At 41.8% G+C, this 72089-nt stretch overlaps 1 protein-coding gene across 1 annotated transcript; it reads right to left on the bottom strand.

The window, feature by feature from the left end:
• Positions 1-26927: 26927 nt before the first annotated feature.
• Positions 26928-59698, bottom strand: ATP1A1 (ATPase Na+/K+ transporting subunit alpha 1). The gene is made up of 23 exons (XM_044000506.1): positions 59423-59698; positions 49036-49140; positions 48186-48245; positions 46812-47015; positions 45637-45750; positions 45026-45160; positions 44362-44479; positions 43189-43457; positions 42672-42870; positions 41850-41959; positions 39310-39444; positions 38370-38562; positions 36509-36684; positions 35355-35491; positions 33368-33518; positions 32784-32952; positions 32457-32611; positions 31842-31965; positions 30189-30334; positions 29941-30071; positions 29391-29492; positions 27732-27823; positions 26928-27258 (listed from the first exon to the last, which is right to left on the bottom strand). The coding sequence occupies exons 1-23, from the start codon at positions 59432-59434 to the stop codon at positions 27230-27232; spliced, it is 3066 nt and encodes a 1021-aa protein (XP_043856441.1). The 5' UTR covers positions 59435-59698; the 3' UTR covers positions 26928-27229.
• Between the last annotated feature and the right edge of the window lie 12391 nt (positions 59699-72089).

Genomic DNA, 72089 nt, shown 5'->3' with positions numbered 1-72089 from the left:
TGAGTTAGGGATTATTATCATCCCCATTTTTCAGCTGAGAAAAATGAGGCCAAGAGAAATTGAGTGACTTATCCAGGATCACAAAGCCACTAAATATCTGAGGCAAGATTCAAACTCAAGTTCTCCTTACCCTACATCCTATGCTCAATCTATTGGGCCATCTCCTCCACCTAACACAATACTTTCAAATATTTGATGATAGTTATCATATCCCCCATTAAAGTCACTCTTCCTTATTCAACCAGTCTTTATGTGGTATGACCTTAAGGCCTTTCACTTTCCTGGTTGTTTTCCTCTAGATGTTCTCTCGCTTATCAGGGTCTTTGATAAAATTTCATACCTAGAACTGAACACAAGACTCTTGATGTCTGGCTAGGATAGAATACAATGGGGCCATCATCTCCTAGTAAGACAGTATATCTTCCCTGTGAATGATTTCCCATAGATGATGAGGTCCTCTAGATTCTCCTGTTTCTAGATGACATTGTGTCCATTGCATCAATCCCAGGAATGCTGCACATCCTCCTGAATGAGGCATATAACCATTCAGAAGAGTTTGTCCATCTGGGAAAAATCAAGTGGGCAAAGTATACCTATTGACTAGATCAGTGGTGTCAATCCTAAATAGAAATGGGTGCCATTGAACTTCGTGTAAGGATTCCTGTGGCCTCATTGTTGTTTGTCCTTCATTTTCAAAGAGGACAGATGGTAGGGTGACATCTTGACTTATGCAGGGATTGGATTGAATTGAGGTAGAGTTGCGCAAAGTCATCAGTCTCATTCTCTCCTCTAGAGTCATGGAAGTTCAGTGGCAAGACAAAAGTCAGAACGACTGGCAATGGCCCCGGGGAACCAGTGGATGACCTTGGTATTTTCCATGTCTGACCAAGCTCTAAGTACTCCACAGCACCTGCTTCAGCTGCCTTCATGGCTATCAGAACAAATTGTTCTCCTCAGCTCTTTCCACCAGGGGAATTCCTCTAACTCACCAATGAATTTGAGACCCATTGGTTACCCCTCGATCTGGTTTAGACCATCTGCTGAGTAGGTTTAACTGGGGTATTGGGTGAAAGGTGGCAGCAAAGGTAGATGAACAGCTCTGAAAAGGCTCAGCAAGCTCTCACAGGTGCTAGTGCTCCTTGAACACCCCACCCTTGGATTGACTTAGAAAACCATTCCTTAACATTATCTATGTGTTATTGTATTTTTGTATATTTTGTTAGGTATTTCCCAATTACATTTTTTTTTAGTAAGGCAATTGGGGTTAAGTGACTTGCCCAGGGTCACATAGCTAGTAAGTGTTAAGTGTCTAAGGCTGGATTTGAACTCAGGTCCTCCTGACTCCAGGGCTGGTGCTCTATCCACTGCGCCACCTAGCTGCCCCTCCCAATTACATTTTAATCTCTTTCCCACACTACTTAGGAGTGTTGCAGGCTACATATGGGCTACCCATTTGACACTTCTGGCCTAAATTATAAGGCAGTGGATGGCCTAGTGTATACAGTGCTGGATTTGGAGTCAGAAAGACCTGAGTTCAAATCTGGCCTCAGCAATATATTAGCTATGTGATCCTGGGCAAGTCACTTAACCTTTGTCAGCCTCAGTTTCCCAAGCTATAAAATGAGACTAATAACAGCAACTACCTCACAGGGATATAATTAGGAATGAATTAAATAATATATGGAAATCACTGTGTAAACCTTAAAGCACTCTGCAAACATCCACTATCATATTATGAATTTGAATTGGACAACCTGTAGAGCTTGTCCCCATTATCTGTAGCTCAGAGAGACGCTGCAAATGAACAATGAGATGGGACCAGAGTTGAGCAAAAGGAAGAAAGAAGGCAGATTGGATTACATTTAGGAAATTGCAGAGTTCTTTTAATAGCCCCAAGCTTCTGCCTGAAACAAAGGACCATATTTTCCACCCAGTATTCTTCCAGTGAAATTGAATGGCTATGAGTAATAGAACACTGAGATCAACAAAGAATTAAAGTTGAAGGTCACACAAAGGACAAGGGAGAGACACACTGTGGGTATGAACAGCCTGCAAAACATAAACAAAGAATTTATACAGAAGGACCAGAGGAAAGGATGTCATGGAAGAAATGCATGACTGAAAAGGAAGATGGGCCAGTCACATGGAGAGAGTGAGGGAAAACTAATGGATAGCTGCATGCTCCATATGAGGAAGGCCCCAGGCATGTTGGGTAGAACCCTTCTGATGAGCTGAAAGAGAGACATGGGTGACAGTCCCACAGAATGGGCTGTGATCTGCATCACTGGAGGGGATGCCGGTAGCAATGAGCTCACTCATCCATTGTGAGGACTAGAATAGTGCATTATGGACTAAAATTAGATTTCTATTCCATGAAAACACTTGGATATTTCCCAGACGAACTGCTGTCTAGCTACACACCTTGCTATCTTGTGCATGTAAAGTTGACTTTTTTGAACCCAAGTGTAAACCAGATACTCATCTCGATTACATTTCCAACATCCTGGCTTGTCAAGATCCTTTAAACCCCTGACTCTGTTATCCAAAATTATTAGCAATCGTTCCCAGCTTTATTTCATCTGTCAAGAGGTGGGGATGGAATCAAAGAAATAACTTGCTACTTCACCCTCTAAGTCTACTTCACTAAACTTGACAAGGTTGACTAAAGGACTGATTAGTTGCCCTTCTCCACTGCAACAGGAACCCACTTAGTATGCATCTCATCCATACAGATTTGTTGGGGAGTGCTCTATAGCTTTCTAGAGTAAAGCTTTTTAAACTGTGGGTCTCAACCCCATGGGGGTCAAGTAACCGAATGTGGGGATGGCAGAAAAAATTGGCAACAGAAAAAGGTTATGTATACCTATTTTATATACCTAGATACCTAGTGTTGAGTAAAAGTTTCTCAGTCAAAAAAGGGTTAAGAGTGGGAAAAGTTTAAGAAGCCCTGTTCTACAGTGCCAGGAAAATAAAAGGCCTATGGACCCAATCTACTGTACCTCACAAAACAAAACAAAACAAACAAACAATCCATGTTGGAGACAACTGATTGTGTAATGGATAGAACACTGGACCTGGACTCAGAAAGAAATGAGTTCAAATCTAGCTGCACACCCTTACTAGTTGTGGGACCCTGGGCAAGTTGCTTAACTATTTGCCTCAGTTCCCTCATTTGTAGAATGGGGATAGTGATAGCACCTACTTCCCTAGGTGGTTGTGAGGACCAAGTGAGGTAACAATTGTAAAAAGCCTTTACCACAACGTCTGGCACATAGTAAAGGCTATAGAAATGCATGTTCCCTGCCCTTTCTAGATAGGGAGGCAGGAATTTTTTTTCTAATTAAATTGTATTTTTTCAATAAACAAAAATTACCTCTTTTGACTATGTGGTTGGTTGCTGTTTTCATCAGAGTTTCTGAAGTCTTTTGGGAGTTATTTGTCTGTACAATGTTATTGTTATTGTATAAATTGTTCTGGTTCTACTCACTTTGCTGCATTTGTTCATATAAATTCTTCTCAGGTTTCTCTGAAACTGTCCCTTTCATGAGACAGACATCTTTATATGACCTCCTGTACGAAGGGAAATGATAACCAGGATTTTTAAAGAATGCTAAATTTGATCTTTCCCTGGGAGAGTCAACTATGTCTTAATGCAGAATCTTGTTTTTTCTTCCATATTTCAAGAAAAAGACCATGGCTGCCTGAAGAATTCTGCACCCTAATTATGTATGGGCACTCAACTGTTTCTATTTAATGCAGGTTTACACCCACCATCTTTTGTTACACCCATAGATGTCAGTGCTACTCCTACAAAACACATTGCTGGATGGACTTTGGCCTTCTGAAGAAATCACTGCCACGTGATCTGTGGTTATAAGCAACTTAATGGTCAGTTGGCTTTATGGAATGGTGAAATCCCAAAGCTGGATGGGACCTTGGAGGTCTTCCAGTTTGGCCTCCCAATTTTTCACATGAAGAAAAAGGAGAATTGACAGAGAAAGGGACTTGTTGAAGGTCATAGCACAAGTAAGTATATTTGGACATATTTTATTATTTTCCTGAAATTCTTTTCCCCATACCCCACCCCCCAATTTGTTTTATATGGACACATGGAACATGATCTCTGAGAAACAGGATTTGCCATTTAGTCAAAGAGCAATAGAAAGAGATTCACAGAATGCCTAAGGAGGCAGCAGTTTGTTGCCACCAATGGTGCAAGTGCAAGAAGTGTTAGGAAGTCTATTATTTAGAAAATGTGTGACCAGAAAAAGAGCTTAACTCATGAGTTAGTGAGAAGCAAGGGACAACAAATAGTCTTGGATACTTTACTGGTAGGCCACAGTTTATTTAAAAATGCAGAGCAAGCCTCTAGGGTATTAGGTAGATCTCCTTTGAGAAATTTCAGGAATGATGCAGACAAGAGCTTCATAGTATAAGTCATGAATGGATTGTGATCTACACCAGTGGAGGAACTAACACATTGATGAGATTCATTGGACATACGGGAGGATAAGAAATGTTTTTTACATCTTTTCTTCTAAATATTTCCAGTATTTTCAGTTAATGAAGCATGATTTCCAACTGGTTCTGGAACCTGTGTTCTTTTTTTTATTTTAATTAAAAAAAAATTTCCTGGGGCAGCTAGGTGGCGCAGTGGATAAAGCACCAGCCCTGGATTCAGGAGGACCTGAGTTCAAATCCAGCCTCAGACCCTTGACACTTACTATCTGTATGACCCTGGGCAAATCACTTAACCCTCATTGCCGATCCAAAAAAAATTAATAATAATCATGTTTCCTGGTAGCATAAGGCTGAACTCAGTTCAGTACTCAGTCAAAATTTCATGGATTGTCTTTGTTCTCTGTATTTGGTTTTGTTTTTGGTTTTTTTGGTTTTGGGTGAGGCAATTGGGGTTAAGTGACTTGCCTAGGGTCACACAGCTAGTAAGTGTTAAGTGTCTGAGACTGGATTTGAACTCAGGTCCTCCTGACTCCATGGCCAGTGCTCTATCCACTATGCTACCTAGCTGCCCCTGTTCTTTGTATTCGGAACCCATGTTTTCCAAAAAAAAAAAAAAAAAAGAATGGTAATAATTGTTTTTTACATGTAAATGGAAAAAATAAAATATAAAAAATTTCCAAAAAATCCCAAGTGATGCAAATAGGAAACAAATTGTTCTCTTTTTAAGACACACTTTTGGCTAAATCTGATCCAATCCCTTCAATCCAATTTAATTCAGTTAACAAACATGTATCAAGTACTGACTATGTATGAGGCACCATGCTGGATTCCAGGGATACAAAATAAAAAATAACTATTCCCACTCTAAAGCAGCTTATCTTCTACTGAGGGGATGCAGCATGCCTTCAACTCTGTAAACATAACACATATACAAAGTGATAAAGAATAATTTAAAGAGGGCGAGAGTTCTAATAATTGGGCATTGACAATGAATCGTGCTTCTGGAATGTAATTCTCATCAGTAATATGCTATGGCCTTAAATTTATGCCCATCATTCACATCACCATTGTCTTTTGGGAGTCCTGCAATTTTAGTTATTTGGAGGCAGCATTTGAAGTCAAGTTGAATAAAAAAAAGTTGGGGCTATGTTTCAGGGAGAAAGTTGAGATCACTAAAAGCTCTAAATAATTTTTCAAAAGCAACTCAGCCTCCTCTATTCATCCTATTCAGTTCTAATTCTCATTCATCATCTATTTATGGTGTTTCCATGATGTATATGTACTTATGCACTGATTCTGCATCTTAGCTAAACTATATATGAAGGGTTGTAGTCTGAACAGAGGGCATTTGTCATCCACATAATTTTTCCTGGTTGGATAATCAGAATAATCTGATGATTATGGATGCTGGATGATGATGAAATTCTTTAATAACATGGATAATTCTTTAGAATGATTATGAACTTTGTTTAAGAAGTTCTCTGAAGGGTGTTCCAGGGCTTGGTGCAATCTTCTCAATGTCCCATCTATAAAAAGAAGCATTTGGAGGGCCTCAGATAAGATAAGAAATGGTGGGGAGGAAGGAGAACATTTCAGGCACGGGGGACAGAGAGTGCAAAGGTACAGAGGTGGGAGATGATGGCATTTTGCTCTACCAAACTGTGGTCATCAAACAATAAGCACAGGAAGAGTCAATTGCATGACTATAAAGATGTGATCCAATATAGAATGAGGTTTTTGTCTGATGTTGAATGTTGATGCAAAAGCCTGCTTGTTTCCTTTTCACTTTTCATCATCATCAAGGCTGTCCTTGTAAAAGTGTCGATGATTCTCAAAAAGATTTTGTAGAAGTGGAAAAGCAGGCATGCATGTCAGTAGTTACTGATATTTTCTCAATCACTTTTTTTTTTTTTTTTTGTGGAAGGGAGTAGTAATTGTCAAGCTCTTTATTAAGCTAGAAGAGTCGAGGAGCATTGTCTAGGCTTATGTCCCTGGGGTGATGTGAGATCAGAATGACTGATTCATATGGCCTCTACAATTCAGGTTCTTTCCACTAACTATACTGTGCTGTCTTCCTCTTTTTGAGGAATTGGGAAAGCACTAGAGGGGTTATTACCCACTGCCTGTAGCATGCCGTTCCTGGCTTTGTCTAGGGCCCAAACTACTCCACTTCTCCAACATCATAGGACAAGGGCACAGCCCAACAGCCAGCCGACACCCTTTGGCTCAATGGCTGCAGACACAGCCCAAGTCCCTTGTGACCTCCATATGTATCATGATGCATATACATGTGCCCAGATTTTTGAACATCCCCTAGACCCATTTATATCAAGCAAAAAACAACCAACCAAAAAAGGGTAAGCCTTCTAGCATGCCAATTGATTTTGAATTCAATTTTTAAATTAGCATTATTGTTTTTAAACTTTATCGTCTACAGAATTTCACGAATGAGCATGATATAGTCAGTGAATAGAGTTGGTCATGATGGCAGGAAATCTGGATTCACATTTTACCTTTGCTTCATTGGCTGTGTGAGTCTGGGGAAGTCTCAACACTCCAAGCAATTCTCTAAGACTAGACATTATAGTAGACAGATGTAGACAAAGGTTTCCACACTAGGAGTCTCTTATATTATGAAGACAAATGGTCCAGAACAAAAACAAGAACAACCAAATTCTTTTGCAGCTGTGCCGGATTCTGTACATGTGCATTTGATGCACATTCACACACACATATACAATCTAGTTCTAGCTTATTCACTGCGTGACTTTAGTTGTTGTTTCCCTTCCCTGAGCCTCGATTGTCAAATAAGAAGGTTGGACCAGACCACGATTAACAATGGGTGCCTCAGTCTTCACAAGGTCTGACCGCCAGTTATTCCACCCATATGGTTCTGTTGAAGCAATATGCACATTGTCATCGGTAAAGAGAAGCATTTGGAGGGCCTCATCCTCAACAGCTTCAAGTAATTGTCTTTCTTTACAATGAGGTTATAGGATGCAAAACTCAAAGGAATCTCAGAGCTCGTTCCAGTCCAATGTGCTCATTGTACCGATGAGCATCCTGAGGCCCAGAGATTCCTTCCCAGTCTCACAAAAGTATTAAGTGACAGAATCAGGATTTGAGTTTCCTGCCTCAAGATCTAGATGTCTTGGGGCAGCCAGGTGTCTCAGTGGATAAAGCACTGACTTTGGATTCAGGAGGACCTGAGTTCAAATCCAGCCTCAGACACTTGACACTTACTAGCTGTGTGACCCTGGGCAAATCACTTAACTCTCATTTCCCCACCAAAAAAAAGAAAAAAGAAAGATCTAGATGTCTTTCCAGAAGACTGACTACTCTTTGCAATAAAGTCCTGTTTTTACCCCCTTGTCACCCCAGCTAATGGATTGTAAAAAAATTCTTTGAGGTAGCCTAAATGCTACTATGAGTCAGGAGTGTGTGCGTATGCGAAAACCTGTCTATCAGCACAGGCTAAAAATGTGAGGCAGCCAGCCCCGGTTGGGAATTCAGGACACCATATGTTTTAGTTTCTAGGTCTACTTATTAGTTACATAAGAGCGCTAATGGAGAAGCGAACACTCAAGAGAGACTTTCCAATAAAGAATGCTTTTAAAAGAAAGTCTGACCTTGTGGAAGTAGCAAGTTCCCAGGGCCCTGGAATGTTCCCAATCCTCGGGCTCAAACAAAACCGGTATTCAGAGAGTGACTATGCCAAAGGAGAACAAAACCTGTCTGTCTTTTTGCTTTGTCTTCTTGGGGACTTTATCAAGGTGAGCACCCATCTGGGTGGGGCATCAGACACTGGGTCCAGAAACTTGAGAATCACTGCCAAGGGCGTGAGGGCCAGCTAATCCTCCTGGTCATCTGTTCATTAGCAAGTGCCCTGTGCCCACCATGCCCTGGAGACCATGAAAGACATGCAGATAAGAGTCTCTGGCCTCAGTTTGTTTACAGAAGATGTTGCAGAAAGGCAATCTGAGAAAACAAGAGGGAGAGACAACTGAGCAACAAGTTTGTAAAGAATGTTTATTATAGGTCCATTTGCATAGAGATACAAGAGAAACCTTTTTTCAGTCCTTATCCTCCTTGACCTTTCTGGAAATTTGCCACTGTTGGCTGTCTCCTGCTTTTCATTCATTTGTCCATTTATTAAATTTTTATTAATAGCTTTTGTTTATATAGTAGTTTCATTTCTCAATATACCCTTCTCCTCTTCCCTCCCCATTGGCACCATATCACATAACAAAGAATAAAAAAGGAAGAAAGAAAAAAAGAAAGTAGTTCACTAAAAATTAATCAGCACATTGAGTCTGGCTATATATAATGTATGTATATATAAAAATCATATGTAATATCTACATATATTTATGTATGTGTATATGTATATATACATATTTATGTATGTGTATATATACACATTATATACATGCACACATACACATATAAAACACCTATAGTCTCTACCTTTCCAATGAAGAGAAGCTCATAAATTTTCTATCTCTTCTTCAGGAACAAACTTGATCATTATAATTAAATGGAGTTCAAATTCAGTCGTTATTGTTTTCATTTACATTGTTGTAGTTGTTTTCCTAGTTCTGTTTATTTCATTCAAGATTAGGTCAAATAAGTCTTCTCATGCTTCTCCGAATTCTTCTTATACATTGTTTCTTTTTTCTTTCTTTCCCTTTTTTTTTTTTTTTTTTTTTTTTGCGGGGCAGTGAGGGTTAAGTGATTTGCCCAGAGTCACATAGCTAGTGTCAAGTGCCTGAGGCCACATTTGAACTCAGGTCCTCCTAAATCTAGGGTTGGTGCTTTATTCACTTTGACATGTAGCTGCCCCTTTATACGCTGTTTCTTAAAGTAAACCATCATTCACCACCATCTGTTTAGCCATCCCCTAGCCCAGGTTCCTGTGCCCTCCTCCCTGATATTCTCTTCTCCTTGACAACATTCTCATGGTTCTCTTCCTGCCTCTACTGGTCCTTCTTGGTCTCCTTCAGTGCCTCCTCTTCCTCTTCCTTCCCTCTAAATGGATGTGGCTCCCAAAGCTCTGTCTGTGCTAGACACTCTTTTCTGTCTCCACTTTCTCGTGGTGAGAGAACAGCACAGCAGATGGGCAAGCATGATGAAGGTGGCCTCAGGAAGGTCTGGATTCAAATCCTATATCTCTTGCTTTGTGATATTGGGTGAAACACAACCTCTCTGAGGCTCAGTAAGAATTATACCTGTAGTATCGACCTCATAGAGTTGCTGTAAACCTTGAGAGAAGATATATTCAACATCCTTTTACTAATGATAGCATTTATATAGCACTTTATGGGGAAGTAGGGGGAAACAAAGCACTTTACAAACATTAATTCATTTTATCCTCACAACCTTGGGGAATGGGTGCTATTATTAGCCCCATATTACATTTAAAGAAACTGAGGCAGATGAAGGTTAAGGGACTGGACCAGGGTAATACAGCTAGTAAGTGTCTGAGACCAGATTTGAATTCAGGTCTTCCTGACTCCAGAACCAGAGCTCTATCGATGCACCCCTTGCTGCTAAGCCTTAAAATGCTAAATAAATGTCAAGTATTAACTTTTTATTAACTTTGCCCTTGCATCTCCACCCCCGCTGCCTCATTTCTCATCTATTTAGAAATAAATGACTTCTGCTCACTTTACTCTGTCTCAGTTCATACAAGCATTCCCTGGGTTCTCTGACACCATGCCTTTTGTCACTTCTAGTAGCACAATGGGTTTTTTCCCTGCAATGGGAGTAGGTAGAAAGGAGAATTTTTTAAAAAAATGATTGTTCATTGAAAAAAAAAGTAAAATTTATATTAAAAAAGAAACAAAGTATTTCCTACCCTAAACATCTAGCGTTGGGGGCAGCTAGGTGCCCGCAATAGATAAAGCACTGGTCCAGGATTCAAGAGGACATGAGTTCAAATCTGGCCTCAGACACTTGACACTAGCTGTGTGACTCAGGGCAAGTCACTTAACCCTCATTGCCCTGCAAAACAAAACAAACAACAACAACAACCAAAAAACACCATCTAGCCTTGGCCTCTCTCTGGGGATCCAATCCTATATTTCTTACAACCTGGTAGACATCACCACCTTAATGCCCCTCTGGTATGTTCAACTCAACATGTCTCAAACCAAAGCCATAACTTTCCCTTTTAAACCTGCTCTCCTTGTAAATCCCCTGTTCCTCTTGATGGCACCATCTTGCTCTCAGTCCCCCACGTTTAAAACCTCAGGGTAACCTTTGACTCTTCCCCTTTCCTCACACATTTCCACTCAGGCTGCCACCATTCAAACTCAGGCCCTCACTTCCTCTCTCCAAGCCTATTATAATGATCTCCTAACTGGTCTTCTTGTATGTATTATTTCCCACCTCCAATCGTTTCTCCACACCACTACCAAAATAATTATCCTATTCCATAGCTCTGATCATGTCTGCCCTCTACTCAAATGTGATTTGATGTTGTTTACCTAAGAAAAGGCCACACTTGTTATCCTGGCATGCGAGAGCCTCCATGAACTGGCTTTTACCCAACCTTTCCAACCTGACAATGATATTCTCTCTAAATCGATGTGGCTTCCAAGGCTCTGTCTGTAATGGATAGAGTTCTGGGTCTGGAGTCAGGAAGACCTGAGATCAGGTCTGATCAAGCCACTTAATCTTTGCCTACCTCAGTTTCCTCAACTGTAAAGTGGTGCCAATCATAGCGTCTTTCAGGGTTGTTGTGAGGATCAAATGAGGCATTTGTAAAGTGCTTGGCACATGTTGTTGTTGAGTTATTTCAATCATGAAAACATCCATTTTGGGGAGTTTGTTGGGCAAAGGTATTGGAATGGTTTACCATTTCCTTCTCTAACTCATTTTTGTTTTTTCCTGGAGTTCTTGTTTCCCACTGTTCTCTTTGATCTTTTTTTGTTTTGTTTTGTTTTGTTTTTGCTGAGGCAATTGGGGTCAAGCGACTTGCCCAGGGTCACACAGCCAGTAATTGTCAAGTGTTTGAGGCTGGATTTGAACTCAGGTTCTCCTGAATCCAGGGCTGGTGTTTTATACACTGCGCCACCTAGCTTCCCCCTCTAACTCATTTTAACAGATGAGGAACTGAGGCAAAGAGGGTTAAGTGACTTGCTTAGGGTCACACAATCCAGATTTGAACTCAGGTCCTCTTGACTCCAGAGTCAATGAGTGCCTTATCCACTGAGCCACCTAGCTGCCTCTATTTGACCCAAAGGGCTGCTAGATGTTGCAGTGGATAAAGCACTGGCCTCCAAGTCAGAAGGACCTGAATTCAAATCTCACCTCAGACACTTACTAGCTGTGTGACCCTGGGTAAGACACTTAACCCCAATTATCTTAAATATCCTGGACCATCTCCAGTCATGCTGATGTGTATCTTGCCACTGGACTCAGATGGCTCTGGAGGAAAGAGCAAGGTTGGTGACCTTGAACAGCCCTCCCTCACTTAAATCTAATTCATTGCAAGTCATGATGTCACCCCAAAGTCATTCCAGAATGAAGAACCAACAACGATGACACCAGTAGGTGCTTAATACATGCTTATTTCCTTCCTTCCTCATTTTTGCAATAGGCTCCTGCCTCGTTTCAGTCCGTTGACATAAAGTTAAGTTATAAAGCTAACATGCCTCTGTTCATAGTTCTCATTTGGTGCCTTCCTTTGGTTGTCCTCTCTTCTCCTTTCTTCCTCCAGCCCACACCCATTACTCCCTTCTCCAGTCTCATAGCCCTTATCTGTGACTACCACATAGCTCTCAATTACCAAGCACTTTGTCTTATCTTCTCTTGTTCTCTAACCCTTTCTTAAGTGGTACTTTTCCTTTCCCAATGAGACCACAACCTTCTTCCTGGTGGGTACTCTGCCTGATTCTTTAGAATTCAGCAAATATTTTAAGTATTTATCTTGTATAGGGAGGCATCATGGGATAGTGCAGGATGCCCTGAAGACTGGATGGAATTCAAGGCCAGCTTATTGCCTCTGACTGATCTAGGCAACTCCCTAATGCTTCACTGGGAGATATTCACTTGCATTAGTAGACTGGTTTTCCTCACTCAGAAATTCCACAAACTTGTGAAATTGTGGATCCAGTCCCCATCTTTATCTTATTATGCAGAAGGCACTCTACTAGGTTTTAGAGATGTAGATTAACTAAAAACAGTCCTGGTACTCAAGGAATTTGCAGTCTATTGGGGGAGGGGCAGACTAAAGCATGTAAATATAAATAATTATGTAAAATATAAAGCAATACCTAAGAAATGGTAAAAGAGAAGTATAGAACCCTATGAGAAATTTGAAAAGGGAGAGCTCACTTTCCTCTTATATGGAGAAAGGGGTTGTTTTTGTTGTTCATACTTCATTTTTGGAGTGAACCATTGAGATCAGGAGAGTGATGTCTTAACTTGCACATGAATTGGGTTTAAGTGGGGCAGATAGCTTCACAAAATCAACAACCTCATTTTCTCCTCCAGTTATCAAAGTCCAGTGGCACAGCAAAAATTACGATGACTCCAAGGGTCAACTAGGTATCAAAATGGATAGAGCAGGGGATCTGAGTTCAAATCTAGTTTCAGACACTTACTAGCTGTATAACTCTGGGTAAGTCACTTAACCCCAATTGCCTCCAAAAACAAAACCAAAAAGATGACCTGGAGAAACAAATATTAGGGGGCAGGGAGGTGAATATATCAAAGATGGCTTCGCCAAGGGAATGGCACTTGACATGGGATTTTTTTGTTTTGGTTTGGTTTGGGTTTTGAGGTTTTTTTGCGGGGCAAAGGGGGATAAGTGACTTGCCCAGGGTCACAGCTAGTAAATGTCAACTGTCTGAGGCCGGATTTGAACTCAGGTACTCCTGAATCCAGGGCCAGTGCTTTATCCACTGTGCCACCTAGCTGCCCCATTGACATGGGATTTTTTTTTTTTTAGTGAGGCAATTGGGGTTAAGTGACTTGCCCAGGGTCACACAGCTAGTAAGTGTTAAATGTCTGAGGCCGGATTTGAACCCAGGTACTCCTGACTCCAGGACCGGTGCTCTATCCACTGTGCCACCTAGCTGCCCCTGACATGGGATTTTAAGGAAGAGGTGATTAAGTACTTATACTTCTTCTTAACAATCTGAGACCCTCTCAACCACTCAATGATTTCATTTTTTCATACCACTTGCTAACTACCATTCACTTCTTACATCTTTTAACCTTCAGGGCAAACTCTCTCTTACCTAATTACTCATGACATAATGGAGCACACAGTGGTTTGGGGAAGCTAAGAGACCTGAATGAAGTGGGGTTTACCAGCTAGCTGTCACTAACCATTTCATCTCTTTGAGAACTGGTTTTCTCATCCATGAAATGAGGATGTTGATAACACTTGTACTACCTGCATCATAGTTTGGTTGTGGAGGGAATGTTTAAAACCATAAAGTTGTGTAATTTAAGATTCTAAATGTGGGTTCTAATCTGTTCCCCCAGTTTTGGGGGAAACTGACTAAAATCACTGATAAAACGAGTTTAGGTTTTTAAGGGTTTATTGAAAGAAAGATAGAAAGAGAAAGATTGAGAACGGAATTCCAACAGCCTGGCAATCCTATCTTTCCTCAATTTTCCTGTGAATTCCTCTGGAGTCTCTCTCTCTCTCTCTCTCTCTCTCTCTCTCTCTCTCTCTCTCTCTCTCTCTCTCTCTCTCTCTCTCCCTTCCACCACAGTGAAGTCAGGAACCAAAAAGAGACAGAGCTCTCCGCCCAGGCCCTCCTTCCTCCTTCCTGTCCCCTCCCAGAAAATGGGAGGCTCCTCAAGTTGATTGGCTGGTAGCCTTGATAGACAGTACCCATGAGCAAACATCACTTCCTGACGCCAAGGAAAAGCTTCATGGCCTTGTCCTCAGAAGCATTCTCCTCATGGTGGAGCTTTCCTATAGTAAGTCTCCAGTAGGTGGTGTCATTCCAATCATTACAAAGAGCTACATAAATGTCACTTATTATTATTACATAGGTATATGTCTATGAGTACCTTGGGTATCTGTATATGCACATTATATATATATATATGTATATATAAATATGAATGAGTGTATGTATAAGTTAAGACTCAGAAAAAAATAGTACAGCAATAAATGGGTCTGTTCATGTGCAAATTTGTAGAAGGTATCTGTGGATTTAAAAACAAAACAAAAATAGTTTGACCTAAGGCATAAAAACAACAAAGGCAATACAACATTAAGTCTAAAATAAATGAAGTTAATAAATTTCATCCTTTGTGATCTATAATTGATATAAATATGCTATAAATAAATTTCTTTTTTATACCAATGGACCAACTTAATAAAAATGGCAGGTGGTTGCGACAGAGAGGCAAGTGATTGGACATATTTAAGGGGGTTTCACTGCATAGACTAGGATCCAACCAAACTACTTCTGTACTCCTCAATATAGATACATATATGTATGTGTGTATATATATATATGTGTGTGTGTGTGTATATATATATATGATATATAAAGGAATGGGTTCAGGGGCCAATGGATTCTGTATTTAGGAAGATAAATGTCATAGTCAATGTGGAGAGCTCTAGAGGTAGTCAGAAAACCTCAAATTCAAATCCTGCCTCAGACACTCACTAGCTGTGTGACCTTGGGAAAAATCACTTAACCTCTTGCCAACCTTAGTTATCTCATCTGTAAATATGCTTTGCAAATCTTTAGACTCTATATAAATGTTCGATATAGGCTATATCTAATATTTCTTTGGGTATCATTGCTTTTGAGTTTTGATTTGAATTTTCTTTTGATATAAACTACTAGATTTTAAACTCCTTAAGGATAGGAATTACATCTCATACAACTTTCTATTTCCCTTGTATTTCTGCAGAGTTCTTTATGAATATGTGTTTCATAAATATTAGTGAGTAACCTCTCAAAGAGATCAAAGAGAAAAAGGACTCCTCTGTTTAAGAATATTTATAAAAGCTCTTTTTGTAGTGGCAAAGAACTGGAAATGATAGGGATGCCCATCCATTGGGTATAGCTCAAGAAGTTATGATATATAATGTAGTACACTATAATAAATTATGAAACAGGCAGTTTCTGAAAAAGCTAGGAAGACTTGTATGACTTGATAAATAATTAAGTGAGTAGAATCAGGAGATCAATGTATACAATTAACAAATTTTAAAGACAAAACATTTTGAAAGACTTAAGAATTCTGGTCAATATTTTTGTGCATGTGGGTCCCTTTCCTTTTCTTCTGTGTGTGTGTGTGTGTGTGTGTGTGTGTGTGTGTGTGTGTGTGGAGGCAATGAGGGTTAAGTGACTTGCCCAGGGTCACACAGCTAGTAAGTGTCAAGTGTCTGAGGCCACATTTGAATTCAGATCCTTTTGAATCCAGGGCCAGTGCTTTATCCACTGTGCCACCTAGCTGCCCCCTTTTCCCTTTTCTATAATCTCATTGGGATATAGACCTAGTAGTAGTACCACTGTGTCAAAGGGTATAGTTTTATAGCCCTTTGGGCCTAGTTCCAAATAGATTAGTTGGATCAATTCACAACTCCATCAACAATGCATTAGTGTTCTAATTTCCCCACAGGTTCTCCAACATTTATCATTTTCCTTTTTTGTCATATTAGCCAGTCTGATAGGTATGAGGTAGAACTGCATAGTTGTTTTAATTTTCATTTCTCTAATCAATAGTGATTGAGAACATTTTTTCATATGATTGTAAATAAGCTTAATTTCTTCATCTGAAAACTGCCTGTTCATATCCTTTGACCATTTCTCAACTGGGGAATGACCAGTGTTCTTATTTTTGTTGTTGTTGTTTGCTTTGTTTTTTTTTTAGTGAGGCAATTGGGGTTAAGTGACTTGCCCAGGGTCACACAGCTAGTAAGTGTTAAGTGTTTGAGGCCGGATTTGAACTCAGGTACTCCTGACTCCAGGGCCGGTGCTCTATCCACTGCGCCACCTAGCTGCCCCAACCTGTGTTCTTATAAATTTGATTCAGTTCTCTATGTATTTATGAAATGAGGCTTTTATCAGAAACATTGGTTATAAAAGTTGTTTCCCAGATTTCTGCTTTCCTTCTAATCTTGGTTGGGTTGGGTTTGTTTATACAAACCTTTTTTAATTTAATGTAATCAAAATGATCCATTTTGCATTTCATATTGTTCTGTATCTTTTTTTGGTAATAAATTCTTCCCCTCTCCATAGATCTGACAGGTAAACTATTCCTTCCTCTTCTAATTTGCTTATGGTATCCTTTATGTCTAAATCATGTACCTATTTTGACCTTATTTTGTTATATGGTGTAAGATGTTGGTCTATGTCTAGTTTCTACCATATTATTTTCCAGTTTTCCCAGCAGTTTTTGTGAAATAGTGAGTTCTTATCCCAAAGCTGGAATCTTTGGGCTTAGTAAACCCAAAGTCTATGTCCCAAAGAGATTATAAAAAGGGGAAAGAACCCACATGCACAAAAATATTTATAGCTGTTCTTTTTGTGGTAGCTGCCTCCCTCCCCTCCCTTCCCCTTCCCTCCCTTCCTTTTCCTTTCCTCCTCTCCCCTCCCTTCCCTTCCTTTCCCTCTCTCTATCTCTCTTTTTCTCTCTCTCATTCTCTTTCTCTCTGTCCCTTTGTCTTTATCTCTGTTTGTCTCTCTCTGTCTCTGTTGCTGCTTCTCTCTCTCTCTCTCTCTCTCTCTCTCTCTCTCTCTCTCTCTCTCTCTCTCTCTCTCTCTCTCCCACTATGCATTTTTGTACTTACGGTTCATCTCAGGTCAAGGCAGCCCATTGCTGTTGATAGCCTACCAGGAGGCATACTTCCGGCTCTATTCTCCAAGTCTGTTCAAGGGGAGGGAGGTCCTCTCTGAAAACACTGAAGGACTTTAAGGAACCAGTTAGGACATCCTTATTAGGAATACATTGACCTTGACTGTGAATGTCCCTGACTTGCTCCATTATTAGGGGAGGATCCCTCCCCACTCCAACTATGCACCAAGCCAAGGATTCCTGAAATGAATTTCAACCATAGGGAGATTAACATGAGGAATGCAGTAACACCAACTTCTTGAAACCAGATCTCCCCTTTGGACTGAGCAGCTGTGCTGAAGTCAGTGGCATCTGAAGTATGGGTTATTGGTATGAGAAATATCTCATCCTATAATCCCCTCGTCATCTTCCTCACCTGTCAGCTGGATGACATAGTCTTTAAAGTCCCTTCCAACTCTGACATTCTATATTCTTTGGTTCCAAGGCCCCTCTAGTTGGAGCATTCTGTGATGATCATGCTATGCAAGTGATGAAGCACAAGGCATCAGCACCTTCTCTGGGTGTGTGCTGCCAGCTCCTTTGGGAGAGAGTGATCCAGAAAAGACCTGATTGTACTGAGAGAGAGAGAATCATCAGCATACAGGCCCTGGAAAAAATATTTAGCAGGTCATCCTGATAGAAGCAAGGGAACACAGGGAAACGCAGAAACCTTGGTATATGAAAGTGCAAATTAGGAGAAGATTTGGAGATTTGGAGATAACAAAATGTGAGCTTGTATGCTGTAGTAGAAAGCCAAATGGTTTGTTGCAAGGGATGGCTTTCTCTGGAAAGAAATATCAATAAAAACAAAACAGCAAGAAGGGAAAAAAGAAATCAAGGTATCTGGAACATGGAGTCTGACAACTGATGTGTCAGTTTTACACAGGGTATCTCAAAAGTCTTAGTACAGTTCTAACCATGAAAGTGTGTATATGTATGTCTATATTCACATGTATGTGTACATGTATACATACATACATATACTGTAAAAATGTCCACATGACAGTGTTAGCCCTGCCAAAAATGTAGTGTGTCTGCACAATTATTTAAGTTTTTTGTTATATTATTACATTCTTAACTGATACTAAATTGGACTTTTAAAATTTATATAGCGGTGCGGCTAGGTGGCACAGTGGATAAAGCACCGGCCCTGGATTCAGGAGTTCCTGAGTTCAAATCCGGCCTCAGACACTTGACACTTACCAGCTGTGTGACCTTGGGCAAGTCACTTAACCCCCATTGCCCTGCAAAAAAAAAAAATTATATAGCAAGAGTGGTACAGGGAGGCTTCCTACTTTGGAAAAAGATCTTGTGTTTATTTTATGGGAACTGAGTCAAAGCAGAAGTGAAACATTTCAAATAGAGAACAATTAAACAGACCCACACAAAGTCAACGGTTCTAGGAGCCCAGTTGCCTTATTTTCAGATTTTTTGCCTTTACAGCAAACTTGTGTGATCTTGGAAAAGTTATCTAATTCTTTTCTTTCTTTCTTTCTTTCTTTCTTTCTTTCTTTCTTTCTTTCTTTCTTTCTTTCTTTCTTTCTTTCTTTCTTCTTTCTTTCTTTCTTTCTTTTTCTTCCTTCCTTTCTTTTTTTGGGGGAGGGGGGTGGGGGGAGGGTTGTGGGGCAATGAGGGTTAAGTGACTTGCCCAGGGTCACACAGCTAGTGAGTGTCAAGTGTCTGAGGCCGGATTTGAACTCAGGTCCTCCTGACTCCAGGGCTGGTGCTTTATCTACTGCATCACCTAGCTGCCTCTAATAAAACTAACTCTTTTGTTGCTGTTGTTGTTGGACAAGTCATCTAATAAGAGCAATGCAAGGCCACATTTGGGTGCCCCTTCAGAGTTTGTAAAGTGATAAAAGTTTAAGGTAGGTAGTGTAAAAAGTTGTCCCCACTTTACAGATGAGAAAACTGAGGGCCACCTCACAAGGTGTCTTCCCCAACGCCTCATAGCTAGTAAAGTGGTAGAGCAGCATGAGCTCAGGTCTTTGTACCGCTTTCACTTTTCTTGAGCAATCAAATGAACAGACAAATTGAATCTCTAAGCACCAACTTTTAATGATCCTATGGGAAATGATTAAGTTTACTCAGGAAAATAGTTACTATTTAACTCAAGATGCATCTGCCTTCAAAATCTTCTCCAGAAAAGCCACCCAAGGCCTGCTTTAGCAAGAAGCCAATTGCATAAACTGAGGATTAAAGCAGGTAGGCTTTCATACTTCCTAATTATTCAGCTGCAGCACCTGGGGGCAAGGACATTTGCCTAACCTTTCAAAGCAGCTTGTGCTTAATTTCCAAGAAACTTTCCATGATCTTATGTCTAATTTTCCTGGGGGTTAGTTTGTTCTTTTTAAAGCAGAATGCCCCTGGTCAGATTACGGTTTCTATTTCTTGGCCCATAAAACCAGTTTTCTGCTCAGGTACACAAGACATTCCCCTTGGAGTTTAGAGTCTCTTGGGATTTTCAATCCTATTCTGGGGGGCAGCTAGGTGGCCCAGTGGATAGAGCACCGGCCATGGATTCAGGAGTACCTGAGTTCAAATCCGGCCTCAGACACTTGACACTTACTAGCTGTGTGACCCTGGGAAAGTCACTTAACCCCCATTGCCCCCCCCCAAAACCAAAACCAAAACAAAACAAAAAAATCCTATTCTGGTTTGAATGGGTGACAGTAGTGCCTGCCCCCCCCCTCCCACCCCGTGAGATAGGGAAAAGTGCCCTCTGAACATGGGAGGAGCAGATCCCCATTCAGATCTCCCTCAGAAACTGGCCACGTCTCATTTTATCTGCCAAAGCCTCAGTTTCCCCAACTGAACAATAGGGATAATAAAACCTCGCAGGCTTGTTGTAAGGAAGGAGTTTTGCAAACCTTTAAAATGCAATAAAAATGTGAGTTATTATTCCCTTCCTTTCTGGGTGTGGAAGCAGGAGGAAGCAAAGGCATTCTGTTGGTGGAAGAAATGAGTTGGGGTGGGAAAAAGAAGAATTATAAGAATTATCATGAGTTGTTAAGCATTTATTAATCACCTCCTAAAGTGCCGGGGATACAAAGAAAGAGGGAAAGAATCAGTCCTTCCCCTAAAGGAGTTGGGTTTTTTGTTTTGCTTTGTTTTGTTTTTGTTGTTGTTTCTGTTTTGGTTTTGGTTTTGGTGAGGCAATTGGGGTTAAGTGACTTGCCCAGGGTCACACAGCTAGTTAAGTGTCAAGTATCTGAAGTAGGATTTGAACTCAGGTCCTCCTGAATCCAGGGCAGGTGCTCTATCCACTGCACCACCTAGCTGCCCCCTGAGTTGGGTTTTAAAGGACTTAATAGGTACTGGGCCAATGCACCACTGGACTGTGGAGCTGAGTATGGAGATCATAAAGAGTAGCGCCTTGAGATGGGTCGGGGAGGGATGAGTGGAACTGGACTATAGAATGCCATGAAATACCGGGCTTCAATTTCCCTCAGGAGGCTACAGGAAGACATTGTAGGGGTTTGACCCAAGAACCAGCATGGACCAGATCTGAGTGAAACATCTATTTTGATACGGCTATGAAGGATGGGTTGGAGTTGGGAGATAACGAATGACAGAAAACATCCTAATAAACTCTTGAAATGATCTAGGTCAGTGTGTATAGATAAACTACAGAGAGGTGCTGTGTGGGGAGGCAGTCAGCTGAAAACTGGATCCCATCTTAACGTGGCTTAGAGATCTCACCCTGGTGATGTTCTGGCAAAGAACACTTGTTTCCAAATAAAGTCTTTCTTGATTATGATTATTTTTTAAGGCTGTGATGAAATAATGGGATTTAGCAGATACTCAAAGACCCACCTGGACATTAATCTAGACTGATTGAATCAAGTGAGAGTGATTGACTGCTGATTAGCCTACTTCAAGTTAACTGGATTGTAATCACACCTGGCTAGCCCTTAAGAAGGTATTGTTCTCAGAAGCTAGACTGTGAACTCAATTTGAGAACACCTTCAAAACCAATGGATTTGGATGATGCCAACCAATCAGCTTGAAGCAGTGTGTAAGGACCACCTCTGTTCCAGACCTATAAAAAGCTTCCATGATCAGCTTGCTAGAGAGTTCCTGATTAAAGCAGGCTGGTGGAGGAGGACTTGAGGAAGAACCCAACCAGGCTGGAACTCTAGGCTAGGTAGGACTTCTTTTTCTTAACTTTCTGAACTCCATGTAAATACCTGTATGCTTTTAATAAATGTTTAATGCCCAAAGACTGGTACTGAAGCTTTTTTATTTAAGGGGATCACACAATATAGATCTAAAACATCATAAAGCCATCTCTAACAAAGGCTTCATTGGTCTTGTGACAGGAGGAAAAAAGATAAACATTAAGCACCTTTCTAGGAAATAGAGCCTAGATGGATAGGATGGGGTACGGACATTCAAATTTCACCTCCCACACATACTAGCTGTGACTTTGGACAAGTCACCCATTTCCTTATCTGTAAAATGAGAATTCTTCATAGTTGTTGTAAGGATTAAATGAGGTGATATTTTAAAGGCTTAGTTCAGTGCCTGACCCATAGTTGGTACTTAATAAGTGCTTATTCCCTCCCTCACTCCTTCATAGTGCATTGATATAGGGTGTTTTGTTGATTTTGAAACCAGGCCTGTGATTTCATTGCTACAAGGAATTCCTAGGGTTCTGAGGCTCAAATAAAATTAATCAACATGCATTTATTAAATGCTTACTATGTGTCTTCCAAAGGTTGTCATGTCAGGGTGGGAGTGGGGATAAGGTCCCACTCTCTATAAAATGCTCCAATGGCAAGCGTATCAAATAGCCTCTGACAACCGAAGCCCAACTCCTGGCCTTCTCGTGGAGGAACTATTTCCACTAACAGAAGAAGGGGTGAAGGCGAGTCACTGGCACCTTAAAACCAGTCGCTTTGGGCAGGTGGGGTTCGTCAGCCTTGGCAGGCAACTCGCCTAGGGGAAGGAAACCTGATTTTAAACTTCCACTGCCTTGCAGCTATACCCATGTATGGGAAAGGCTTCAGGAGTTAACCTTGAGGAAAAATCAGGAGTTGGAGTCCCTTAGGCAGTTGGATGTTGGACATCACATCCCTCTGGCAAATCCTGCAGTGGCACTGGTGCCAAACTGTATTGGTTCTGCCTCTCCTTTGGATCCACCAATGTTGCGGAGAGGGGAAATCTGCTGCATGGGCAGCAGCTTATTTTCCATATTGATCCACCCAGGCCAGTGCCCTGGAGAGGCCACTCCAGCTACTCCTCATGGGGTAGATACAACACGGCCACACTGTGGCCTGTGGCTCTTCAAGGCGCTGATGCATGGTTGTCCGTGACTGGTGGAAGCCTACTACTATGTGTCAAACAAAACAATGTATTTAGAGTGTTTTGTAAACTTTTAAATTCTCTATAAATATTATTATCATCTTGCTATAATGGAAAAAATAGGTGGATTATATGAGGAAAACCTAATTTTTGTTCTTGGTCAGTGGTTCTTAAAGTGTAATCTGGGGATGTCCCAGGGGTGCCCCCCAGATCCTTTTGGGGTAAGAGTCCATAAAGTCAAAACAATTTCATATTTATAAGAATACTAAGATACTTTTATTTCTAATATGAGAAATCTCGATAGATATAACCTACATAAACAAAATCTCTTGGGGGGGGTCCTCAGTTTTTAAGAGTAAAGGGGTCCTTATACCAAAGTTTCGGTTGCCTAGTCTAGAGTGAGTCATAAGGTAATTATGGGACATGGATAATGTCATTCACTTCTCTTGGTCAGTTTCATCATCTGTTCAATGAAGGGACTGGAGGACATATTTGTAAGGTTCTTTCGTAACTAGAATTGTCCTGTATCCCAAGAACTTAAAAGTTTCCATTACCTTTAAGAAATTAACCCAATGGGGGAAGCTAGATGACACAGTAGATAAAGCACCATCCCTGGATTCAGGAGGACCTGAATTCAAAATCAGCCTCAGACATGTGACACTTACTACCTGTGTGACCCTGGGTAAGTCACTTACCCCTCATTGCCCTGCCAAAAATAAGAAGAAGAAGAAGAAGAAGAAGAAGAAGAAATTAACCTGATCTTTACAAACCTTTTCTTTTTTTGTTAAAATCTACATGTGGGGGGCAGCTAGGTGGCGCAGTGGATAAAAGCACCAGCCCTGAAATCAGGAGGACCTGAGTTCAAATCTGGCCTCAGACACTTGACACTTACTAGCTGTGTGACCCTGGGCAAGTCACTTAACCCCCATGGCCCTGCAAAAACAAACAAACAAACAAAATCTACATGTGACAAGAAAGCAAAGGATTTTTTAAATCCAAGTCTCTCTGAAAAGGTAGCTTTGAATCTAAGGACTGGGCCCAGCCTCATTGCTCTCATATTTGATTGGGTCATAGAGATCCAGACCTTGCTCCCATGAGACCTGAGAACAATCACTTTCTGGACATCAACTTGTCCTTTCCTAAGATTTTCCCAACATCCAGACCAAAATCATCTCTTTCCTGCATCCCCGCCTCAACCCTTCCTTCCTTCTTTGATAACCTCGGGTTGTCTTATTTCTCCCTTCTCCACCTCATCAGCCTTTGTAAATCGAAACCCTGTTGATCTTATCTTTGAAAATTTCCTCACACTCATTCCTATTGCAATAGAATTTCTTTGAAGGTGAGAGTTGTTCTGGCCAGGAGAGCGAAGTTCTTTTTTCTATTTTGGTGATACAAGGAAATCCCCTCACCAACTGAAGAGTGGTACCTGTGTGCTCTGCTCCCTATCATCTCAGTGCCTTTGCTCATGTAACTTCTGTACATAAGGAATCAGTGCTCCCATCATACCCCCTGGTCAAATGTCTGAGTTCTTCCATTATCGACCACTTCCTATGTCAGGTTGGGCCCAGCTATGACTTACTTTATTCACAACCAAATTCTCAGCAGTGTTCCTCCCACCGGATACTCTGGTCACAGTAGGAGTAGATTATTTTTTCCCCACCCCAACCTTCCCACTTTTTTAGGTGGTGCAGTGGATAGAGTGCTGGGCCTGGAGTCACATATATATAGCATAAAATGTAGTTCAATAGAATGTAAGCTCCTTAAGGGTAGGGACTCTCTTGCTTACATTTGTATCCAGTGCTTAGCACAGCACAATACCTAATAAATGTTCTCTCCAACTCAAACTTAAGCAGAAAGCTGGGAAACAATTTTTACAGCTAGTGTTTCTGATAAAGGCCTCATTTCTAAAATATATAGGGAAGGGGCAGCTAGGTGGCGCAGTGTATAGAGCACCGGCCCTGGATTCAGGAGGACCTGAGTTCAAATCCAACCTCAGACACAACACTAGCTGTGTGACTTTGGGCAAGTCACTTAACCCCAATTGCCTCATACACACACACAAAAAAGAAAAAATAAATAAAATATGTGGGGAACTAAATCAAATTTATAAGAATGCAAATCATTCCCCAATTGAGAAATGGATATGAAAAGGCAGTTTTCAGATAAATTGTAGCCATCTATTGTCATAGGAAAAAAACAAAACAACTCTGAGGTACCACCTCACATTTATCAGATTGGCTAATAACAAAAAAGGAAAATAATGTTGGAACTGTGGAAAAATTGAAACACTATTGCATTGTCGGTGGAGTTGAAAACTGATCCAACCATTCTGGAGAGCAATTTGGAACTATGCCCAAAGGGTGACAGGGCTATGTATATCTTTTGACCCAGTAATACCACTACTAAGTCTGTATCCCAAAGAAATCAATAAGGGAAAAGGACCCACGTGTAGAAAAATACAGCAGCAAAGCAGGTAGGTGGCACAGTGGATAGAGTACCAGCCCAGGAGTCAGGACGACCTGAGTTCAAATCTGGCCTCAGACACTTAATTCTTACTAGCTGTGTGACCCTGGGCAAGTCACTTAACCCCAATTGCCTCACACACCCAAAAAAACCCCCAAAACAAAAAAATATAGCAGCTCTCTTTGTGTTGGCAAGGAATTGGAAATCGAGGGAATAACCATCAATTTGGGGAGTGCCTAAACAAGTTGTGGTATATGAATGTAATGGAATTCTATTATGGTATAAGAAATGAGCAAGCAAATTTCAGAAAAACCTGGAAAGACTTAAGTGGAATGATGAGTGCTTTCCTGAGTAGAACCATAACATTGTACACAGCAACAGCAACATTGTATGAGGATCAACTATGATAGTTAGCTCTTCTCAGCAAGACAATTCCAAAAGGCTTGATAGAAAATGCTCTCCACATCCAGAAAACAAAACAAAAAAACTGTGGAATTTGAATGCAGATTGAACCATACTATTTACTTTTTTCTTTTTTGAGGTTTTCCCCTTTCGTTCTGATTCTTCTTTCACAACATGACTAATGCAGAAATGTTTCATGTGATTGGACATATATAACCTGCATCAGATTGCTTTCTTGGGGAAGGGGGAGGGAGAAAAATTTAGAACTCAAAATCTTATAAAAACAAATGTTGAAAACTTATCTTTACATGTCACTGGAAAATAAAATACTTTATTTAAAAAAGACTAAAACTTTACATTTTGTGTACTTTTTGTGCTCCATACCTATTGTTATTTCTGCTCATGCCACAAGTTTTGGGGCCTGAGGGTCACAGGACCTGTTGAATAGATGGGTTTCTTTTTCTAGGTAGTTAACCGATTGCTTTCTTGTATATAGTGTGGCACTTGAATAAATGACATTCTTTAAAAGTCACTGCTGCCTAGGTAAGAAAATTATGATGGGAAAAGGATTCTGTGGTGGGCAGCATATTTGACAGGCTAATATCAAACTATGTTTTGTTCCTTTTCTGTGACAACTAAAAAGCCCTCAGTTACGCATTGCAGTGAACACACCATAGACCTAATCTTGCCAACAAGGCCTGGTTATTTTTCATATGAAACTCATCAACTCCTAGGGAAGAAGAAAGATGACATAGAATGGGTCCTAACTACAGTCTTGAAGTCAGGAATCAGAATATTAATTCTTTATTTTACTCCAACTGGGAAATCTGGAATGTCATTTTCCTAATGTGCTTTTACCAAGTGTGTCTTAGTGATGAGGCTACATGTTTACTTAATTAAAAGCCAAAGGATTCTCTGATTGGGTGTCAAGGAGGAAGCTATTTGTTGTTGTTGTTTTTTTTTTTTTTAGTGAGACAATTGGAGTTAAGTGACTTGCTCAGAGTCACACAGCTAGTAAGTGTTAAGTGTCTGAAGTCGGATTTGAACTCAGGTACTCCTGAATCCAGGGCCGGTGGTCTATCCACTGGGCAGTTATTTCTTAATGATTTCAATGAAGTTTCTATCAAAAGTTACTTATATAATCTGGTCAAGTGTGTTGCTAAACAGATCAGACAAGTAAAAATATTGCTAGTTCCAGCACTCAGCATAGAGGTGCTTAATACATGTTTATTGATTTGGTTGTTTTTAAGCAGAAAAAAATCCTTGGAGATTTCATGAGTAAAATAAATATGGAGATTAATGAAAATGAAGAAACCATCTTTAATCCAATCCCTATAGGAACTGAGAAAAGTCAATAACGTGGTAGAGATTCCTGGATATTAAATTTAGAAACTCCTTCACAAATCGTTTAAGTATTTGTGCCTGAAGTATTATTCTCCTCCCCCCTCCCCTAAAAAAAGACAGAGGAATAATTCAGTTATAATCCATCTTTATTGTAAAAATCCAGATATAAAATGTATGCTTTCAGTCTTTCCGGTTTTTCCTTTTTTACAAAAACAAAAAGGCACATAAAAACCTTCCCACAGACGGATGTATACAGGCAGCCCCCTCCCCCCTCCCCCCCGTATCTACATGCTTCATTCTGGGACACCTTGCTTCCCCCACATGCTTCGGTGCTTTCCTACCGGGGTAAATTTCTGAATTCCAAGACTGATTTACACAAAGAGGTGGCGATGGATGCAGAATATGTGGAACGACGTGCAGTACAGGGAGATTAATAATAGGTTTCTTTCTCCACCCAGCCTAGAAAAGCACAGGAACAAAAGGAAAACACATTAGTTATCTGATTGAGAATGCTTAAGTGAAAACCACAAAGAATGAGCAAAACTAAGCTTCAGTGAGAGAAGTCCTCTCCACAATTTGGAGTGCAATCTTAAGCTCACTGCTAAATTTCATTTCAAAATAACAGAAGTCTCTCTGGAGAAAGGGTATCAGGTTTGGAGCAGCGAGGTGGCCCAGTGGATAAAACACTCGCCCTGGATTCAGGAGGACCTGAGTTCAAATCTGGCCTCAGACACTTGACACTTACTAGCTGTGTGACCCCGGGCAAGTTAAAGAACACAGACCTTTTAAAGGCAAACCCAAGATGGCACACTACCTACACCTGCCTCCCACCCCCCCACTCCCAATCTAAATAATAATAATAATAATGATAATGATAATGATAATGATAATTATAATAATAATAATAATAATAATAATAATAATGTTCTTACCACCAGGGCTCCTTCTGATGATAAGCTTTCTGACTTCATCATACACGAAGATAAGGAGGGAATAAGGGAAGGCACAGAACCACCAAGTTGGTCTAGAAATAGAATCAAATAAGTTAATGCATGCTCTTGGCCATATGGGGGAGGAGAGGAAATGAGTAGAAGTCATGTGTTTCTGTAGAGCAATGATGAAATCCTTCCTCATAAGGACACCCTTAACCGCACTCCTGGATACACACAACACCACACAACAAAGAGTCACATTGAGATAGGGTCAAATAGAAAAGCTAACGGAAATAAGCAGTGAGCCACATGCCTCAGGCCTAAAAGGATTTCATTAAAGGAAATCAGGTCACAGGGTTTATTTAGCCCTTTTTGGTTTTATTCTTTTTATGATGGGAGGAGATTTGGGCATATTTTCTGTTGCTAATTTTGTGGCAATTCCATTACATTTTTTTTTGTTGTTGGAAGCTGAACAATTACTTGCTTCATCTGCTGGTCTTCTGAACCTTGGACCTATGGCCCAGTCAACCCCAGTAACAGTAGCCTCAAGGGACAGAGCGCTGAGTGACTGGCTTTCTTTTTATCTGTATCCTTAGTGCTTAGCACAATGCCTGGCACATAGTAGGCACTTAATAAATGTTTACTGACTGAATGATAATAAGCTCCAAGTCTGAAGTCTGAAGATGTTAAAACCCATTGGAGATATGTGATGATATGGAAAATGGGGGGTGGGGGATGTGTTTCTCCAGGTTATTAGTTGAGGATTGCTATGGCACCAGCCAAAGGAATCCATTTTTAAATAAATACTGGAGAACTACACAGTGTGCTGATAAAAACAGTTCACCAGCGTCAGAAGAGTAAGGACAGCTGACGTTAATAGGGCACTTTTAAGTTTGACTGGTGCTTATGCTTGCTCAATAATCCCCATGGAGCAAGTATTCCAGGTATCATTATCTCCACTTTACACATGAGTACAGTGACTTGTTCAAGGTCTCCCTTAGCAACATCTCAAAAGTCAAAGTGAAGGGCCTTGGAGGGGTTTTGAAACTACATCAGACGCGATTTTTATAATTTCAGGAAATGGTGTGACAATTTCCCTGTGCTAATATAAATGGATTAGTTCAGGATCTAGAGGTTACAATGACCTCCAATAAGGTTAAGCAAGGACTGATATCTAAAAGGGGCCTACTTACATTAGGTTCCCCACTACAGTGCTGTGCTGCCTGACATGGATTTCCCATAGGAAGCTCTTCTACTTCTTCCTTAGGCTTGAAGTCCTAATGACTTCTCTACTTCACCAGCATGAATCTAGGTGCGCCTCCATTTTGGTCAAAGACTAAACACTGATCAGATTACAGGAAGTTTTGATTCCACTGGCAAATGGATGTCCAGGGAAAATCAACATCCTGCAGGATTTGTGACCAGTCACAAGGTCTAAGTAAGGTGGCCTCAAGAGTTTCTCAGTCTAAACTAACCCCAAAACCAATGTAGTTTTAGTTGAGATCATATCACCCTCTGGGTTGGTTCTCCCTGACAAGAAGCATTCTCGGGGCACATCTGGAAAAATGTCAAGATGTTCTAAAAGCAGTAATAGCCAAAAGGGCTACATTTCAAAGCCTTTTTTTCTGGTTATTTTATGAACTGAGTCAAGTAGCTTACTTGAGGGGATACATCCTTAGGGCAACACCCATTCCGGGACAATATGAAAGGAAGGCAGCAAGGGCAGTTTCTTCAAAGAGGCCAAATATTAAGATCTTGTTCCTAAGGAGAGAAAAAAATATTTAAATGGTGCTGGAAAGATGACAATACCTCAAACCCAAAATATCTATCTTTAACTACCCCAGTGCCTTTCCATTCTTGTGGTACCTTAGAAAGCAACTTGAAAATTAGAGGTTTTTTCCCCCCAATAACTGAGAATGCAAAGACCGGTGATCTCTCAGGCACCCAGCCCTTGTGTCAAGGTATCTAAGAACAAAAGACTATACTGGCTACTCCCTCAGACCTTTAAGCTATGAAGTTTGGAGTGGGAAGGAGGTATAGGCCTGGCAGGAGGAAGAGAGAGCCCTGTTGTCTTTCTCGGGGGGGGGGGGGGGGGGGGGCAGCAGGGAGAGAGAATGTCAGCACCAACAGAAGGCCCTGTTCCAATGAGGTACTTTATTATACCAGAAACTCCCCTTTCAGTCAGGACCCTTTAGCATGTGTTACTTACTTCATTCCCTGCTGGAAGACTGAATTCCTTCTGGTTTTACAAATGACCAAGTCAGCCCACTGCACCACCACAATACTGACAAAGAAGGCTGTGTGGCAAGTGAACTCCACTATTTTCCTCTGTTCGTAGGTCTAGAGAGAGGGAGATCAGAACATATGTTAGAGTTCCTTTTCTTCACTCCTCTCCTAAAGCCACCTTTCCCTTCTTTACCCTCTCTCTTGTCCCAGAAGAGATCCAGGAGTTCTTACCCATTGCTGCCCATAGCTGTCTTCAACATCGTTCACCCATCGGTCATCCCAGTCCACTCGGATCCCTAACAGGCCTGAGGGTAAGAAGCCATTCTCTGCCAGAATCACAAAGTATGTAAAGAAGCCTCCAAGAGCTTGGATCATGCCTGAGAAGAGAAAACGTGCTGTAAATACCACATCCCCTTTTATTCTTCACAGGGGTATCAGCACTCTTACATACAGGACCTTAACTTATCAAGAGATAAAGAAAGAAGGTAATGAGGTTCATTTCTGCATCCCATTCACTAAGGTGCTACTACCCATCAGGACTTCTGGCCCACTGTTCTTTTCACTGAACCAAATTGCCATTCCAGACTATTTTCAGATGATGACACATTGATCACTTGACTTGCCTACTCATTTCAACTAGTACTTCAGGACTTATCCCAAAAGCATGTTAAGAGTTATGGTGAGAACTCCCCATCCCCCAAAGGAAAGTGGAAATAGCTCATTCCTGGGTGATTTCACAGGAACAGAGCTGTTCTCTGTGGGCCGCTATCTACATGACTCACTTTGCCTTTGAGCTTGAGTGAGCTGACCTTTCCAAGCTCCATCATCTCTTCAACACTCCACACCTCCTTACTCCAGGCATTTTCATTGGCTACTTTCCATGTGAGGGGTGGGGCGGTTGGGGGAGGGGGAGTTGGCCTCCCCTTCTAAGTCTCCAGGCTTCCCTAGCATCCTTCAAATGTTCCAGCTAAAATCTTACTATAGGAAACCTTTCCTGATTCCCTTTAATCATCATGCCATGCCTTCCCTCTGTTGCTTATTTCCAATTTATCCTGCATAGACCTTGCTTTGCACAGTTATTTGCATGTTGCTCTTCCATGAGACCACATTTCTTGAAACTGCCTTTTTGCCTTTCTTTGTTATCCCCAGTGCTTAATAAATTTTACTTGATTTCACATTCTATTAGGAGTCCATTAAATGTCTGGGAGTTGTGACCAAAAGTATGACCTCCCAATTTTCTGCCCCAGTGGGTCTTTTTAAACCTCAATAGCTCTGATTCAAATATCCTAGAAAGCCTGACTTTCTAATGGTACAAATTCCAGATATTCTAACCTATAGATAGGAAACTCTGTGTGTGTGTGTGTGTGTGTGTGTGTGTGTGTGTGTGTGTGTGTGTGTGTGTGCGCACGCGCGCGCGCGAGAGAGACAGAGAGATAGAGAGATAGACACAGACACAGAGAGAGAGAAACCTTCCTGTCTTCCAAATTCTCCAGGTTTGCAAACTAATCTCTGGAATTCATTGCGAGCCTAACTAAGTATCAACTGACTGCTCCTCTGAATGCCTGGAGACAGAAGTCCTTCCTGTGCTTCATGAGGTTAGGCTGTCCTCAATTGCCAGAAAGGCAACTACCCCAAGAAATAAATACCAACTGAAGTGAAAAACTTGCTAAGAATTAACATATTAATCTTGAGACACTTCCTGAGATAAGAAAGGGCAGAGATTTTATAAGGCTTTATTAATTGATTTTTTTTTAACCTACCTAGGACAAACACTGGGAGACACTAGTCTTGGTTCAAAGCCAGTCTATCTTTCCCTCTAAAAAACTATGAGCTTCCCACCCTGCACAGACATGAGTGGTTTTTTTTGTTGTTGCTGTTGCTCACCAATCTGGCCATAGGCCATGCTGATCAGCCGCTCGTTTACCAGTTTGTCAGTTTTCGGATTTCTGGGTTGTCTCTTCATGATGTCACTCTCAGCTTGCTCATAAGCCAGGGAAATAGCTGGTACCTTGATAAGAGGACAGAAGATTTCCATGATCAGCGCTGTGACCAGCACGGGGCTGCTGTATATTCTTCTTGTATTTAAAGGGGTGAGGTAATCTCATTGTCCCAAACTGGTTTAAGTTATTCCAACAATGAGATGGTGTTAGGGGTCTGATTACCTGATACATAGTTTGCAAAGGAGAAAGATGTCCTGCTTGCCAATAAAAAGGTATTACAGATAACATGATAAGAGAGCCAGGGAAAGCCTTCACAATACAGTTTCTGCCGGGCTCTCCTCTCCCCTTGGGCTGGAGGTATTGAAATGGATTAGATGATCTCTAAGGTTCTAAAATAAGGAGGGAGATTATTGAGCAACCTGGCTTATGGGACTAAACACATTCTTTTCCCTATGGGGGAAGTTACAAGGATATTTCCCTGCAGTGGATGCGGACAACACCAGTGGTGACACCCCATGATGTAACTGTGGACTAGATGGAAGATGTCACCTGAACTCACCATGTCAGTACCCAAGTCAATGCAGAGAATGGTGACAGTCCCCAAGGGCAGAGGGATATTTGCAATGATGAAGATGAGGAAAGGGGTGATTTCTGGAATGTTACTGGTCAGTGTGTAGGCAATGGATTTTTTCAGGTTATCAAAGATCAGTCGACCTAGGAAAAGCAAGATCATTTGTTATAAAGCTGCATGTTATAAAAAGCTACATGAACTAGTTTCACCCCTCCAAAAGGTTTTTTGTAAAACACAGGCATTTAAAACTAAGCATCTTTTTTTTACCAGGGAAGACTTCTTGGCAGATGCTGGGAGCATCAGAATTTCTCTTACCTTCTTCAACTCCAGTCACAATAGAAGCAAAGTTGTCATCCAGGAGGATCATGTCAGCAGCCTGCTTGGACACATCAGAGCCAGAGATGCCCATGGCAACCCCAATGTCTGCTTTCTTCAGGGCAGGGGAATCGTTCACACCATCCCCAGTCACAGCCACAATAGCACCCTGGCCAGAGAAAAGACAAGGAAGGAAACCATTAACAACCAAGGAGACGCTTCCCTTTTGTGGGACTGACTACACACTGGGGGGTTTCATGCTTATCGGTTACTCCCCCCCTTGCATTCTCAATGTGCCCAACTGAAGCTTTATTACACCACAAGTGTACTGGAAGTGCACACTTAGCTCATCTTCTGGCCTCCTTAGTAGTTAAATGAGGTCTTTGGAGTTTTTCCTTTATTTTTCCCCCCAGCCTGAGAGAAGATGAACCCAGCTAGTGATCCCACCATAGGCACTGTGATGCTGTTGCCGATGAAAGAAGGCGCCAAAGCCCCTGAAATCTCACCGTGCACTACTGGCAAGCCTAGGAGAGCTTCCTGCTCCCTCCTTCCCTCCCTCCCTTCTGCAAGGCTTGCTCCCTGACCTGTCTCTGGCAGCCTTCCACAATGATGAGCTTCTGCTGAGGAGAGGTCCTGGCGAAGACAATCTCAGTGTGATGCTTCAGGATGTCATCTAGTTGTTCTGAGGTCATGTCCTTCAGATCAGTGCCATGTACCACACAGGCCTTGGCGTCTCTAAAATTGCAAACAAATGAGGCACTTAAGATGCGCTCTCTGCCCCCACTTTCCTCATCTATACAATGGGAACAATACCTATACAACATGCTTTCTATACATGCATTATGTATAGATAGAAGTGTATAAGCAAATAATGTATTATCTACATGATTTGTACATATACACAGAACAGATGGCATCACATATTTGTTATAGATATCTACAAAATCATATATGGAACATGCTTTGCATCCCAAAGTATGAAAATATTAACTATTATTACTACTAGTTATTAACTCACCCACAGGGCATTTCCTCTCTCTCCCCCCCAAAAAAGGCTGATTTCTGTATATAAAAACAAGTTTCCCCATCCTATCCTTAAATTTTCCACAACTATTTATGCAGAGAACAATCACAACTGATGTTTAGCTCTGAAGGAAAAGAGATTCTGATTGGGGTTGGGGGAAAAAAAAAAAGGGGCCTGCTTAGGGCCACCTCCTCTTCTGGGGTTTTAATCTAACTCTTTGAAATTGCTTAGCTCTTGTGACATAACTTAGCTTTGATCATGCCTAAAGGCAAGGAGAAGGCTGACAAGTGAAAGCCAAGCTGAGTCAGTATCGATGGCTAAATGTTTCAGAAAGCTCATTTTTAAAGGTTAGGGAGAGCATGAAAAATGACAGAGAGAAAGCACTGGTTTGGGAGCCAGGACATATTGTTTTTCAATAATCCTGGCATGGCAACTTCTTGGTTTGACTCTGGACAAGACACCTGTGCCCCCCCCCCCCCCCGCGCCCCATTCCAATTTCCTTCACCCATTAAAAAAAAAAAAAAAGGTTATTCTGTGGTTTGCCTTTACTGATTTGGACTCCTGCAACTCAAGGACTGAGTATCCTGTTTTCTACCTGCCTAATTTAGAACTAAAAAGGGCTTAGACAAGCAATTCTCTGTATAACTCATGGAGGTTTACTTGCTTTACTTGGCTACTGGAATATTTTTGTCCTAGGAACTCCCTGGTGAGGTTATTCCTTCCATCAATGAAGAGCAGCAGCTGCCCTAAGCAATTTGGAGTCTCAGGGTGCAGCCATCTGGGCAACCAAAAGGCTAAGTGCCTTGTCCAGGGTCACCCAGTATCAGCAGCAAGACTAGACAGAGCACATGGCTTTTGGATAGTGAAGCCACACTGACTACCTGAATATTTCAGGGGGAAAGGGCTTAAGTTCTATATTTTATTTTCTTATTGTAGTGGACTGGCATTTTTCCTTGTTTTCATTGGTAGCTTTAAATAATGCTTGGGATCCTTCAAAAATTGTTGCCCTGTCTTTCCCCAACCCCAACTCCCAAGCAGGAATTTTAGAAAAGGAGGTAGTTTGCCTGGCTATAGGTGCTAATGAACCATTGATTCCCCATGAATTGGCTTAGGAAGATGATTTAGTGGCCCTCAGTTACCCTTGTCAATCCCAAGGATACTTTCAATGAACTGGGGAACCCCACTCATGATGACACCCTGCCAGCTAAACTTGGGGTAACATTTTAGCAGATCTGAGCTGCTTTTGGGAGATGGTTTGTTCCCTTGGAATATTGGGGGTGGGGGAGAGAATGTGTTACCATGTGGCTATCATCCTGGGCTGCAAACAAATGGATGCTGGCTGAGCTTTCTCCTCAGCCTGTTCACACCTGACTTTCTAAACTGGTCTATTGATGTTGGTCACTTAGAAAAGAGCTAACTCCTGACACTGGTTACGCTGCTCAAAGCCTTGGAACCAAAGAGTGCAACAAGAAACCGCTCAGTCTGGTTTCACAAAATAGCCAGCCTGGGCCAAAGCTGGTCAAAGCAAAAAGAGTTCCTGGTGTTACCTGGCATTCACTTGGCTCACAGGAATGTTGAGACGGGCAGCAATGTCTTCCACAGTCTCATTGCCTTCTGAGATGATGCCTACACCTTTCGCAATAGCCTTAGCTGTGATTGGATGGTCCCCAGTGACCATGATGACCTGGTAAAAGAAAAGAGGAAAAAAATCCATTTCATATAATTGCCAAGAGAACAAATGAGAAAATATCTACATCCTCATTCATGATGACCACTAATGAAAAAGCTGCATTTTGTTCCCAAGAGGGAGGCTTGGCAGAGAGGACAGAGAGCTGGCCTTGGGAGTCAGGCAGATGAGAGCTGATTCCAACCTCACACATATACTAGTTGTGTGACCATGGGCAAAGCCATCACAGACTCTCAGTACCTCAGATTACTCTCTAAGTTACAATGAATTGTTTATTAGCGAAGTCAGGCTGGGACCAAACAAAAGGGTTATTTAGGAGGAGGGCATAGCAACATTAAAAAAGAAATCTCCTGAATTAATAAGTGTAGGGCAAAACTAAAACACAAGAACCCAAAATATCAATTTTACTAAAAAATGCTTGACTCCACTAGCAATGAAAATTTTTAAATGAAAACAACTATATACTACAAGTATTAAACTATCAGAAACTAAAAGCAAGAGATTAAAAGGCTCAATGTTGGTGTATCTGTCGGAAACAACTCCCACCCCCTCACCCTTCACCAAAGACATTTATTATGGATGTTTATCTGGGATGGCAGAAGGGGAAGAAGCCAAGCAATGGCCACGCTGTAGCACATTAACACAATAGAGCAGTATTGTAGTCATGAAGAATGGAAAGAATTGAAATATTCATATAAATTAAGCATGGGGGGGGGGAATGCTGAAACCAGACACTTACACTGATAATAATTATGCAAAAACATGTGTCTGCCTGCATTAACCAGTTTCAAAATTTAGAAAGCTTAGTTTTTTGCTCCATTCTCTCTACCCTTCCCAGACTATGAAAAAAGTCACACCTGCCTCTGTTTATAGCAAAATAGTCAAGGTTTTGTGGAGACTAGGGACAAAGAACAAAAACCACAGCTACTTTATAAACCACTCCTAAATCGTGGAGCCTGATGTTTCGTCATCCCACCCCACTGGATTTAGGGAGCCACAAGTGTGGGAAAATACCTTAATGCCAGCACTTCTGCACTTGCCCACAGCATCAGGGACAGCAGCTCGGGGAGGATCAATCATGGAGATGAGCCCAACAAAGCAGAGGTTGTCCACAGGGAAGTTCACTTCATCTGTATCAAACTGAAATCCTTCAGGAAACTGATCATCAGGCAGGAGGAGGTGGCAAAAGCCTATGTGGGAAAACAAGGCAACTGGAGATTCTCAAGAATACCAAGGGATTTTGGTCTCCCAGGAAGAGATAAAAATCACACAACGGCAAGGGACCTGGTGTGACTTTAATCCGGAACTTTACCTGAAATATGAATTACTTCCCCTCCGAATGGGTAACTTTCTTGGACCACCAGCATTTTGGGGGGGCCAGAAAGAATGCTGAATCGAGGTCCAGGGTGACATTTACTTGAAGGCCTCACTTTTCTTTCATATAAAATGAGAAGTAGAACTAGATGAAGCTCTAAAATCCCTTCCTGACTCTAAATTTACAGATGCTATGAAAAGACTAGAGAAGACAGGGGGATAACAATCTCCAAGTCTGATGTGGACGTTATGTATGGCAGTTTGGTGAAGCATATGCCCTTGCTTCTTTTTCCAGAGTAATGCTTTGTTTTTTTTTAAATGTATGAGGTATTTTATTTTTTCCATTACATGTAAAGATAGTTCTCAACTTTTGTTTATACATGCTTTACAATTTCAGATTCAGAGTAATGCTTTTGATTGCAGATTATAAAATCCAATTAAAAAGGAAAGGGCAGGTAGGTGGTAAGACACTTATTGGCTATATAACCCTGGGCAAGTCACTTAACTCCAACTGCACCCCCTTTCCCCCCAAAAAAGATCAAAAAGGAAACCAAGGGGCAGCTAGGTGGCGCAGTGGATAAAGCACCGGCCATGGATTCAGGAGAACCCAAGTTCAAATCCAGCCTCAGACACTTGACAATTAATAGCTGTGTGATCCTGGGCAAGTCACTTAACCCCCACTGCCCCGCAAAAAACCCAAAAAACCCAAAGGTTAGTGACAACAACGACTTTTCCCCCTCCAAGTTCACAAACCCCATGAAATTTATCTGGACCCCAGATTAAGAACCTTTAGTCCAGTGGTTGACATCTATCTGATCTAGGAATCCTCTTGGCCGAAGCCAAGTCCCTTTGGTCTTTTGCAAACCACTTCAATATTCTGTATACTAATAGCCTTGGCTGAAGAAATGGGGACAAGGCCGCCTTCTGTCCACCCTATCTCAGAGGACTGACCCAATCATGCTTTGTTCAAGCTAATATTTTAACATCTGTATTCTCTGATCACACTCATAGACAGATAAGGTGGCCAGACAATTAGAAGTCATTAATAATCACAACACAGGGGGCGGCTAGGTGGAGCAGTGGATAGAGCACCAGCCCTGGATTCAGAAGGACCCGAGTTCAAATCCGGCTTCAGCCATTTGACACTAGCTGTGTGACCCTGGGCAAGTGACTTAACCCCAATTGCCTCGCCAAACCAAACCAAACAAAAAAACCACAAACCAAACCAAATAAATAATCACAACACAGATAATATAGAATTGCAAAGAAGGGGTGCTTAGGGACCAGCTGTTTGAGAAATAATTTTTTGAATGAGTTTAAAAATGGGAGCTTGTGGAATATATTTTAGTTAAGGAGGAAGAGAGAGGTTGGGAAGGCCAGAGGACACTGCAACATGTATCAAAAGCTGAACCTCAGAGATAAAGCAATATTAGGACTTTCCCACAGCCTGCAATAATCGAGAAAGTGCCTAGGTTGTGCGAGAGCCTGGGGACAAGTCCCTCTTTTTCCCCTTATGGTGTCTCTACACTTGGGGAGACAGAACACTGCCCCACCTCTTTACCTAGTACTCTTTCTCCAAGGCCTCCCAACTCCAGGTAGGCATTTTGAAAGGCATCTTTTAGTTCCTCATCAAGCTGCTGTTCTTTGCCATGGATCAGGATAGAGCTACAGCGGTCCAGGATCCTCTCAGGAGCACCCTTCATCACCAGCAGATGTTTGGGTTCAGATGCATTTGCGTTCTTGTGGATAGACAGCTGAAAGAGATTGTGCAATGTCCAAGTGAAATTAGATGCAGCATGGAGAAATAGATGGGGCCTGGGTTCAAGTCCCACTTGTGGCTAACATACCAGCTGTGTGACTTTAGATAAGCCACCTAACCTCTTGAGTGCACTAGACAGGCTCAAAAACTGTTACAGAAGGTGATAACCTCTCTTGGTATAAGGAGGCATCCTGGGAGTGCTCTATACTAATGAAATCATGGTTCCTATCCCCTAACACAAGTTATAGCATCTTTTATAGGGTGGAGAAGGACCACACATGAAATAATCAAGGATGCACTTTGAAGGTGCATAGATGATATAACGTGGAGACCAGAGGCTAAATTAGGTCAATTTTCAAAATGAGGACTCCAATGAACAGGAGGGAAAACCAAACAAATGTAGCTTATAAACCTAGACTTATAATAAACTTTAGAAAATGGCTGAAGCCATGCCTTAAAAATGAAGTCATAACAAATTCAATCAACATCTAAAAGAAAAAGTTAATTTTGAACAATAATTTTTTTCTGTTAAAATTCAAAGCCAGAGAGAAGCATTCTATATTTTGGTCCAGGGCAAACTTGAATGTTTGCGAATGCATAGTGACATAATTGCAGCTTGCTTTTAAAGGGCATTTTACTCCTACAAAATAGAAATCTTTTGAAAGAAAATGGTTCCTTTCCCCACCATCTTCCTTTTCTCCTCTTCCCCGGGACCAACCCACACAAAGAAATCTTATTTAACCTGATACTTGTTGGTGGAGTTGAAGGGTATCTCTACAATTTTGGCGTATCTCTCTCGCATTTCCTTGACGGAACCACAGCATACTTCAATGCATTTTAAGAGGGCTGATTCAGAAGCATCTCCAGCAACTGCCCGCTGCAAACAAAAGACATTATCTGTTAATGACATGAAGATTTAAGCATTGAGCAAGACAGCCTTGAGAAATAAGATAAATAACTTCACAGGCACATTAATTTTTCTATTATGTTTCAGTGTACTGTGGAAAATTAAACAGCAAAAAGAAATGGGAATATGCCCTGCCTCCCCCCCACACCCACAATGGGGGAGAGAGTACAGGTAGGCAGAAAATAAGGGAAGATCTTTGTACCAGTAATTGGCTAAGGAGTTTGGCCTACCCAAACCTTTCTTTGTTCAAAAGCTACAAGACAACAGTATGGGTTATATGCCATTGCCCCTTTAGTGAATAAGACTCTCCACTTTTGACCCACCCTATTTTTAGGTACAGACCTGCACATGTCCCACACTGGGACATTGTTGGCCTCTACTTTAATTCACTTGGCCTTTTATATGTTAGGCAAGCACTCAAGAGTTCAAGAGCAGACTGAAGGACCTCGTAATTCAAGCATTATCTTATTCATGCAAATTTGTCCAGGCTTAAAGGCTCCAAGCCAAAAGAGCAAAACATAACCAAAAGGCCCTGTGGCCATGCCAACACTTTAGTTGAAGTCTAACATTTCAGATTACTACCAAAGATGTTAGGTCATGCTTATACAAACATGCTGAAAACTTTCTAAGTTGACTGGTGGGGTCTGTGAAGAGTCAGAAACTTGAAACAATGGGATCATCTCAAGGAAGTCTCTAGTTACTAAAACAGTCAATTTGTGCCATCTTCATCATTATCAAACACCAGCTTGTGTGTGATCTGGGTAGTACATCTGCCACCAAACTATTGTTGGCCTCTCAATGCTCTAGGCCAGAAAATTCTTTCCATAAAAAGGGGTGTCCTAATGCATCTCTAAGTCTAGGAAATTTCCACTTCCTAAAAAAAAGTAAGCAAAAGGAGAATCTCAAAGTTTATCCCAAGATCAATGGCCTCTACATTAACTCAATGCCAAGAAAAACCCCATTTTTGTGAGTTAGAGGTATCATAAAACTCCCAACCAAAGATACTACTGTGACTACCTAATGCTGAGTAACGCTAACATTGTGCACTGTGCTAAGTGCTTTACAATTATTATCTGATTCGATCCCCATAAATGCTATTATCTGCACTTTGCAGATGAAACTGAGGCAAACCCAAGTTAAATGACTTGCCCAGGGTCAGACTTGAAACCAGTCCTGAAGCTCTTATTCACTCCCATTGCCTAGATGTCCCCTAACTGACCTTACCTCTTTGTGTTATTCCATTAACTAGGCTACCTCTTAACCCCAGGGGATTACCCCAAATAAGTTTCAACTACTAAAATCCCAAGAGGTAGCCTTAGTTTAGAGCCAAAAGTACCTACTGGTCTTCTTTCAGCTCATTTTCAGACTAAGGGGACAGGGTCAATGGCCTATGGCCTAAAATTTCTTCTTACAGATCAAGAAATTCATGATATTCACCAGAAATGCACTGGCCAAGATGATGGACAAAATTAGCTATAAAAGAACGGGGTTTGACTACCAAGCAAATTGTGGATAAGTAAAATGGTCTAACTTCTTAAGATATTGTAACATGGTCTCCCCACTCCTAAGGGATGTAGCCACACTAACGGTTACAAAAGTTGGGCTGGAAATGGAACCCAAATTTTCAATTCTAGTATTCCTCCCACTATATCTAGTATTCTTTCCACTATGCTACACAATAGCTAAAGAACCCTAGCAGAGAAGATAGAAAGTTGGTGAATGAGAAGACCCACTTTCAAGTCTTGCCTATTAGAGATTATCTTGAGTGACTGGACTCCCGAGTGATTCTTTGTGTCATCTGCCAGTAAAGCGGTAAGTCCAAGTTAATAATAATAATAATAGAATAAATGAATGTTTCTTATTGGTAAGGAAATCAGCTTTCAGTGTTGAGCATTGCATATGCTGAAAATGTACCTGAGTATTAATGCTAGGTGTCTTTGAAAAATAGTTCTCCAAGACTATCTCCATTCCTCCAGTATTTTTTTTTTGGTGAGGCAATTGGGGTTAAGTGACTTGCCCAGGGTCACATAGCTAGTAAGTGTTAAAGTGTCTGAGGCAGGATTTGAACTCAGGTGGCTCCTGAATCCAGGGCCGGTGCTCTATCCACTGTGCCATCTAGCTGCCCCCCTCCAGTATTTTTTTTAAAGGTATAGGGAAAAGATAAGGGTTTCACTGCACTTATGAAATGGAGGTCTGCCCTCCACCAATCAAAAAACTATCTGAGGTCTTTAAACAACGTAGTGTCAAGTAGCTAAACCTGAGACATTTGTATGGATTGTATTTCTTCTGAACCACCCTCACACACTCCTCTCAAAAATGAGCTTCCCAAATTTGTTATTTCAGATGGGTAGGAGGCCTTAAGGTATGGTGATTACCTTCAGAATAGGTAGGTTTTCCTGATTAGCCTGAAACACAGCACGGTTACACAGTCCTGCAATTCTGGAGAGAGCAAGCCAAGTAGCTGAAGTCTTATCAAAAGAGACACCTGAGAGAGAGAGACACAGATACTGTATGTTTAAAAAGTAATTCATTTAAATGAACCTTGAAAAAAGTCCTGTTGTAAATAAATACTAAATACTCCTTACTCTATAGTAGAGGACACATGGAATGTTGCCTATATTCACATTTGGTCTGTTTTCTCTTTTGTTAGGGTTATTTGTTGGAGTTGAGTGGGCTGTGAATGGGTTTGTGCACACAGATACTCAAAAATGACTGGTGTAAAAACCAAAAGGCATAAAAAATACAAGGTTCTTTTCTATTTTCTAGTTAAGGCCTTTTTAATCCATCTTATTTCTGAATGACTTCTGTGACCCTAGTCTAATCTCATTCAATTCTAAAGAAAGTTATTCTTTCAATTGGCACACTAGAATCTGAAAAAGACAATAATCAAAACTGATGTTAGCTTTGGGCAACTTTATTTTAAGAGAAAAAACTGATAAACAGAATTGTTTAGAATTTTACCTATATATGTATTTTTTTCTAAAGGTGTTGGGAAAAGGGGTAAGAAAAATTTATATGATAATTGTGTATTTGAAAGGAATAGCAAATCATACATAGCAGATTTGCAGTTTCATGAACACATCTTTTTATTGTACTGTTATAAAAATGTTTTATTCCCCAAATGGAGCACGGCTTTTAAACCCAGTCACGGTGATTGCGTGCTCACTGTTGGCCACTTTTGGCAGAATAGCTCTTACCGCTCTGGTTTTCTGTGGTGTCAGCTTCGTGGATTTGGTTGTCAAACCACATGTGAGCCACGGTCATCCGATTCTGTGTGAGGGTTCCAGTTTTATCAGAGCAGATGGTGGACGTGGAGCCCAGTGTCTCCACAGCTTCTAAGTTCTTGACCAGGCAGTTTTTCCGGGCCATTCTTTTGGCAGTCAGAGTCAGACAGACCTAGGAGACGTCAAGAAGTTGGTTCTAACTTGATTAACTTGCCCAAGGTCTGTCTAGCTTGACTTTTCTGGGCTTCGGGTTTCCTTATCTAAAGGAATATCTTTCAGGTTCTGCCCCCTTTGCAAGAATAAACTAACCAATAAAAATGTATTGGACAACCAACATAGCCATTTAATTCCAGGCATACTTTGAGTATTAATAATAACTATTCTCACAATGTCTCAGAAGAAATGTATTCTTAAAGTCTTAAAAGTCATGATTTCTTTTTGCATGTTATCAGTTAACCCAGAAGTCCATGTCCCCCATAATCCCTCTTACCGTGACAGTGGCCAGCAAGCCCTCTGGCACATTGGCAACAATGATACCAATCAGGAAAATGACAGCTTCCAGCCAAGTGTATTCAAGAATCAGAGAAAGGATGAAGAAGGTAACTCCCAGGAACACAGCCACACCAGTGATAAGCTGGATGAAATGCTCGATTTCTGCTGCAATGGGAGTCTGACCACCTTCTAGCCCAGATGCAAGTGTAGCAATTCGTCCCATTACAGTGCGGTCTCCAGTGTACACAACGATGCCTCGGGCGGTGCCTTAGAGAGGAAACATTGTACTGGTAAAGGTGCACTCATGCTTTAGCACACTGCAAGGTAAACACTCTGGATTCATGGACTCTTTACCTGTGCCTACAGAGAACTCAAACGGTTGTTTGCTTGAAAAAGTTTGTGACCTTAAAGGAACTTCTTTCCCACAAGAGGGGGCAAAGTCACTATCTGGTTCAGGGGCTCCTAATTTCTATGTAATAGACCCCATTTGTCAGTCTGGTGAAGATGGGACCTTTTCAGAATCATGTTTTGTTACCATATCCATTAACTGAAGGAAATGCAAAATTTCCATTAGGTTTGTGAAAATAAAGATGGCATTTCCCTCCTTATCCAAATACTTAGAGAACAACTGAAATTAATTCTTATGTCCATCCCAGATGAGACCACTAGTTCAAAATTTCTGATCTTAAAAATCAAAGGACCCCCCCAAAGAGCTTTTGTTAATGTTGGTTATATCTATTAAGGCACACTATTAACTGAGTGTCTCTGTATATGGCTAGATCTCCATGCTCATATAGACCCTAGAATACCACACTGTATACCTCTGAGAGAAGGAGTGAAAAAGGCAAAAAAACAGATTTTTATTATGAAAACAGTTCTGACCTCACAGCCTGAAAGGGTCTGAGGTCCCCAGGCCATTTTTTGAGAACTGTTGTTTTGGTGATCAAAACCAGAACCAACTGGAAGAGGTTGGGGGAATGAACTGAGGAAAAAACTAGCCACTTGGTGCTAGTTTTTTAAACTGCATTTACTGGATTGATTACTTTAAAAGAGATGTAGACAGTAACAGTGGTTTGTAGTTGTAAACACTACAGTTTCTTGACAATTGTCAAGATAAACCTCAAACTGTTGAATATGCATAATATTTGCAAAACTGTCCAAAATGGTCTACCTTCCACGCAGTTGGTAGAAAAAAAGGCAATGTTCCTTGTTTCCAGTGGATTTTCATTAGTGAAATCAGGAGACCTGGTTTGTGGTTCAGATTCACCAGTGAGGGAAGAATTGTCTACCTGTATGAATGAAAAAGTGGAAATCATTTTTGATGCAGCAGCAAGAAACATACACCTCTTGGGTTCTTGTAGTCTATTAGCAAGATTCAGTGAAAAATCAAACCTAAATTTTGTATGTGATGGTGGTCAGGGTGTGAAAATCTAGAGACATCTTGCCAGGAGCATGTGCCTAAGCATGATTTATGGGCTTTATGGAAACAAAATTCAGATAGGCAAGGAGACTCAAAATGACCAGAGATTTTTGCCAAAATGCTGGCCCCTTCACATTTTCCATCTTCCCTCTAATGACTTTCTATGTAAAGATAGTATATTTGGCATAGACAGGAAATCACAACATTTTCTAGCAAGATAAACTATGACTACCCTATTACTCCTTAAGCTTTCCATTAGAACAGGTAGGTAATTGTCTGCTCCCAGTGGGGGTCCTTGGTCACAGAAGGGGTAAATGGGTCCCCTATTAGTCCTCCTATTACCAGACTAATCAATAGAAATATGAAAAAGCAAAGGGGTAGGGAGGAGACAAAAGGAAACAAAAACTCAACATACTTTACATCCATTGGCAGAAATGATTCGGAGATCAGCTGGGATTCGGTCACCTCCTTTCACCTCAACTAGATCGCCAACTACAACCTCTTCGGCATTTATGCTCATTTTTTCACCATTTCGAATCACAAGGGCTTGCTTTGGGAGGAAATATTTTGTACCATTAAATATGGGGGAAACTCACTAGCTTAAAAACATTAAAATCAAGAAATTATAAAGGCTGAATATAACACTATCTTCTATAATTTTTTACCATAGAGAGATTTTAAGAACTGGTTGCTTCCTTAAAATAAGTCTAACTAACTGGTGTTTATTTTCCTCTCTCCTTCAAAAAGTTAAATACATCTCTACAGTTTACAAAGTGCTTTCCTCACAACAATCCTATTGGTGAGTAGTGCAAGTGTTACACATTTTCCACCAGTAAGCAGGCTAGCATATCACTTTCCAGTGTTAAAAGAAAAACAGACCTAGTTTGAAAGAATGCCCGACTCTATCTTGGAATCAGTCATGCCTCAATACTTGGAGAACCAGAACGCCAAGCTAGTGAACATTCCTGAGGCTAATCACTACCCCAGGTGACAGCTGGGAAATGGACCACTGAAAGGATCAGCTACCTGGGGAACCATGTTTTTGAAGGACTCCATGATCTTTGAACTCTTTGCCTCTTGGTAGTAGGAGAAGCAGCCGGTGATGATGACGACAGCAGACAGCACTACGCCAAGATAGAGCTGGAAAGGAATGAGCCAAGTGAGTGAAGATGTTAAGGGACCAAGTATGTGGTAGCCTTCAGTTCAACCCACTGACAAGTTACAAGGTGAAAGATGAAACTGACAGTTAGTGGACAAAACATGAACTAAGGGAGTCTCAAATTTCAGTTTTGAGAAAGTGGACCTGGTGGTTTCATTTAGCTGAAAGCACTGATTTACCCTCTATAGCTACACTGGGTCCTTAGATGATCAAATGAGTAAGAATGAAAGCTACTTGCCTAGAGATTGCATCACTATCTTGCTACAATGTTTTGGGAAGTCACAAATGGGAAGTAGGTTGGTACAGTGGGACACAGAGCTACATTTAAATCCCACTTCTGTAATACCTGTGTGACTTTTGGTAAAAGACTTTTTATGTTTCTCTGAGCCTCACTCAATTTCATCACTTGTAAAGTTTGGGGAATTTGGACTAGCTGATCTGAGTTCTTTTTCTAGAATTCTAGCTCTACTCCTAAGAGCCCCTCCACAGTTCAGTTTCATCCTTGGCTTTCTTAAAATGAGGATCTGCTTCCCAACAATATACAGGGTTTGGGAAGATTGACTGACTGACTCCCAAACTGCTGAAGCTAAGTGAGATGTGGGCTTGATTTGAGCATAGCTCTTCGACCTGATCAGTGGAATAGCATCAACACCGTTGGGGAGCAGGGGCTGCCTCGCATGTGCAAGGATGCCTGGTTCCAAAGTCATAGTAAGCAGAATGGCTGGTTCACAATGGCAAAGTACGGGGTGAGGTGGAACTTTGTCCGAGTGCTTTGCAGGATGGGGACGGAAGGGAGTATGTGAAGACAGTGATTAGAGGTAGAAGGAAAAGCTGAGGGGTCTGGCAGAGAGAGAATGAGAGAGAAAGAGAGCCCTGTAAAAAGAAAGACAGACAAGTTACTGACACTAGCTTTTCACAGAGATATATGTATCACTAACAGTGCTTGAAAATGAGAAGGGAAAGGGAAGGCAGGGAATAAAGAAACAGACACTGTGTCTTACATGTACCTGGTCACCCAACCAAGAAATGGAGGGAAACTCACGTTATCATTCTGAGGCTCGTCTTCAGTGGCAGCTTGGATACCGTAGGCCAAGAAGCAAAGAACAGCTCCGATCCACAGCAACATAGAGAAACCCCCAAAGAGCTGCCGACAGAATTTGACCCACTCGGGAGTGGTGGGAGGAGGTGTGAGGGCATTTGGGCCATCTCGGGCCAGGATTTCTGCAGCGCGAGCGCTTGTTAGACCCTGAGATGAAGAATGGAAATAGGCACGTTTCTAATAGAGCCGAAAGCAGTCAGAGAAGTTAGGTTCATACCTGGCCTTCTCCTGTATATACCAACCTCAGGCAAACTAACCTCCCTGGGGCTTTTTCCTCAACTGCAAAATAAGGATTGGACCAGATAAGCCTCTGAAATGCATTCTGGTTCTATCTAGCACAAGGTGATAAACTTCAGTCAAAATGCAAGGGGAGGGGCAGCTAGGTGGTATAATGGATAGAGCACCGGCCATGGAGTCAGGAGGACCTGAGTTCAAATACACTAGCTGTGTGACGCCGGGCAATGAGAATGCTTTTTTTTTGTTATTAGGGAAAAAAACGCCAAATTTGTTAATTGAAAAAAGTTTAAAAGGTGGTACCATCAGATGTGAAATATATTATCAGAGATGAGGACCATGTAAAATAATTAAGTAAAACTAACAAGAGATCTTCTACTGAATGAGATCTTCTAAGCTGTAGATTAATATAGAAACAAAGCATATCAATAAAACTTAAAAATAGAAGTATCATTTCTTCCCTTTCTTCCCTGTATAAATACCTGGTTAAGGAAAACTTCCATATCAAAGTAACCTTTCAAAAACATCTTTGTTTTATTAAGCTATCATTTTATTTATTTATCTTATATTCGTTAAAGCTTTTGCTATAAGTATCTGGGTGTCAGGAAAACCTGACAATTGCCTTTTAAAGTCACTTATTAATGTGACATACCATCAGCCTCTGTACATGCAATGAAGCAGGCCTATCTCTGATCTTTTCATTTCAAGACTGGAAGACTAACTTTCAGAATTTGCACAACCACAGGAATCATTTTGAGTTTTGGCATTATTTTTGTACTTTGGGGCTAATATGGATCCTTTTTTTGGGGGGAGGGGGGGCATAGGGGTTAAGTGACTTGCCCAGGGTCACACAGCTAGTGCCAAGTGTCTGAGGCCAGATTTGAACTCAGGTACTCCTGAATCCAGGGCTGGTACTTTATCCACTGTGCCACCTAGCCGCCCCTCTCTAATATGGATCTTAAAGAATATTTTTTACTTGGTAAGCAAAAGAAACCAAATGCAAATCTGATTTTAAAAAAAGTTCAAATCTTTCAAAAGAACACATGCTAAGGGGGAGAATATACTCAGTAGAGCTGCACTTACCCGGCTCAGGTCTGTTCCGTATTTCCGATGAAGCTCATCAAGGCTAAGTTTATGGTCCTCCTGAAAAATGCAAGCAAGTTTTGGGATGAATAAGGGGTTGACTCAAAGCTAGTTCAGCTATTAAACTTTCCTTATCCATTTAAAGACTATGGCTTCATGATTGTCAGTGGAAAAAAGTTCACGATGTCAAAAGCTGACCTACACGAACAGAAAGCCAACCTGAGGCTGGTACTGTGGCACTGATTAATGCAAGTACTATGAAATAGTCAAACCTCTTCTTTCTCAACTGATCTGTTATGATAACAAACTTGGATCATCCAGAGAGATGCCTCAGAAGTCTCCCCTTACCCAAGGATCATAAGGTTTTTACTCTATAATAGAATTAACTAAGGCTGAGAGCTGAGACCTTTCCAACCTGTAAATAGCGAGAAGCATCCCAAGGGGTCAGCCTTCTAACTTTTCATTAAGATACCCAAGAAATGCCAAGCTGCAGTGTGTTTACCAAAGTTGTCATTTCTGTTCTTATGACAATATCCTTTTTGCCATGATTTTATAAGTCTGGAATGTGACCTCTAAACTGAATGTCCTGAGGGTCCCTTTCCAAGTTCTAAAACATTGTAATTCCATTAGAATCACAGACATCACCAAGTTGGTAGGGATCCCAGAAGCCATCTTGTCTGACCCATCCTTGAATGAGAAATTTCCTTCTACAACATGCCCTGACAAGTAGTAATCCACATTCATTCAATGCCATAATAAACCAGTTCTGTGAATTGGAAGATCATTTTTAAGGAAGATTTTAACGGTAGGAGTGCACAATATCTGTATAACCACCTCTGAAGAACCTTACCATTGAAACTTCTTTCTTAAGTTCATCCATGTCCTTCTCCTTCTTGGCCTTTTTTTTATCTCCATGCTCCGACACTGCTGCAGGCTCATATTTATCACGTCCGACCTATTTTGGGGTAAGGGAGAAGAGAAAAATTCTTTAAAATTGGTCCTTTGGCCAAAGCCAAATGGCATCTCAGAGGATTTCAAAGTGAATAATTCTATAGAAGAGGCCACCATGGTGTGGTATGAAAAGAAGGCTGAAATAAATGGTCAAGAGGCCTAAATTATAATCTTAACACAGGAGTGTCTCAATTTACTTTCTCCAGTTTGCTCATCTGTCAAAACATGAGGAGGATGGATTAGAGTCTTGCTTAAGAGTTCTGTGATTATCATCTGTTGTCCTGTTGGCCACATCTAGTTTTCTTGTAATGATCCCTTCCCTAAGGACTCATATTGGGAGACTTGGCAGAATGCTCACAGGAGGCAAGTGGGAAAGATGTAAGGGCCACTCCTTCAGCTGCCACTCCTTCAGTTTCCAGTTGATGGAGCTAAGGAAACAGGTGTCAACATCCTCAGTTCTCAACATAAAGCCTAGGACAAGCTGCATGGTAAGTAATCACTTTCCTATTTTGAGGATTGTAGCTATATTGATAGAAATCACAAGCACCAAAGTAAAATCTTTTTTTAGCATTCACATGAGAATAAAGTTTTGGTTGTTTTTTTCAAACCCTGAAGAAGACAGGCTTAATTTAAGAGAATGATTGAGTCTCCCCCCCACTTAGGAAAAAAAGTTGGGGTGGGGGTAGGGGGCTCCTCTGCCAACCCACAGAATGAAAATAAAACCTACAAAAAGGAACAAGTTACTGCAAATGTTTTGACATAAGCAGGATGTAGAAGAGTATGTGCATTGTCACACAATTCACAGGATCCACCTACACCACTTAAAAACTGCAACCATTTTTAGATGTTGATTCTATAGTTTAAATTTAGAATTTTCCTCCCCAGCCCCCCCCCCCCCATGTCTCTTCAGAGGATGCCCTTATTGTCTTTGTGCTTGGCTCAAATTGTAGCCACAGAAGGTTAGGCCAAATGAATATTAGAACTACTCCAGCCTGGGAAAAGTCCCTTTCATTGCTCATGGCAAATGATATCATTTAAATCCAGTTAAAAATAATAAGAATGGTTTTAAACAAAATGAAAAAAACCAAACCAAACCCTCTAAAACCTTACACAGAATGTTTCCATCTGTGCCTAAACAGAAATGTGCTAAGTATGTGCTAGGCATTGTGCTAGGTGCTGGAGATACAAAGACCAAAAAAGAACCACCCCAAGGGGCTTATGTTCTACTCGGGGCAGGGGTGGGAAAGAACATGCACCGATAAGGTAATACTAAATACAGGGTATCCCAAAAATCTTGTGTCGTTTTGCATAGGAGGCAGCAGGTAGTTTGGCTGGGCCAGAGTACATGAAAAATGAAGTTGCTCTGAAAAGATGAGGCCTAAGCTAGATTTGTGAATAAATCAAACAGGAGTGTGCATTTAATCCTAGGATGGAGAGCTACTGAAGCTTCTTGGGGGGAGGGGAAGACATGGCCAGATCAAGGCTTTAGCATTAATTACCAATTGGGCTACTGTGTGTGTTGGAGAGGAAAGGCAGGTCAATTACTGCAGGATGGGGGGGGGGGGGCCAAGAAGTGATGGGGGCAGGGGCAGCTAGGTGGTCCAGTAGAGAAACCACCAGCCTTGGAGTCAGGAGAACCTGAGTTCAAATCTGACCCCAGACACTTGACACAGTAAGCTGTGGTGACCTTGGGCAAATCACTTAACCCTCATCACCCAACACCCCCCCCCCCCCGAAAAGTGATGGGGGCCAAAATGAAGGCAGGACAGATGTGAGAGGTGTTGTGAAGGGTTCTGGCTTGGCAGCTGACTGGATATGAGAGGGGGGAAGGAATCCTTCATCATGGATGGGTCTCCAGCCTATCAAAATGTACACAAAGTGATTTATTTTGAACCATTTCCCAAACAATATCAGTTTCCTTTTTCTGGGTTGGTTTTTTTTTTTTTTGGTGGGGCAATTGGGGTTAAGTGACTTGCCCAGGGTCATGCAGCTAGTAAGTGTCAAGTGTCTGAGGCCACATTTGAACTCAGGTTCTCCTAAATCCTGGGCTGATGCTTTATCCACTGCGCCACCTAGCTGCCCCCTATTGGTTTCCTTGTAATGAAAAGTGCACATTCTGATAACAGAGCAATCATTAAGTTATATTGCTCATGAAGTAATCATTAAATTATATTACATATGAAATGAACATCTGTTGGCTATAGGTACATTTTCAATATAAAACCTAGTCTTGAAAGATATAGTGTCAAATTGCTATCTATTTGAATTTAGGAAGAGCAATCTGTTTAAAAAAACCTAGTCAATTACCACCCCTTCCCCCAATCATTTAAGGGGAAAAAAAAAGGAAAAAAGGCCTTGAACTGTACTATAATAAAGACAATAAAGGCCTTTACATTTTAAAGGTCAGCTGCAGCTGTGAGTGAAAGTAAGATAGAAGGCTTCTTCCAAAGGACAGGACAATTCTCTAGCTCAGTCTATCTTATCAGCTAAGAATGAAATGCGTCTAAAGATAGAGGAAACATTCTTGACATTCTTTCCTACAATAGAGGATGGAGGGACTGGACTAGGAAGTAAGGTCAGCAGTGGAAGGAATTAAAACAGGGTCCTTGGGAAGCCCTTCAGGAGCTCAGTTTTTCAAATCACCTGTTTGGAGAGTCTGAAATAAAAAGTGCAACTGAAATGAACTGCCTCTAGAAATGAAATCTCCCCGAGTCAAAATTCTGGGATGCCAATCAATTGTGATGATCTGTTTAATTACAGCACCCTCCCACCCCCATCTCTGCCACTAAATTAGGGAATAAATATCTAGGTTCTAGGAAAAGCTTCACATCCTAGGACCTGGATAGAGGAGATGGAACTGAAAGGAATCCTGAAAATCTAGGCTTGGGTGGTGGGTTTTTTTTTATTGTTTGTTTGTTTGCTTCTTATTGTAGTCTGTCTTATCTCCAGTGCCTGAGACTGTAAGCACCTAGGTGATGCAGTGGATAGAGTGCTAGGCTTGGCATCAGGAAGACATGAATTGGAATCCTGCTTTAGGATCATGCAAGTTACTTAACATCTGTGTCTGTTTTCTCATCTGAAAATAGGGATAATCACAGTACCTACTCTCATAGGGTTTTTGTGAAGATCAAATGACATAACACGTGTAAAGTGCTTTGCAAACCTCAAAGTGGAATAAATACTACCAGTAACTGAGAGCTACTGGCAGCATTTATATAATTATATACCCTTTCATTTTAAAGGAGTAAACTTGAAGCTAAGGGAATGACACAGCCTTGCCTCAGAGTCCTGACTCCCAAACCAGGGCTGTGGTCTCTTGGATTTTTTTATTCATTTACAAAATAAGTGACTGCAGTGAGAAAAATGAGCTTCGAATTGGAATCCAGCAAGCTCTCCTAGCATCTCTCCCTTTCTTTGGTGATTTCTGCATATCCCCCCCCCCAAAAAAAGATCAAGAGAATGCTTTGTAGCTTGTGATAGATTAACAAAATGGATTCTCCATGTTATAAGTTCACTATCCCTGCATCTCAGACCTACTCAATTTTTTTTTTTTGGGGGGGGGGGGCAATGAGGATTAAGTGACTTGCCCAGGGTCACATAGCTAGCAAGTGCCAAGTGTCTGAGGCCATATTGGAACTCAGATCTGCCTGAATCCAGGCCAAGTGTTTTATCCACTGAGCCATCTAGCTGCCCCCCCCCCATTTTTTTTAAAGAATATATTTTATTCCCCCCCATTACATGTTTTAAAAGTTGCAAGATTTGAACCAAGGTCTTTCCCAACCATCCTATTCACTCTAAGCACACACCAATGTGTAACACCATCTCCTAGACCCCCTTCTCTCCTGGTTATAGAAAAGGATGATGGGCTAAGGAATGCAAGAGAAAGAGAACTTTGGAAAAGTCAGGGACTGGGACTTGTGAAGGAAAGCTAATTTTGTCAAGAAATTCATTTAAAAAGACATCCTCCCCTCCCTTTAGGAACTTATATCTTATTAGTGGACATAAAACCCTTATTGTCTCAGTTGTTTGTGTAACATTTCCAGCCTGGGGGAGGGAGGAAAGGAATCAGAGAAGGCTCAAGCCTGCTTCCCCATTATGCTATGTGAACTTGATAGTCTAAGGTCCACAGAACCAAGTGCTACCCCCCTCCCCCCAGCCCAACTCCAACCCCAACTGCTGCTGGAGGTGGGACAGGGACAGGATGTTTTGGTAACTTCCAGGTTCTATTAGTTACCTACCCCCAAGTATATCACAATAAATCAAAGGAATGAAAAGACTTATTTTCCAGAGCCTTGAAAAAAAATTCAGTACAACTAATTAGGTGAGTCATATGCAAAGAACATTTTCTCTGACTTCAGCCAAAGCATACACTTCCTCTCATCCAGTCAATTCAAAGCAACAAGAGAAAGTCCAAACTTGTCTTAGTTCTCCTTCCTCTTACTCCAGAAAGAGATAAAACTGAAAGGTGTGAGAACAGAAGGATGTTTCCTGAAATGAGAAACCTTAAGCCATTTTTAGCATCAACACCTGGGAACCTATTAGGGTTTGTCACATATTATGCCTGTGTGCTTATTACACACACACAACTGAAGCAAAGATATTTTGGACCTTAAGGAGTCTAAAAGGGCAAGGGAAAACCTGGATTATGTTCGAACATGGCATATACAACTGAACTCACAATTTAGAAGTTTATCTAAACCCAGAAACAGACATGAAGGAAATGGAATGAAGATTCTTTTTGCTCAACATTACCTCTCTCCTTGCCCAAATGTATGCATTCCAAACAGAGGTTCAACTGATCTACATTAGTGCTGCTTATCAATCTGTGCCACACCATTGTAGAAGGAAGCTATAGCAAAAACATGCTGGCTTATTCCCCATTTGGAAATCTGAATAGCCAGTTTAAAAAAAAAAAGGGGGGGGGGATTTACAGATTTGTTTGCAGAGGGTTCGACCAGTGACAGAAATGCATTCTTCAATCAAGAAAGAAGGCACTGTATTTGCAAAGTAAAAAGACTCAAACCCAAGATATTACTAATAGTGACAATGTGGGGAAACATTGATATAGGGCTTTGTGGTTACAAACTGCTTCATGTATCTGATTTGATCCCCACAAAAATCCTGTGGCCCAGAGGGAAAGAGTACCCATGGGACTTGATAATCAGAACTCAAGAGTTCACCTCAGACACTTGACACTTAACTAGCTGTGTGACCCTGGGCAAGTCACTTAACCCTTATTGCCCTGCAAAAACAACCATTAAAAACAAAAGAACTCAAGAGATCAAATCCTACCCCAGACACTAGCTGTTACCCTGGGGCAAATCTTTTATCCTCTGTGTCTGTTTTCCCCCAACTATAAAGTGGGAGTATATACCTTGTGAAATTGTTTTGAGGACCAAATAAATATGCAAAGTGTCCTGCCCATCCTAAAATTCTATATAAATGCTAGCTATTCAGTAGGCATTGTCATTGTCCTTTTCAAATGACTTGCCCAAGGTCTCACAGCCTAGGTAGCAGAAGAGACTTCAAACCTAGGTCTTTTAAGGTCAAATGTTCTTTACACTATACACTTGGATGTTCTTTGTGGTAATTAGAAGCCCAAAACTGTCGGCAGGGTTAGGATTTTACTCTGCCTTTATTTGATGGACTCTTCCTTCCTTTGCTCTTTATCCCATGATCTCATCTTCACATCATAAATCTCAGTTAAAAATGAAAGCCCCCTCTACTTCAAAGTAAAAGACTGATCGTAAACCAGTATTTCCACTTGTTTTCCTCTCCCAAATGGTCCTTTCTGAGTCTGGATCAATCATCCACCCTTCCGGACACAATTTTTTTTTCCAATGTGGATTAGTTTCCATGGATTATAGCTGGAACCTTAGTGAGGTGTGAATATAGCCAAATAAACTTACAATTAAGAATTTTACTGGTCAAACGAGTTTCTAGCTATTTTTTATCCCAAAGGGCAGGGGCCAAGAAGGAAGCAAGGAAGGGTGCCAATTTGGGGGCATTTCAATATTCAACCTTTGAAATGACCAAACTAAGTGCCCAGCATCAGCCCCTGGGGCCACGGGGAATAAGTCTAACTATAGGGAAAGGGAGGTAGGAGGTGCACTAATTAGATAACCTTCAGGTTTTTTATCTTGGCAATATATCTATAACCCAGAGGAAATGTATGAATTTAAAGAGAGGGCAGTCACCTTAGTGCTACCAAGTTGCTGGCAAGCAGTAGTACAAAATAGCAAACAGTAAGTAACCCAGAGCAGTTACACCCTTGCAAGAAAGGTACACTGAGAACCCAAGAGGCCTCGGGGCTGTTACAGTGTAACACACTGAACAATCACCAGGCAAGGGTGTGATGCAATCTAGAACTCAGCTCTCCTCCACCCCTCCGGTTTGAATAACTAGTTCCTACCATCATACAACTTGCATGTGGCCAGGCCCAGGCAAACTTTCCACTCAAGACTCCATTTACAATTTTTAGAGTCTAAAGTACTAGGTTTTATTAACAGCCAGAGGGTACTTAGTCACACTTTCAAGTTGAGCTCCAAAAGGGCAGCTGATAATGTTACAATACAACCAGGATTTCTGCTGACGGCTTGTCCCCTGGCTTGTGCAATCTTCATAGAGATTTTTTTTTCCTTATTAAATCACTCCTCTGGGTAGAATACTTTTGCAGTTAATTACCAAAGTTAATATTCAAACACACGGCCAAAGATTGCAAGGAAGCTCTAACCAAGATCAAGGAATAAAAAAGAAACAACTTTCTAAAGGCCTCAATGAAAAATAAAGATTTTTATTTTTAAAAAAATTCAGGGGAGCAGCTAGGTGGCACAGTGGATAAACCTGAGGCACATAGAGGATAAAAGATTTGCCCCAGGGGGACAGAGCTAGTGTCTGGGGCCCTGGATTCAGGAGGACCTGATTTCAAATCTGGTCTCAGACACTTGACACTTACTAGCTGTGTGACCCTGGGCAAGTCACTTAACCCTCATTGCCCTGCAAAAAAGAAAAAAAAAATCAATTTCTAAAGGTAACCCATAAACATCGCTTTGGGGGAATTTTTTTAAGGGAGGAAGAAGAGAAAGGGAGGTAAAGGAAAAGTGGCAAAGACCAGGTAAGGTAATAGGATCGATCATAGATTTAGACCTGGAAGGTACTTAGGAGGTCACTTAGTCCAACCCCCTCCTCCTTTTACAGATAAGGAAATTGAGGCCCATAGAGTTTAAGGTTGCCCAAGGTCACACAGGTAAAAGCAGCAGGGCTGGGATTTGAACCCAAGTTCTGACTCCAAATCCAGTGCCCTTCAGCTTAAAGCAGAATTATTTAGCCGAAGAGCCCAAAGTAAAAACTTGATAGAATTGTTTTAATTTGTCTAGGGAATGATTCAGTCCTTCTTTAAACCTATAGCAAAACCCAGTTCTTTCGAGGGCTGGGCATTATATATGCATGTAAATATTAAGGGTCATCATCTATGTTCCTTAACCTTTAAAAAGTGGGGGACAGAGGGCGGAGAACTGAGAAAGGCATAAGCTAACTCAACAATGACCTTACAAAAAAATTGCTGCTAACTTAGGCTTCCTGGTATAAACCAATTATCAACAGGCCTTTTAGTCAACCCCTCCACCCACATTTTAATCCCCATATGGAAAAGTCCCAAAGTTTCTTCATGAAAGTCTTCTGAACATTTCGATTATCACATTAAATCACTGCGGTGGGGTGGGGAGGGAACAGATACAAAAAAACGTTTATGTTATTTCATTCATCAAGAACCATTAACATGCAAAAAAAAATGCAACCCCAACTTTATTAATTAAAATTCAATAGCCTAGGATCTGATTTTCTTCCCATTTAAGAGTTTAAACTATCTGTAATTTACTAGGAGATGCCTACAATGAGAAGCTACCCATAAGACACCTGGAAGGAACACAAGCTTAATTCTCCAGCTATATTTTGAAAGGTCTTTTGACACCAAATGCTGCAGGCATGTGTCGGAAAGAACACTGAACATGACTTGACAGTTTCCTGAATATTTTCCCCAAATCTTTAAATTTATGCCCTTCTGTCCAAAGATAAACTGGAGATTAATCATTTTAAAAGGTCTGCATTTTAAAAAATGCCCAATTATACCTAGATTATTTAAAGGGGGGGAGCTGCATTTATAGGATGACTTGGAGTATTTACAAGCATCCATTCCATCATCCAAGGAGGTACAAAGCACCAAGTAACTTTTTTTAATTACTGGAATTTTGTCCCTTTTGATTGGGCTAATATGTTGTAAACTCCTGGAGGGCAGGATTCTATCTTACTCATCTTTTTATCTCCCCCAGGGCTAACATGGTGCTGGGGGAGATAATTAGTTGCTCAAGGTTTGTTCAATTGAGGTAAGGATTAGAAATCATTGTCATTCAGGGTGCAAGAGGGAGAGATTTGACAGTTGGTGCAGTCTATTCCTCCTATTTGGGACTAAGGCAAGAGGACAGATTGGTGCATTCTATTCCTCCTACTGGGGATGTTCTTTCCCCATCCTTGACTTTTTACTGCTTGTCCCCCATAACTGCAATGTGCTCTCTCCCTCCTCACCCTAGCATCCTTTAAGGTCCCAGATTCTGCATCAGTCTCCCCCACCTTTCCCCAAATGGGAGTGCCTTCCCTGTATGTATCTTGCATGCACACACTTGTTTGCATATTGTCTTTCTCCTTAGAATTTGAGCTCTGTGGGCAAGAATCAGATTTTGCCTTTCTCTGTATCCCCAGTGATTAAAGAGAAATACTGGCGCATAGTAGGCACTGAATAAATGCTTAATGAATGACCCATGCCGGGCACATCCTGCCTTCAAAGTCTGGCAGGAAAGGCATTTTTCTGAAGGGATAAATACTGCCCTAATTAATCTCGCCAGATTACACCTTCCTAATCTACATGCTCCCAACACTGAATAACCAGTTTTGACTCGTGGGGAAGATTCGTGGGGAAGAGAGTGAAGTAGTTTCGCCATAGGTCACAATTAGGTAGGAGGGCAGGGACAGGGATTTATCTTTCTTTTTTCTTTATTGAATCCTCAACACCCCCCCCCCCCCCCGCCTCTTCTCTGCGGCAGAGGAACCCAGCTCTATATGATATGGGGGTCTGCTCTTCGGCTCTTGGGGAGCCTGAAATGGGCATAGAAAGTAGGCAGCCCACCGTGGTGCAAGGAAGGGCGGAGGATTCATAGGCATGTTCTCAGAGGCTTTAGACAAGGAAGCAAGCCCAGCGGCGTGCCAGCCCCATCTTCTTGAGGCTTCACCTTAAAGAGACGGTGCCAATGGCCAGGTCCTGGCTTAGCAATAAAAGCACCCCGTTTAGTCTCAATAAGTATGCCTTCCAGGCCACTTTTGGGCGCCCAAGAAGGCACACCCGGGCTGGCAAGAGCCTGAGGCTGGGGCCCAGGGGTGGGGGAGCCTCAGCAGGAAGGGAAAACCCAGTGGTTGGTTTCTCTCTCTCCTCCCCCCCCCCCGGGAGTTGGGGGAAGGGAGGAGGCCTTTCGGGGTAGTCAGCAGGCTCCGGGGGAGAGACAAGACTCCCTCCATTGCTGCCCTCCCTCCTCTCGCTCCATCCAAGCAGCACCGGGGAGGGGGCCGCGCGCAAAGGCGCGGCAGAGAGGGAAGGCAGCTCGGGCCGGGCGAGTCAGGCGTCCCCCGGGTAGGAGGGCGGAGAGAGGAAGGGAGTTCTCGCCCTCCAGGCGCACCGAGAGGGAAGGGGCGGAGGGAGAGAGGCGGGAGGTGAGGGCGGGGAAACGGGTCATTCAGGGATGGAGGGAGCTGGCAGCCGGCTCCTTCCCCGGGACCGCCCTTGGCCGCCTCGCCCGGGGCCCCCCTCCCAGCCTCCCGGCCGCCGCCACCGGCTCCTAGCCCCGAGGCTGCCCACTCTACCCTCCTGTCGCCCCAGGGTCCCCTGTCAATCCGCTCCCACCCCTTCCAACCTGCGCTTCCCTTTTAGTTCCTCTCCCTATGTCCATTTCCAAAGCCCTCTCCACATTCAAGAGCTAGCGCCTTCTGCCCAGTGCCAGCTTCTTCGCATCATCTTCCTCTTCCTCTTCGCCCCCCCACCCCTCCCCCTTTGCCGCAGTCTCCCTCTCCCTCTCCACTTCCTCCTCCTCCTCCTCCTCCTCCTCCTCCTCCTCCTCCTCCTCCTCCTCCTCCTCCTCCTGCGCGCTAGCTCTGCGTAGCGCTCGCTCCCCCTCTTCCTCCTTCTCCTCCCCCCGCGGCTCGGCTTTCTGCTCTGGGCCGGTGGAGAAAGGAACGCCACTCACCCCCTTCCCCATGGCTGCGGTGGTCTGGTGCCCGCTGTGCCGGGACCTGTCTCCTGGGAATCAAACAGGTAAAAGGATCAACTCCCGGCGCCGGGCCGAGAGGAGCTGGAGCCGGAGCCGGGGCCGGGGCCGGGGCTGGCGAAGGGGCGACCGGGGCGCGGGCCGCTCCCGCTCCGGGTGCCTGCTGCCTGCTGCCGCCGCTGCCTCTGCTGCAGTTGCCACGTGTCCGCCTCCTCCGCGCCCCAGTCCCCACTGCAGCTAAGGCTGGCGCCTACTCCTCACTTCCTAAAATATGCAACCTGCCTCCTTGCCCCGCCCACGGCCCCGGCACGTCACAGTTACCGGAGCAACTCGACACCCGGGCTCCCTTCCCTGTCTCCTCCTCCGGGAGCCGCGGCTCCGCCCCGGGCTCCTCCTCCCCGGGCGCTGGGCCGCCCTACCGGGGTCCCCGGGGGTCTGGACCCCCGGCAGCCGCAGAAGAGGCGCAGCCACCCCAAACGGCTCAGGCCGGAGCCGATCTTTCCGGGTTAGATTTCAATGGGGGGAAAATTCATTTCTCCTCTCCTCTCTTCTCCTCCCTCCTCCCTCTCCCCAATGGCCCTGTGTGACGGGCATACGTATGAGAAAATAGCTGCAGTGGGTCCAGTTAAGCACTTAGAAATGAGCTGCTTCTCCGGGAGCTATCGGAGCCACCCACACCTCCAGCGTCCTCGGAGCTGGGATGGAAATCTCCCACAAGCAGGCAGCTTCTCTTCCCCCCCTCCCCCCATCTAGGCTTGGAAAGATCCGTATTGCTCCACCCGGTGTTCTAGCCTCACCCCTGCCTCTAAGCCAGTGTATGACCTTGGGGAAGTCACCTTTCTGGGCCTTGGGCTTTCATCTATACAATGAGGGGGAGTTGATTTGATGAATCAACTCTAAGGACTCTTTCAGCTTTGAATGTTATGGTCTAGGCCATCTCTGGGCCTCGGTGCCATTATTTTTTGTAAAAGGAAAGTGGTGGCGAGAGAGGTGTTAAGAGATGATTTCTAAAGGTCTCTTCCTCATCTTAATGCTTCTGATTCCGTAACTCGCGTTTGGAGGGTAGATTTGCTGCACAATTACTCCTCACCGGGGCCAGAATAGGAGAAACTGGGAAGGAAGGGGATCTTCAGCTCCCTGTGCTTCTGTCAACCTTCTGATTGCCTACCCCCACTGCTGTCAAAGGTCAAGTACCCGAATGCTTCCTACTCTGTTACCTTATTTAGACCCGCCTTCCCCGGGACAATGTGGGACCCACTTCCCCACATACAACTCCTACCCGATGCCCTCCCCCATCAACACCACCATTCCTCCAGGGCCCAAGGACTCAGCATTAGGAAAAAAGTGTTCTAATAAATTCATTCACAATAATTCACACCCGATTTGTTCTGGGGACATTTTCATTTTAAAAAGAGGATGTTGGTGAAAAGGATTGCATCTTTGATGATTTTGCTGGCTCTGGCTCGACTGGCTGCCTGTATGACCTTGAACAAGGTCACAGCCTCTTGGGCCTAGTTTCTTCATCTGTTAAATGGGAATGTGAGTGGAACTGTGTAGATGATCTTTAAGGTCACTTCTAGCTTTAATATTAAGCAAATTTCAGGCATGTAATGTGAGTGCAAGGTCTTCCTCCCCCCCCCTTTTGGGGGGAGCAGGGGGAGAAAGTCAGGGAGGAAAACCCTTTTTGGTGTCCTATAAATATAGATTGTAACCTACTCCGATGACACGTCAAACTAGTAGGCAGAGCAGGTGGTAGGCTATTGGATTTGAAGTGATACCGACTGCTGTAGAGGCAACCCCTGCAAAGCCTGGAGGCACAGAGCCAATCTGATATTTCCCTCTTATTCAGAGACTCTTGTTTGTTAGCAGAGGCTGTGGTAGCTAAAACTGAGTAAATGCTGGGATTCTGGGGTAGCTGAAATAATTATTTAAAACAGTTTTAGGAAGCTTACTAATTTCTTTGGAACATATGGATATAATGGGATAGAAATCCAATGGGGGGGGGGAGTTCTCAAATGGAAGTAGAGAGCCATTAACTTGCTAAGGATTATCTTCTTAGAATCAAAGAATGTTAATGCAGAAAGAAACTTTTGGATTCATCCAGTACAACCCTCTTAATTTACAAATGAGGAAGCTAAGGCCCAGAGAGGTTAAGTAAGTACCCAAAGTCACACAGTTAGGTTATTAACATGATTTAGGGAGAGTGTTACTGGTTCAGCTATTAGGCTAAATTCTTATTTCTGCTTGGTAGCCAGCTGTTATTCACATTTGTTTTGCCCTCGTGAATGAATACATATTTTAGAAATGGAAAGCAAGATTGTCAGTTCTTTGTCCTTTACTGTACTTATTCCCACCAGTCCCGATCGATCTAGCCATGCTCCTCGAATTTGAATTCAAGTTTTCTAGTGTTGATTCCTTAGACAAAGCCCAAGCCCTTTGAACAGCACTCCTCTAACTGCCAATTCAGTGAAGGACGTGGGCAGTTATTAGGGCCTCCTAAGACTTCACAAAGTATTACATTTATACATAAGGATATCGTACTCACTACAATCAAACCTTCTAAATTTGCATCAGGTATTTAGCATATTGAGAGTAATGTTGATAAATTGATAATTTAGTATGTTGATAAATCAGCCTGTGGTCTGAATGTTTAAAATCAAAAGGCAACGGAAGGTAAGTAAGAGTCTGAGCAGGGAGAAATCCCCTGCCAACTAACTAACTCCCTTTTCCTCCCAAGAGGCACAAATACTAGGCAAATGGCACTTGAGTTGCATGACCATGTAGGGCTTACCTGCAGATCTAATTATTTGAAGGTCAGTCAATCAACCGACATTTATTAAGCACCAATTATGTGCCAGACTGCAAGATACTGATGGTTCAAATATAAAAGTGAAAGTCTTTGTTCTACCAGAAGGCAAGGTCAGGTCATCCTTTTACTCTTCCCTAATTTATTCTCTATCCACAGGCTGTTCTAATGGATCAGTGCTTTCATTAAGTCTTCACAAGCCCTAGGTAATAGCTGATACTGTTGACCACACTCTTTTAGATGCTCTTTCCTCTGAGTTTTCATGTCACTTACCTCTTCCTTGGTTCTCTTTTATCCTGTTATGGACTCCTTTTCTGGATCTTCATTCATATCCAACTCTTCCTGCCTCGCCCCCAGCTATGAGTGTAACTCAAGGCTTTGGGTCCTCTTCTCCTACACGATTTCTCGTTGATCTCAACAGCTCTGATGGGTCAAACAGCCAGATCCAGATCTTGTCTTTACCCAGATGCCTTTGGAGCTCTAGTCCCTCCTATGAGCTTCAGCCTTTCATTAGAAAACATCTACTTGGCATTTTCAATTGGGTCTCCTCAAATTCACCATATCCAAAATAAAATTCATTCTTCCCCCCAAACCTACCCTTCTTCTAAACTTCCCTATTTTTCTCAAGGGCACCACCACCCTTCCAAGTCATTCAGCGTTTCAATCTTGGAATCATTTTCTACTCTTCACTTTTCCCTATCCCCGTGTCCAATGGAGTTGGCTAGTCTTGTAATTTTGCCCACTAGGACATCTCTTGTATCCAGCATATTGCATTTGTTCACCTAGCCTACGATGTTCTAATTCCCTCCAAATTGGTGCCCTGTCTGGTCGCTTCCTTTTCCAATCTGTCCTCCACTCTTCTTCCAAAGTGATATTCCTAAAGTACAGATTGGCCCATGTCAGTCCTTCACTTAGGATGCTCATTAGGACCTGAGTTCAAATCTGGCCTCAGACACTTGACACTTACTGGCTGTGTGATCCTGGGCAAGTCAAAAAAATAAAAAATAAATAAAAAATAAACTCATCTGGCACCTAAAGATCCTCACATACTGATTTCAGTTTACTTTCCCAGTCTTATTCCATGACTCCCCTTCATATATTTTTCAGTCCAGCTGAACCATTATGGTGTTTCTCCCACATGACATCCATTTCCTCTTTTGGTGCCTTTGTATAACCTTTCCCCCTTACCTAGAACACACTCCCTCCTCACCTGTCTCTGAGACTTCCTAATGTCTTTCAAAGTTCAGTTCAAATGCTTCCTCCTATAAGTGGCTTTTCTTGTCCCCACACCCTTTCCCAGATATCAGTACCTCCCAATTTATCGTGTATTCATTTTCTGTGTGTTTTATATGTAATTACTTACATGTAATATACATGCCGTTTTCCCCTAGAGAAGGTAAAACTGTTTGAGGGCCGAGAGTTTCGTTTCTGTCTTTGGATCCCCAGAGTCTGGCACAGTGACTGACACATAGTAGGTGCTTAATAAATGTTTGTTGCTTGTCTATTCTTCTGGGGGGATATAACATGTTCACAGATTAGTAAATGCAGGCTATATAGAAATTAATGCAAAGTGCTTTCAGAGGAGGCAGTGCTAAGAATTGGAGGAATCAGAAAAAAGGACCTTTTCTGAATTTTGCTTCTGTACTCTGAAATTCTATCCGTGTCCCTGTTAGGTGATGTGGAAGAATCAAGCTAGCCACAGAGTGCCTAGTGTGTCCAGGCACTGTTTGGTGCTGGGTCAACAAACATAGAAATGGGACAGTCCCTGTTCTAAAAGAAGAGAAATGTGCACATATAAATACATACAAAATGTACTTCAAGAAAATAAAGATAATTCTTAAGGGAAGAAGGTGCTTCTCAAATTCAAGCTTACCCCTGGAACTGAATTTTGAAAGAAGTTAAAGATGCTAAGAGATAGAGGGAGGAGGAAAGGAGTGGATTCAAGGAGTTGGGATGCAAGGGAACAAAGACAGGAGGTAGAGTGTCATGTGGAAGGAGCAGCAAGACATCTTAGCTAGAATGAAGAGTGAGTGAAGGGGAGTAATCTATATAAAGCTTGGGAAGGTAGGTTGGAACCAGGTTGCCAAAGGAGTTAAATGTCTAACAGAAGAGATTGCTTCTGATCATGGGAACAATAGGGAGCCACTGGAACTTCCTGAGAAGGGGAGTGACAGGGTCAGATCTGTGCTTTAGGTACATCACTGGGGTAGCATAGAGTCTGGAGTCAGGGAGACTCATCTTCCTGAGTCCAAATCTGGCCTCAGACTCTTACTAGCTATGTGACTCTGGGCAAGTCAGTTAACCCTGCTTGCCTCAGTTTCCTCATCTGTAAAATGAGCTGAAGAAGGAAATGGCAAAACCATCCCAGTATCTTTGAAGAAAACATCCAAATGGGGTCACAGAGAGTCGTACATAAACAGTCAAACTGAACAACAACTAGCTGTGTGGAGGATGAATGGGAAAGAAGGAGAGACAAGGCAAGGAAACCAATGAGAAGATCATTGTAGCCATCTAGGTTAGAGATGATGAAGGCCTGAATTACAATGATGGCTGTCTGAGTGGGAAGAAGTGGATTGAAGTAAGACATATTGAAGAGGAAGAACTGAGGAAATTTGGCAACTCTTTGAATGTGGTGAGTAAGGGCTAGTAACTAGTGAAGTATGATTCCAAGGTGGCAAACCAGAATCCTGGAAAGATATTTGAGTTCTTAATAGAAATGGAGAAGTTTGGAAGTAAATGGAGAAATCTGGAAGTAGGATGAGTTTGAAGGAAAGAGATTGAGTTCTATTTTGGTTATATTAAATTTAGATGCCTGTGGGATATTCACTCCAAAATGTGTAACAGGTAGTTGCTTATGTGTGATGAGAACTCAGGAGAGAGACTGGGCCTGGGAGTTATCAGTATAGAGATGATCATTGAACCTATGGGAGCTGAACTTCATCAAGAGAAAAAGAGAACATCCACACTGGACCAGTCAAAGATTTTAGAGCAAGAAGAAACCTTCGAGTTATACAACCCAAACACTTCATTTTACAGGGTCACATAGCCAGACTCTAATCAATAATAATCTGAGACACTTCCAAAGTACTCATGATGCAAAATGCTATCTGCCTCCAGATGGTGGATAACTGATGAAACCTGAGTGCAGATTGAAGCATTCATTTTTTCCTTTCTTTATTTTCTTTTCAACATAATTAATATGAAAATCTGTTTTGCATGACTTCACATGCGTAATGGGTTGTTTGCCTTCCCATTCAGTGGGAGGAGGGAGAATATTTGGAACTCAAAACACAAGTCTTAGAAACAAAGAAATGATAAAAAAAAATAACAACAACAAATATCACATAGTTAGCTAGTGGCAGAGTCAGGACCTGAACCTAGTTGTAAACTTAAAGGTCATTAATCCAATCTGTACCCAATCAAAAACCACCTCTACAACTTCCCAACAATCCATCATTCAGCCTTTCCTTGAGGACTTCCAATAAGAGGGAAACACTACCTTCCAAGGCATGCTCATTGCACTAGGTTAGGAACTTTCCCCATATATCAAGCCTAAATTCTCCCTTTTGCAGTTATGCAGTTACCAAGCTATGGACACTCATTGCCTGCTCCTTTCTCTGTTCTCAATCCCTTTCAATCTGGCTTCTGATCTCATTGCTTCATTGGAACAAACCCTTTCATATCCAATATCCAACCTGATCCTAATTCAAGGGAAGGAATTCCTCTCTTCATCTCATTTGAGGCAGTCACAGAAGGCCTAGAATGGAATCATAGTGTAGTAATGACGTGTTAAACTAACTCTAGAGATGTATCTAAGCCTAGATCCATTTATGAACTGTGAACACCTCTCCATTTGAGTCAAGAAGGGAACAATGGGATTGGTTGAACAAATTATCCTGCCTTACAGGGCTTTAAATAGTTAAACCCTGGACTAATTTTAGAGTTCCAGAGTAGATGAGAATTGGGAAACTAGGCAGATACTTGTGGAGGAGACTCTTTGAGGAGGGCAGGGGGAAGAATTTTCTTTCTCCTTTCTATACCATTAACCATGTAGCTTTGAAAGGGAGGTATTAGACCAGTAGAAGATACAGCGTACTATAGGGAAGACACATGTGTGCATACACATGCGCATGCACTATCCCCCCTTCTCCCCCCCCCCCCTGCAACAGATATGCATACAGAGAGATAGGAAGGAGAAAATAGCTTTGGAGAACATTCCTGGCAGCAGAGAAGAGAGCCAGACGCCTGGAAGATTACATCTGGCAGCAAGACTGAGCAGTCTACCCAGAAGTGCAGCAATACCCAAAGAGAGCTCTGTAAGAACTTGAGAGAAAGAAATTTTAGGCCCTACAGTACCAGGAATTGCGAGTTATCCTTGACACATGTGTAGTGTACTTCGATGCCTCATTATTGTTATATTCCAAATTTGGCTTCACTCTTCCCATATACACTGTGTATATTTGTGGGGAAACGTACCCCAGATTTCTTTTTTTGGGGGGGAGAAGAAAAGTTTCTGTAGCTTTTTTTTTTTGTTATTATTATATAATTTTTTTTTTTTTTTGGTGAGGCAATTGGGGTTAAGTGACTTGCCCAGGGTCACACAGCTAGTAAGTGTCAAGTGTCTGAGGTCGGATTTGAACTCAAGTCCTCCTGAATCCAGGGCCAGTGCTCTATCCACTGCACCAACTAGCTGCCCCTCTTATTATATAATCTTAAATGCCTTTACTAAGAACTAATTGAGTCTACTGGTTGATTGTTAATAGGAAACAGTACCTGGACTAAAGTCTAGGTCTCTTGATTTCTAGGCTCATACTCTTTTTATACTTTCTCCCAGGAGAGGTAAGTTTGTGTGTGTGTGTGTGTGTGTGTGTGTGTGTGTGTGTGTGAATATAATCATCTTTAAGCGTAGGGAATGTAGGATGCAAATCAATATTTGAACCAACTCCTCCAGCATTTTAAAATATGCCTTTGAGGGGCAGCTAGGTGGCGCAGTGGATAAAGCACTGGCCCTCGATTCAGGAGGACCTGAGTTCAAATCCAGCCTCAGACCCTTGACACTTATTAGCTGTGTGACCCTGGATAAGTCACTTAACCCTCATTGCCCTGCAAAACAAACAAACAATTCCCCCCCCCCCAAATAAATATGCCTTTGCCCCTGGTGTCTGTAAATGTTAATTGGATTCCTACTAAGTTAGTAGCCCATGTGTAACACCAGGGAACAAAAGTTTAGAAAGCCAGAGTTCAGGGGTGGAAAGTCATGGGTGCTACCTTTGCTACCAGATAGAATAGCAAAAAACAACAAACAAAAGAACAAAAAAAGCTCCATCTCAAACATACCCATCTTTTATTTATCCTTGAATATCTCTGATGAAGATAGCCTCCCTCCCAGTACCTCATCAAATGCTAACTCTTTTTATTATCCAAAAATTCCTCTTAGCCATTCTAAGAGATCATCAGGCAGCTGGGGTTTTTTTGTTTGTTTTTGGTTTTTTTAATCCCTTTGGTGATAGTATCCACTTCAGTTTCCAAACTCACTTTCTGGGGGAAGGATTGCTGAAAATAAGAGCTAAAGGATTTACAATTTCACAGAGACTATAACTTAGATGATTCTTAGTGAGTTGCCTATAGTTGGGAGTGGTTTGTTCACTGTTATATAGCTTAGTATGGCAGATTTTGAATCCGGGTCTTCCTAACTCCAAGGCCAACATGTCATTTTTGTTTTAATGTAACCATTATGAGGATCTGAGAATCTTTACATCAGTTCTCACTCCATTGATGAATTGGGTCCCCAGAACTTAGCCAGCTACATCTCCTCCAAAGAGCTCTAGGGATATCTTGAAATGTTAGGCTAATTTGGTAATGCCTGTGGCTTAACCCCAACTGATGATCAGTTGAACATCAATTTATTCAGCCTGGGAGCAGCTAGGTAGTGAAGTAGATAAAGCACCTGCCCTGGATTCAGGAGGACCTGAGTTCAAATCTGACCTTAGATACTTGACACTTACTAGCTGTGTTACCCTGGGCAAGTCACTTAACCCTCATTGCCCCACATAATAATAATAATAATAATAAAAACAATTTATTCAGCCTGCGCTAAGTAGCTTTAGAAAATGGTATTTACTGAGGTGGTACAACAAGATTGGTTGTTACAAAACACTCCTGAAAAGTTGGTGACATGGACTTACAGAGTCCGGGGGAAATGGGTTCAAGTTTAGAAAACATGTAGGACAAAGGAGAAAGGGTAACACACAGTTCCTGGATCTAAGAAGTCATCCTTTTTTTCCCATTTTGGGGTGCTCAAGAAATTCCCCTCAGGCAAGGTATAATTTCTGGGTTCCTTGTTGATCTTTGAGTACTGTTTGCTTTTGCCCTCCCCATCTGCCAAGACACTACCTCCAGACCATACAAAGTTATGGCTAAAATTCTCAAGGGAAAGTGGAAGGTCCAATATCCTACAGACCCCTCTGAAACGCCAAAGCAGGAAGTGAAAAAACAGTCCAGGGACAAAACAGCACCTCCCTGTCCCCCCACCCACCCAGTGAATCCCCCTCAGGGATGTACTCAAAGTTATATTTGTTCCAATTTCTGGAATTCCCCCATCCTAGCTAACTTGATGCTTTTTCTCCTCCCAGAGAGACATATCATATAACAAAAAGTATTTTAAAGGCAAAAATTAAAAAAAAAAAAAGGAAGAAAGAAAAATCAGCAAAACTCATCAATACAGTATAAAAGTGAAAATATATGCAATATAGCACACACGGATCTCTCATCTTTGCAAAATGGTGGGATAGGGATGATTTCTTATATCTCTTCCTTCAAGCTATGTTTGTTCTCCATAATTTTGCAACATTCACTTTTTACTTTTTCTTTGTGGTTGCTCTTTCCATTTACATTTTCTATGTCATTGCATGCATTGTTTTCTTTTTTTAATTAATTTTTTTGCAATTACATGTAAAAACAATTTTTGAATTCTTTTTAAATTTCGAGTTCCAAATTCTCTGCTTTCCTCCCCTGCCCCCTCAATGAGAAGGCAAGCAATTTGCTATAGGTTATACATGTGCATGCATTGTTTTCTTTTTTTTTTTTTTTCTTTTTTTTTTTTTTGCAAGGCAGTGGGAGTTAAGTGACTTGCCCAGGGTCACACAGCTAGTAAGTGTCAAGTGTCTGAGGCCAGATCTGAACTCAGGTACTCCTGAATCCAGGGCCGGTGCTTTATCCACTGCGCCACCTAGCTGCCCCCGCATTGTTTTCTTCATGGCATGTCACTCTGGATCAATTCATCATATGTATCATTTCCTATAACACAGTAAAATTCCAATGTATTCATGTGTCATAATTGATTTAGCCATTCTCCTGTCCATGGGCATCTACTTTACTTTTAATTCTTTGCTATCGTAAGAATATATGCAGGGGTAGCTAGGTGGCACAGTGGATAAAGCACTGGCCTTGGATTCAAGAGGACTTAAGTTCAAATCCAGCCTCAGACACTTGACACTTAATTAGCTGTGTGACCCTGGGCAAGTCACTTAACCCTCATTGCCCTGCAAAAACACAAACAAACAAACCCCAAGAAGATATGCTAAAAATACTTTAATATATATGGGGACTTTCTTGTCTTGATGTCCCAATGGACTCCTTGGGATATAAAAAACACAGTGATATCAAAGGGTATGATCATTTTAGTCATTTTACTTGTATAATTCCAAATTGCCTTCCAAAATGGCTCTACTGACTTTTAGCTCCACCAACAACTCAGTATGTACTAGCTACTACATAAGCTATCCTCTTACAACCTCCATCTAACTTGGACTCTTCCCATCTTTGGTCATCTTGGTCAGTTTGCTGGGTGTGGGTTAAGACCTCAGGGTGTTTTGATGTGCATTTCTCTAATTATTAGTGATTTGGAGCATTCTTTCATATGTTAAATAGTTTGCTAATCTTTGGAACTGTTGGTAAGTCTCCTAGGACTGCTTATCTATTAGGAATTGACATTTTTTTTGGCGGGGCAATGAGGGTTAAGTGACTTGCCCAGGGTCACATAGCTAGTAAGTGTCAAGTGTCTGAGGCTGGCTTTGAACTCGGGTCCTCCTGAATCCAGGGCCGGTGCTTTACCCACTGCGCCACCTAGCTGCCCAAATGAAGAGGAGCACTAAGGGCCTCTCAGTTTTTTCTTTTCTTTTTTTTTTTTTGGAGGCAGTTGGGGTTAAGTGACTTGCCCAAGGGTCACACAGCTAGTAAGTGTCAAGTGTCTGAGGTCGGATTTTTGAACTCAGGTTCTCCTGACTCCAGGCCGGGTGCTTTATCCACTGGGCCACCTAGCTGCCCCATAGCAATTGACATTTGACCTTATATATGTCTATGAATTGTTTATATATCTTGGATTCCAAATTCTTATCGGAGAAATAAATGTGATAGAAAGATATTTCCCCCCCATTGGACTGCTCCCTCCCTTATCCTCAGTACAATGATTTTGTGTGTGCAGAACCTTTTTGATTTTGTGTAATCAAAGATATTTTTATCTTTTTTAATTGCCTCTATCCATTGCTTGGTTAAAATATATATTTCCTGGAGGCAGCTAGGTGGATAAAGCACTGGCCCTGGATGCAGTAGGACCTGAGTTCAAATCTAGCCTCAGACACTTGACACTTACTAGTCATGTGACCCTGGGCAAGTCACTTAACCCTCATTGCCCTGCCACCCCCCCCAAAAAAAATTCCTCCTCAAAGTTGGGAGAGGCACATGATCTGCTTCTCTATTCATTTTTGTTTATGGTATTATCTTTAATATGAAGATCATGTATCTATTTAGAATATATTGTGGGGGCAGCTAGGTGGAGCAGTGGAGAAGGCACTGGTCCTGGAGTCAGGAGGACCTGAGTTCAAATCCAGCCTCAGACACTTGACACTAGCTGTGTGACCCTGGGCAAGTCACTTAACCCCAACTGCCTCACTAAAAAAAAAAAAAAGAAAAAAAGAATGTATTATGAAATATGGTATAAGGTGTAAGCTTTATTTGTGTCAGACTGTTTTCCAGGTTTCTTAGCGGTTTTTAATCATGTAGGGAGTTCTTTCCTAAGTAGTTTATGTTTTCCAGTTGTTGGGTTCAGGGGTTATTGAGTTTCATTGTTTCTGATTGTCCCTTGTCTAGTTTGTTTCATTGATCTACTTCTCTATTGTTTAAACAATACCAGATGGTTTTGATTATTGCTGCTTTTTAATATAGTATGAAGTTTGTAAATGCTATCCGCTCTTCAATCCTACCTCTTTTTATTGTTTTCCTTGATATTCTAGACCTTTTCTATTTTTCCAAGTGAATTTTATTATCATTTTATTGAGTTCTATAAAGTATTCCTTTGATAATTTGATTGGAATAGTATTAAAATGGTAATTTAACTTTGATAGAATTGTTATTATTATTATATTTGCACAGGCCAACCATGAGCTCTGAATAGTTCTCCTGCTACTTGAGTTGTTCTGTGTTTTGTTTGTTTTTTTTAAATCTGATAAATCATCCTGAATATCCATCAGGACCAAGAGAGGTTTTTTTTCCTCTCCTTTCTTTGGTAATTCCTTTGCATCTAATTTTATTCATTCATTCAATCATCAATTTATTTGTTTGTTTGTTTATTTATTTGCTCACTCGTTTATTTATTCGCATGTTTTGTTTTGTTTTTTGGTGGGGCAGTGAGAGTTAAGTGACTTGCCCAAGGTCACACAGCTGGTAAGTGTCAAGTATCTGAGGTCAGATTTGAACTCAGGTCCTCTTGAATCCAGGAATGGTGCTTTATCTACCATGTCACCTAGCTGCCCCCTAAAACTGAGAACCTTAAAGAAATAAAAG

This window comes from Dromiciops gliroides, chromosome 4 (genome assembly GCF_019393635.1).
Source record: "Dromiciops gliroides isolate mDroGli1 chromosome 4, mDroGli1.pri, whole genome shotgun sequence".
NCBI lineage: Eukaryota > Metazoa > Chordata > Mammalia > Microbiotheria > Microbiotheriidae > Dromiciops > Dromiciops gliroides.
Note: the sequence above shows the minus strand (reverse complement) of the source record. Positions and strands in the feature narration are given on the sequence as shown.

Coding starts and splice junctions, on each gene's coding strand:
- ATP1A1 (XM_044000506.1), bottom strand. Junction 45,751..46,811: donor ACGAGCCTCAGAATGATAAC/GTGAGTTTCCCT, acceptor ATTCCTTTCCAG/CTCTATCTTGGCGTAGTGCT. Junction 27,259..27,731: donor CATCAGAAGGAGCCCTGGTG/GTAAGAACATTA, acceptor GTGCTTTTCTAG/GCTGGGTGGAGAAAGAAACC.